Genomic DNA, 72,089 nt, shown 5'->3' on the forward strand with positions numbered 1-72,089 from the left:
GAATGTGTGGAAATCATATTGGAAAAACATGGCATATACTTTGAGAGTGATACAAAAAATTCTAGCATGGCAATCATGTACTTTCAGACGGCTACAACTTCTTTCTAGATAGTGTTGTAGGAATGCAGATCACCATAGAGGAGTGTTGGAAAAATTGAGGTGCTATCCCACTTGACCCCTATGATTTGATGATTTGGGCTCAGACGTGGGACGAGTAGTGCACATTTAGGAACATTGAATGAAGCAACCAAGGTTTTTGAATGGTTATTTTTCAAGTTTTCATAGTCATGAATTTTCCATAAGGTAAATCTTCTTATGTTTGCATCTTATGGAACCCTTTCCTTTGCCAAGCATGAGCTATTCAACATTGGGAGAAAAATATGCTATACATATCCAAGAATGATAGCAGTGAGCACCCCAAAAATTGACCTTATGGATTTGCATATGAGATTTCCACAAGATTCCCTAATTGATATCCGCTCAAACACAATTGCACCCTCTATTGGACTGTGAAAACGTGAGCCTACTCTAGAATTTGATAGATCTATGCATGAAGAGATGGTGTTAGAAAACCCAAAGGACCTTAAGGATGAACCATTTTCCCCACTACCACTGATGAGGATGTAGATAACTAGTGATGCACATATTGGAAACAATAGACATCTCAATCATCAAACCAAAGATGCAATTTTGTTCAATCTTGGAAGAGCTAATTGATCTCCTATACACCTTGGTGAAAGCACACTATTGGGACCAACAAAAGATTACCCTCCCAAGGAGAAGTGGGATATTTTTAACGAACAAACCATCTCATGCCATTCTTTGTTGACCCCCAAGATGAAGAGGCATGTCTATATTGGCCCTGAGGGGCATTGGCTAAGACATGTTAAGGCCTGGAGACCCACATCGACTTCACGATAGTTTGGAAATAAGTGCTGCACTAAGTAGCCATTCCCTTGAATTTGACGATAGCATAACTAGAGGCCTTGAACAAGAATGAAGAACTTAGATCTCTACCAGAAAAAAGAGGACCTCATAAGCTATCCCTATGCAAGTGCAAAAGTACTAGGAAGAGCATGCACTATGATATGAAATTATAGGAAGCAAGGACAATGAAGAGGATCACCTTCACCCAATGCTAGACCACTCTAAGGCTTACATAATGGGAGATAGGTATGCCTAATTTGAGCAAGCCAGACATGAACCGTAAGATGGATATCCCAATGGACCTTATGATGGCCTATCATTCAGGAAATAGATCTCGTAAAGCGAGCAGGTGAGGAGCCTAGATTTGTGTATATATCCCAAGGTCTTTCAAAAGAGGATGCATTAATAATAATGTCGTTTGGAGGCACATTTAAAATATTAATGTGCACTACCCTTAAGGCATTCATCCATGACTTCCTAGAAGCTTCTATGGAAAACTTTTAAAAGATTAACATGCACTACGCTTAAGGCCTTCATTCCTGACTTCCTACAAGTTTCTAGGCACATTTAAAATATTAATGTGCTTAAGGTATTCAGTCATGACTTTCTAGAAGTTTCTATGGAAAACTTTTGCATCACTTTTTGTGGAAGGCACACTTGTGATGCCTCAGGAATGTGTGAGACATTTGCAAATTATATCAAGTCTCTTAACACTCTCAAATGACAATTTTGGGTCAATCATTGTGTAATTCTAGGGCATATTGTATCCCCCATGGCATTTTCATAGATGACACTAGCTTTAAGCTTATCCTTGACCTTCCCCACCTATAACTCAAAAGTAATGAAAATCCAACATAGGCTTCTAAACAAAGATAGGGCCAAGAAGTTAATCATGCAAGCCAAACCTTAGTAGCTTATTCAAGGACCTTATACAAGTAAGGTAAGGATGGCATCTGTGTGTACAAGAAGTAAATCAAATGAAGATAGGGCCAAGAAGTTAATCAGGCAAGCCAAACCTTAGCAACTCATTTGAGGAACCTTGCACTATGTACACAAGAGTGCCTATGTAAATATCCTAGAGCAAGCCCAAAATGGTGTACTAGCGAGGAAAGTCACATGTGCTAAACCATGGTGACCCACATTATTTGGAGATATGGCCGAGTATGTTAAATGTTACGTAGGATGCTAACACTCCAACAATCCCCCTAATGACACCATTATATCATGAGAACCTTCCAAAAAGTGAGGCATGGACTTTGTAGATCACTACATATTGTTGTCACTGATTATTGCATCAAATAGGCTGAGGCTAAGGTAACAAAAAGAGAAAAATCTTCTAAAATTTAAGATCATTAACATACCTCTAACAAGTCACATGGCTCAATGTTTTTGGTAGATACTTGAAATTAATGATTTACTATTTTGGGAATAGGAAAGAGCCATGGATGTTGCTTAAATCTATTCATGTGTTCAACGGAATTTCTTTGCTTGTCAACTGAAAATGCAAATTATTTGCAATACTCGCAAACAATCCCAAATATTTTTTTCAATGTACGAAGATGAAAATCGATTTCGGTAGCTTGTTTCAATTGAATACAATAGAAGACAACATAATTGTGATTTGGCAAGCTTATTTCAATCAGACGCAATAGAAAACGACCATGTGAGAAAGCAAATGGGGCAAAAGAGTGGGATCAATGCTCATAAGTCCAAGGCCTAATATGACAATTGGTACCAACACAAGAAAAAGAAGGTTCTTAGCATACTTGGACAAGCTAAGTTCCGTAAACTCGTTTAAATGGTTGGATTCTATCTCATCAACAAAGGTGTTTACTTCAAAAGTAACAACAATTTTGAGGTCACAAAAATACATTATAACATATTGACAAAACATTAATAATGCTCCATCTTCGTCAATGATTTTAATATTATATTCACCATGGGACCTACACTATCCGCACATGGCATTTTTTGTAGCTCTGAAGTTGCATGAAAGAGGGGCTATTTGAATATCCCGTTGTCACCCAAGAGTTGAGTGGCCAACTCACTTATATTCCTCATATTCTCAGCTGTCTTTGGACTAGCCTCCACAGGTTATGAGGAACATAGGAACCTTGCCAAGGTGGCACATGTGCAGATTATGATCTTCACAACACCGTTCTCAAGTATTGTATCTTTCGTTGTATCCTTTTTGGCAGCACCCATGGCATCATTTGGCATTATTCTCCGCCAAGATGGTTGTTTGCTACCTAGCCTGGAGGCTTTTCCTTGGCTGATTTGTCCCTACATAGGTTTTCTTTGATCTTGGTTTTGGGCAACCATGGTATATTTTGGCTTAAATTTTGGGTTTCCAAATATGATTTATTTTGGTTTAAATTTTGGGTTTCCAAATTGACAATTGAGCACACAAAAGCCAATTTATACAAAATACAAGGATCCTTAAGGTGGAGGGGACGGGGGGGGGAGGGGGGGGGCGGGCGGGCGGCGGGAGCTTGTTCTTAAAGCTATAGATGAGGCATTTGAATATTTTACCACGCAGTTGAAATGGGCAGCTTGCTCCTTAAAGCTTTAGATGAGGCATTTGAATATATTACCACGCACTAGAAAAGGGCAAAGCCGTTTTGGGTACATAAGCTCTACACAAGGCATTCATATATTTTACTGTGCCACTAAAAGGAGCACTCTTTTGATAGCACATGTTTGAGAAAACAAGGCTTTCATAATCCATGAATGAGACAAATGGTATCTGAAGCACAGTGCATGCATCTTTACGCTTCCACATCCCAGACAAACGTGCTGCTGGCATTTAATCTTTGCAGAGTCTTATGGCTCAGCTTCGGGCAGCGATAACTGTACCTCTGCAATTCATAAATTTTAAGTTGGCACAACTTTCACAGCCTGCTAAAATCAGATGTGCTGTGTGGCTGACTCCCATTGTCAAGCCCACGGAGAAACCAGCGGATCGCTAGGTGTTCAGCTGCGTATGTCATGAAAGCTACCAATACCATGGCTCCTCCAATTACCATACCAAGTCTGTATCATCATAAACATAAACGAAAATTAAAATCTATACCCAATATAAACTTTCATAGCAACCAAGTATTACCATGTGTTTAGCTTCTAAAGTGAATTGATTCAAACAAGTTTAATCGTCAGTAAAAGGTTAACTTGCAACGTGAAAGGAAAAATGTCGGATTGAACCCAAAAAAAAGAGTGACAGCCAATCAACAAACACCTCAGATTCATTAGTCTCCTAGTAGATCACAAATCTGTTGTGGATGAGTAGACCTTTGAAATCAACCTTTCTATGAATAGGTAATGTGAAGACAACCGACTCACAGCTCCTCATATTTTATTTCAAAAAAAGAGCATACAATGAGCCTGAGAGTTTGTACACCTTTGAGGTTGTACCTAAACCAGCATATGTCCAAATGCATCGCTTAGTCAATAAAAGGTCACAGATTGTATGATAATGTCGTTCAATGCCCATTATACTTTACTCATAAGACCCCACTCTAGAGTAGCCAAAACAATTCTCAATAGTCAACCTTCCTCTTTAGAGCTCCTTGGCCACAAATAAAGAGGCCCAAAGTCCACCAAAACCAACAAGAAAGAAAATTTTTCCAGGACCTATGACCATCAACCATGAATTTTCCCAACAGAATTTCCCACAAGCCCAAGCCTACCTGAGAAGTAATGTTCGTCTACATGTAGGCTATGCACCCATGCATGTCATCATTTCACTGGTCAATATCATCCTTGAAAAACAAAGCTTTGTCTCAAAAAGGTTGCCCTTGCTAGTTGGCCACCGTCCAGACTGCTTCACAGGTTCCTGATTTACTGCCTAGGTAGGTCAAGAAGGCGCTGTTGGCCTCGAACTGAGAAACCTTCACCCCCTCTTTCAATACTCTGGACCCCTGAAGAGTCATGCAGGATTTGTGGTGCTTTCTAGCACCTTCAAAGACAATGCTAGAACTGGCACCTGCTCCACACACACACAATCTATGGGCAGTCCCTCAGCAGCCAAAAGAAATGGGATATCTGTGTTGGCCAATAGCTGGACCACAGTGACCAAAGAACCTGGAAAGAATGTGTCATAGAACAGCCAATGTCACTCAGTGGGAAGGGCCTTTACGAGCAAGACGCAACTGCAAAGCTACTATGCTCAAAGACGGTACGGACTGGTACTGTGAAGTCTACTTAGTTAAATCCACTCATTCTGATCCCTTTAAAAAAGTATGTTGGCAAGGGCTAGCAATCACGCAATGTTGCCTTGCCTGAAATTTCCAAATGCTCTGGCAGATGAGCCCATCAAAGGTGGATCTATTTTGTGGAGAAACTACTCCAACTGGGGCTTTAGAAGCAATCCAACTCACTCTTTGACCTTGAGAAACAAAAAGGATAGCCCTCCCCAATCACTCTCAAGGGGATACCTGCCCTGGAAAGTTGTATTTGCCATTGATTTGGGACTCATGGCTTATCCGCTGTGCCTCGAGTATGGCCATGGCAATCTTATCCATCCTTCAACTCGCTCCCTGTGATGTGAGAGAACCCTGCAAGCCTCCTCATCTAACTATGCTTTTGGAGAGGAGTCCTATATCCCATTGCTCCCATCCAACATGCCTATGCAACATGCATAATGATGTAATGACGATGTATTTAACACAATTTGTAACATTATGAAACGGTGTACGATTAGTTACAGCACTCTCCTTTCCTTTCTCTCAAACTTTCTAGCATTGTATCAAAACCTTTTCTAAGGCTGTAGAGTGTGTATCTGAGGTCCTTGAAGGCAAGTAATGTGAAAGCAGCAAGAGATCTCCCACGAGTGAGAGGGAGCATTTGCAAAAGTGTACTCATAAGTGTTGATTTATAAAGACTCAAGAGTATTGATCCACGAAAAAAGTCATTTTTAAAAACTTTATAAGGCAAAATATTTGCACAGAGAGAGAGAGAGAGAGAGAGAGAGAGAGATTAATGTCCGTGGAAGGCCTCATGGGCCTATGGGACATAGTACAAAACATCAAAAGTACTTACATCATAAAGGAAAACCCAAAGAGAATCGAGAGAGTGCCTATAGCAGCTTAGCCCCTACTTACTATGGCATACTACAATCAAATACTATCTTAAAGGTGGCCTGAACAACATCAGTTTAAGACTGAGAGTCTTTAGGTTTTGATTTGAAATCTCTGATTAGTGCTTTCCATCCCTGTAAACAGCCCATTTTCCTTCCTTTCGAGCATCCTTCACTTTAGTCAATTCAGTGGCCTTGAGTTTGAGCTGAGTTGGAGTGAGCTCCTCTGCTATCCATATCTTAGTACCTTTCAACTTATTGGTTTGTTTGAAAATCTTGCTTCTTTTCATCTTGTTCTGGAAGCACTTTGGCTTGTGTCCCCTCCGGATGATAGCAATTACATCTTCAGCTTCCCGGGATTCTTTCCATGATATTTTCCAGCTTTTCCTTTTGACTTCCTTCAAACCAGCCATTTGGCCTCCCCCCTATGCATACGATTCTTGCATTTACCACCCTTTTTTCATGTTCTTGTACTTCTACATACACATCCGATGTGTTGATGTAATTTCGTGTTTCACTGAACCAAGTCCTAGACGATAGTCACCATCTGTGGTGTAGGTGCTGCTATATTGTGTATCTGCAATAATTTGTGAACGATTTCCTGCTTCCCTTGTCCTTCGCAAGCACTTGTTTTCCTCTCTAGAGTTGCAAGTTTAAGCTACAGCTTTCCTGCTGTGCTCGTCTGGGTCTATCATGCTCACCATTCTCTTATGCTGTAGATGATTCTTGGCATACGGGGAAGGCGTCTTTGCAAAAATGTACAAGGGGGGGCGGGGCCGTGGGGGGAGAGCGGGGGGGGCGCGAGGGTGGGTATGAGGCTTTGGTCCGGGTCGAGGTAAAAGTCTTGACCTTGGGGAAAGCCATGAGAGAGAACTAAGCGAGGACAGTTTGCTACAGCAACAAAGAGCTATACCTTTCATCCGTCCACAAGCTACAAGTGCTACAAGCAGTGATAGATTAGCATGAGCCAAAGAAAAGTTTTCAGATTTCGCTTTTCAGCTAGGATCCATTGTTGGAGTCTTCTATGACCTCAACTACAGAAATATTGTAGCTCATTGCAAGTTTACATCAGCCCACTACAAGCAGATGCAAAGCTTTGAAGATTCTCTATAGTTATTGCTAGATTTCATAAGAGTCGTGAGCATCTTGAAAACACTTGCATCAAGTTGGATGTCCAATCAAGTAGCTTCACCCTTAGCCTTCTTGTATCCAGTCTCTTCAGTCTAATAGATTTTTTGGTCTTCTGCAGACTTTAATATACTTTCTTTCTTCCTCCCTCGCCTCTCTTACACTCCAAATTAGTTAAAGTTCTCTCAACACACAAGAACGAATAAGAGCTTTACTTCATCAAGGATGAGCAACTATAAGGCAACGAATGTTTTTCCCTACAATCAACCCATTGTGGACACTATTGGCTGAGTATTAAACCAGCTCTCTTTACTCCAGCTTGAATCACCCTTTGTTCCTCTTTTGCTTCCCTATGGCCTCATCTATACCTATAGATTATAAATAGATTCCCATGAAAGGAGTGCAGCATGATGAATCTCCTACTAGAGCCTACTATGGCTGAAATCCTTGCTCAGATTACGCACATGAATCAGGTAGTGCATATTACAACATCAATGTGCTTCCAGGCATTACCCTGCTCTCGTGAGACTTTTGAAAGGGAGAAGAAAGTGAAAAAGCTTAAGTATGTTCAGTCATGGCTGAACCGTTGGGATGCTCATTTCTCTTATGAACTAGCCTAGGTGCACTAGTGTTACTGTGGTGGAAATTTACTTGTGAAATAATGCATGCATATGGTTCCAAGATAAAAAGAACCTTTAATATGTGTCTCTCATGGGAGGATTTCAGTACTCTATTCGAAATGGTAACCTCTGTGAGACAGATGTTCATGACATAAGGAAAAAAATCATTTTTAGTGTCATGACACCTTGCACAAGACATCTTGGACTGATAAGAGATGTTAGGTGCAGTTGATAGCTTGGGTTCTATATGGGAGCTTGTTTGCTCGAAGGACCTGTCAGTGTATATCACTCATGAGGCGAAATCAATTCAAGATTATAGAGAGAGATCTCTAAGGAACAGGATAATTCGTCAGCTTCTTACTAATGGATAGACATGATAAGCTCTGGAAACTCTCACGAGAGTGTCACATCTGTGTAGCAACAATTTTCAGATTTCCTTGCTCAAGTGTAATCCTGTTTTGAGGTCATATCATGAGCTAGCATTGTGACAAGGTTAGGGCCAAGCAAGGGACCCATTTAAAAGGAGTCTAGCGCCCACGGGTGTATCTTTTCCCCACTTAATTCATTTGTGTTTGCAGTCTGATTCAATTCGATTAGGTTCATAGTCATTTGCCTGCTCGATATTCATTTGCATGTGTAAGTCTTTCGCCTTCAATTGCAGGTGCTTCAATTGTCTATTCCGAGTATCCCATTCAGCGGTGCCTCGTTCATAATTGTGTGGTGATCATTCGTTAGGCATCCAAAGGGCCCAAAGAGGAGTTCACCTATCTTACTCCCTTGATATCACCCTGGCTGCCTTGATGCAGCAACTTGGAGTTCCATCCACTCTTTAAATATCTCAACAAAGTCTTTGAAGGCAACATTCGCTCGATTACTTCCCTCAGATCTTGATCCAGGGCATGTGCACCCTTAAGTAGGTCAGGGATACAGTCTAGGAGGTCAGGTGCCAAGAACTGGCCCGATCAGCTAAAGCCCCAAGCGGTAGAGACCCCACATGCATTGCGACTAGTTTTCGGAAAGAGCCATGGGCAGGAAATAAATCCAACACCTACAAATATAAAGGATTGGGTGCTCAAGGATTTTGAGTCCTATCTTTAATCATGAGGACAGCTGCAAAGTTAGTGTTTCCGCACATTCAGCTAGCAATAACAGGCTTGGACAATCTTGTGTGGTTTGTTTGACACCAACAATACAGCATGTATAGTGACTCTTTGAAACCAGTAGTTCATGCTAACAATGGAAAAGGGAGACCTGATTAATAGGCATCTGGTCAAAGGAAAGGTCCTAATAGAGGAACTAGTGGCAGATGGTCATAAGGTTTACAGCACTCAGTGAGCTTCTCCATGGAAGCTGATGGAGCATCTGCATGGATGAGTGGGTGTAGGCCCACAATGCATTGGTAAAAGGGGGTGTTGGAATATAGTAGTCACCTCCATTAATGTGAGTACCCAAATGAGGACATGGGAGAGGATGACCTAGGTAGCTTTAGGCGTCAGAGAGTACATGGGGGAGAATGACCTAAGTAGCTTTAGGGGTCAAACAGGCGACGTGGACAGAGGATGAAGATCGGGATTGAACTAAGACGTGAAAGTATGGCATGTGGGCAGATTGTGGGAGGCCACATGGGCATTCATTTGAGCTACCACAGCAGCAACTAGTAATATACCTGCATCAGGGAGTTCATCTGGGATGCAAGTCGGAGCTTCTCCTGACTGGAGTCTGCTCAAATAATCAGCTATGGCATGCTGTTTTCACCACAGTGTAATCAAACTCTTGTAACAAAAGCATCCATCTTGCAAGCCTTCCTAAGGTTGCTAACCAGAGCAACATGCAGTGCTGCAAAGGGCCACGTGGAGCCTGTTTGTAGGCTTGGGACGAAAGGGTCCATGGAGCAGAATGGTTAGCAGTCTGATGGCTCACACAAGGTCAGGTCGGAAAAGGGCAAATGCCAAGAGCAGGCAGCTGGAAGAGAGGGTCTGTACACCATACAGTCCAAGCCAATCGGCTGTACAAACCAGAGACCTGGTTGGCTGGGTTACAAGGCTGGTCAGGTGATAGATAAACTGGCTGCCTAGTCTGGGGGATCTAGTCGAAGGGCCTTTGCCCTATAAACAGGGGGCCCAATTGGGGGTCCTGGCATTTAGTGTTGTGCCTCATAGTTTGGCTGCATCTCTTAACTGGAAGGAGAGCAGCAAAGCCTCCTCTAGAGCGTGCAAGTTGACAAGGTTGGAGGAACTTTATGGAGGTAGAAGGCAGCCTATGGGAGTGCCTACTGCCCACATCTAGGCAGCATACAGGCTGCTAGATGGTGGTAGTACCATATATTGCATCAGGCAATTGCCTGTTTTGCGCTCTGGTTTGTATCTACAGATTACCTCAGTTATACTTGTGTGCACACAAGATGGAGTTCAATTTGATTTACATGACTGCAAACCATTTCCAGCTCCTATGGAATGCAATATCAAATCGTCAGCTCATGACAATTCTGCTGCTACATATCCTCATCAGTATAGACAGCTTATCGGAAGCTTGATCTGTTTGACTATCAAAAGGCAAAACATCCCTTACTCAGTTCTTGCTTTCAGTCGATTCATGTGGGATCCCAAAAAGACTCCTCTCCTTACAGCTAAGAGAGTTCTCACATACTTGAAAGAGACATGGAATTATGGATTGCTTTATGACAAGTATACAACTTTTGACTTTCATGGATACACTGATGCCGATTGAGCAGACAGTGTAAACAACCAACGATGGACCTTATCCTCCACAAAAGCAGAATACAAGGATCAACCCATGCTCTATGTGACGCAGTTTGGTTCAAAATGTTTTCACTAGAAATTGAAATTCTTACAGTGCTCTACTTTGATAATATGCGCAGCATTCAACAGGAAAAGAACCAAAAATTTCACGCCAAAACAAAGCACATTGAAGTGAAAGTCCTCAATGAAAAAATAGACCTTGTTCATAGTCCACCAACACAAGAACACATAGCAGATATCTTCACAAAGCCACTTGCGCTCGACAAGTTCGCATACTTTCAACAACACCTTGGTCTTTGCCAGCTACAATGGAAAAGAGGCAAGTGAAGGTCCAGTTGTACTCCATGTACAAGATGTACTCAATGTACAAACTTCCATTACATAGTCACTGTGGTCACACCTCTGATAATTTCAGTTTTTTTTCAATATTTGGTTGCTCTCAGTAGACTATCCCCTCCCCTATTATAGCAGGGCTTCAGCCATCAGTTTCCCACTTTATGGAATCCCAAAATCCCTGTCTGGAAGGCCCTCTTCAACATTGAGATGGTCAGGTATTGAAACCAGAGTCCCCTATTAAGCAGTCATTATCTATATCAGACCCTCCTTCACAGCCACAAAGGATCACCACTTTCTTTGTGCCCTGACCTTTTCCGTTGGCTGTGTTGACACCCTTGAGACACATAAACAGACACAGGACTCCCCAAAGGGACCTCCACTATTGTCCAATTAGCAGTGCTCCTCCCTTCAGTTCAGCTACCAATATCCATGAGAAGGTTTTAGAGTTCTACACAGAATTTAAAGAGATCCATAGAGCGCCCAGAGTTCATATTCAGTATTCAGGCCTTTGAGCCATTCTTAACTTGGGGAAGCAATCCGGCGCTCCCATCTTACCATCACGTACCCTGTACTTGCATGTTCTCTCATTGACTGTCATCAGTTTTCCAAAGACATTAATAAAACTCTCTTTTGTTTCTTTCATTATTTCTATGTGCACATGGGCATGCACGTGCACGCATGAGAGAGAGAGAGAGAGAGAGAGAGAGAGAGAGAGAGAGAGAGAAGCAGGAAAAGGTTCGGGGGGGTGGTGTTTTTTGTTTTCTTTTTGGGCTGAGGGATAAAAGGGGGAAGGGGGGCAGAGGGGGGTGGTTGAACTTCTTGGAGACTCCAGTAAACTTACCGAGCAAAAAGAGCAGTTACACCAAACAAGAATGGGAGACATGGTGCTAGTATTGCAATGAATGCCATACCAGCACCATAAATGATAGTGACACCATCCCAAGAGGTTGAAAGCTTCAGGTTACCTGTACAACAGAAAAAATAACACGATCATAACTTTCAACATCCCGACAAACTGTAAATAGTCAGTCCCCCCCCCTCATATCAGAAAAATAGACTGAGAAATGCAAACAACCACAATGACTACAATCGCATGGAGCTCCCAAAAAGTTTGCAGAGAGAAACAATAAAATAAAACCCGGTAAAATATGATTTAGCCAGAAAAAAGTACCTTTACCAGAATCATACTGAACTGAAGCACTAGCTGGAATGGATCCTGATGCTGACATTCTACCCCATGCAGACATGACCTCCAGATAGCGACTAAACATCAGAGCAAAAAGGAAAAATGTCCACTCATATAAAAGTAGCAATCCTGTCTGCGGCATAACCTGAAATAAATATTGCATAAAATATGCAGTAAGATACATGAAAAACTAGGCATAACCTCCAATAAATATTGCATAAAATATGCAGTAAGATACATGAAAAACTATATTACAAGCAATCAAGCCAAGACGACAATGTCAGATCATTCCTCGATAGTGCTTCACTTAGAGCAGCCCTGCCATGGACTCCCCTTCAAGGGGGTTTGGAATCCTCAATGCATTATTACAAGAGGAGGAGTTCAACAGGTCATAGCAGAGTGGCCGGCCCTACACCCCAAGTCGGCTGGGCTAGCAAGGCGGCAACAACGATCCAAAGGAGAAGCGAGGAGTTACAATCAAGCATTGCAGAGGGAGAGAGCACTAAGACATGACATGGGATCTCCTAGAGTGATCTGTGTGTCCCCTCGATGTCTCGTGTGTCGTGCTGCGATCGTCGGGTCGAGTGTCTCTGTCACGTCTGCAGCTAGAGACTTTATGATCAATGTCACTCGATGGGAAGAACTCTGTGATCCTGCTCTGAGAGGTGTCTAATGACAAGTATCCATCGATCAACTTCTACACGCAACACAATTCTCAAAGATTGATCTTCGTTCAAGTTATCATCAAATTCGCATACGAGAAGGCGATGAGTACAAGACAGCTTTTTGAACAAAGTATGGACACTATGAATGTTTGGTCATGCCTTTTGGGTTAAACAATGCCCCGGCCACATTCATGACACTAATGAATGACATTTTCAGGCCTTTCCTCGATAAGTTCGTTATCGTTTACCTCGATGACATCCTTGTTTTCAGCAGATCCCTACATGAGCACAAACAACATCTTCACCAAGTTTTTGAAGTTCTCCGCGCAAATTCTCTCTACATCAACGTTGAGAAGAGTGAGTTCTTCAAGACCCAACTCGAATATTTGAGACACGTTATTTCAGCTCAAGGCATCTCTGTGGATCCCAAGAAGGTTGAGGTAATCCGAAACTTGCCTACTCCTAAGAATGTTCATGATGTCCGTTCTTTTCTCGGCTTAGCAAACTTCTACCATACAAAGGTCTATCAGTTTTCCGAGATCGCAGATCCTATGTCCGAATTATTGAAAAGCACAGCAGTTTTTCAATGGCTTCCTGAAACAAAGTATAGTTTCCAACAACTTAAGCAACCACTCACTACCACACCAGTTATGGCTATTGCTGACCCAAACCTTCCATTTGAGGTCATGACCAACGCTTCCGACATCGCTCCAGGAGCAGTCTTGATGCAAGAAGGTAGAGTTATTGCTTTTGACAGCCATAAACATTCCGATATCCAAACCCGATACCCGGTTTATGATAAGGAGTTTCTTGCCATTGTACATGCTTATCGCTCTTGGAAACATTATCTCATGGGAGCCAACTCGGTGGTCAAGACAGACCATCACTCTCCAAAGTATATCTTTACTCAGCCAGTCATGAACGCTCAGCAAGCACACTGGGTTGAGTTTCTCGCCAACTTTCACATGACCATTGAGTACATTCCAGGACTACTATGTCTGAATTATTGAAAAGCACAGCAGTTTTTCAATGGCTTCCCGAAACAGAGTATAGTTTCCAACAACTCTAGCAAGCACTCGCTACCACACCAGTTATGGCTATTGCTGACCCAAACCTTCCATTTGAGGTCATGACTAACGCTTCCAACATCGCTACAGGAGCAGTCTTGATGCAAGAAGGTAGAGTTATTGCTTTTGACAGCCATAAACATTCCGATATCCAAACCCGATACCCGGTTTATGATAAGGAGTTTCTTGCCATTGTACATGCTGATCACTCTTGGAAACATTATCTCATGGGAGCCAACTCGGTGGTCAAGGCAGACCATCACTCTCTAAAGAGTATCTTTACTCAGCCAGTCATGAACACTCGACAAGCACGCTGAGTTGTGTTTCCGACCAACTTTCACATGACTATTGAGTACATTCCAGGACTACTATGTCCGAATTATTGAAAAGCACAACAGTTTTTCAATGGCTTTCCGAAACAGAGTATAGTTTCCAACAACTCAAGCAACCACTCACTACCACACCAGTTATGACTATTGCTGACCCAAACCTTCCATTTGAGGTCATGACCGACACTTCCAACATCGCTACAGGAGCAGTCTTGATGCAAGAAGGTAGAGTTATTGCTTTTGACAACTATAGACATTCCGATATCCAAACCCAATACCCGGTTTATGATAAGGAGTTTCTTGCCATTGTACATGCTTATCGCTCTTGGAAACATTATCTCATGGGAGCCAACTCGGTGGTCAAGGCAGACCATCACTCTCTAAAGTATATCTTTACTCGGCCAATCATGAACGCTTGACAAGCACGCTGGGTTGAGTTTCTGGCCAACTTTCACATGACCATTGAGTACATTCCAAGACTACGCAATGTAGTTGCAGATGCTCTCAGCAGGTTAACTCTAGCATCAGCTATGGTAATCTCTACATTATCTGTGGATGTTCTAAATTCATTCAAAGGGAAGTATCTCAATGATAAAGACTTCGGCACAGCAGTACAAGTTCTTTCAAAAGATCAACCTTCGACTTCCGAATAGAAGATTTTCTCATTCTATTCTTATACGGACGACCTTCTGTATTATCAAGATCGTGTCTGTGTACCACATGACAAGGATGTTCGACATCTTTTGTTAAAAGAGCATCATGTAGTTCCTTATGCTGCCCATCCAGGCATCAACAAGACTTACAGGTTACTCAGTGCAACATACTATTGGCCTCAGATGAAAAGCGACGTCATCAAAATGGTCACATCTTGCTTATCTTGTCAACAAATGAAAGCAAGCCGACGACTTCCAGCAGGACTTCTTCAGCCGCTTCCAATTCACTGAAAGGTGGGAAAGTATTTCCATGGATTTTATTACAACACTACCACGATCCTCCAGAGGTAACACTCAGATTATGGTAATTGTTGATCGATTGTCCAAAATGGCACACTTTGTTGCTTGCAAAAGAAGTGCAAGGCTCCGGACATCGCCAAACTTTTCATACGACACATCTTTCAACACCATGGATTGCCCAAGAATATCGTATCCAACAGGGATCCTAAGTTTACCAGTCACTTTTGGATTTCAATGTTCAAATCTTTGGGTACAACTCTACTGTTCAGTTCAGTCTACCACCCAGAATCAGATGGCCAAATTAAAAGAGTCAACCAAGTTGTGGAAGAAATGCTCCGACATTATATTCAGCACGCCTAGCAACTTGGGAAGAGTATCTACCACTCCTTGAGTTTGCTTATAATAACTCTTTCCATAGTGCCATCAGCATGACTCCATTCCAAGCAGCTTATGAACACACTCCGATTATACCAACGAATTTTGTACTTCAACATCGAGTGGCCCTAGCTAATCAACTGGTTCAAGAAATGCAAGACATTCTACTCCAAGTTAGGGATCATATGCGAAAAGCGCAAGAGCGGTATCAACGATCTGCCAACAAACATAGATGTCACCTAGAATTTGAAACTGGTGACATGGTGCTATTATTTGTAGCCCCACATCACTACAAGATGATTAACTCTGTGTTTCCTAAGTTGCAACCAAGATACTATGGACCTTTCCGGATCGTCAATAAAAATTCACCTTTAAGTTACAAATTGGAATTACCACCATCATGGGGTAAAATCCACCCGACATTTCATATTTCTTGGCTAAAGACGTTCATTCCAGGCGATGAAGCAGTTCCTCCTGCTAGTGATTATGTCCCAGAAATCGAAAACGATTATGTTCTCCTTGTTCTTGAGCGTATTCTGGACCATCGACAGCAAGAGACTCAACATCGGCTTATCACGAAATTCCTTGTTCTTTGGCAAGATCTGGACGACTCCGACGCCACTTGGCAATCTGATGAAGACTTACAGCAGTACCTGACATTTTACAGCAATATTTTCAGAATTTACCGTGATATTTTCTACACCAGTTCATTATCTCCACCAAGGTCTTAATTTGAGTGGGAGGGGATGTCACGATCTGTGATGTATTCCTTTCTCTATACCTTAGACTTATGGATGGTTTAATGAATGGACACTTGTGGAAGGGTATGCCCTTTCAACAAGACACTTCCTATGAGGCACAACCCTTCACAAGAGACATTCTATTGAAGAGACACTACCATTGTAATGTACCCTCTCATCAAGGGTCACACCCTTCACAAGGGGTACACACCTCTTCATGCACATACACTTTGGAGTACACACCTTTTCATGTGTGACTCTTCACTCTCTATATAAGAGAGGCCCAACTGTATGGATGATACACTACAAACACTCAAGCAATACAAATATTCCTTGTTCCCTGCTATTTCAGTCTCCATTCTGTTCCTTAGCACATTTCTAAATATAGTCAATCTAGGATTTCTGACAGTCTTAGCTTATCATAGTTCCTCTCTGGGATTTCGAGAAGGCTTATGACAGGATGGAGGACCTTTTCTGGAGGGCACCATGAGGAATGGGCTTTTCGGGAGCACCGTGAGGAATAGGCTTCTCGGAGCGAGTGCCAGTCTAGAGAATAGAACAGAGGGTATGCTTTGCAGCAAAATATATTTCCGTCACAATGTGGACACAATACTAAAGCTATGTTCAGTGGACCCCTAAACACACAAAAGGCTATTCTCCTACTTCCGTGGCACGTTCAAAACACTAGGCCTGCGTTTCTCTCCTAGAGATTGTGTGGGCCTGGTATGTGTGCCCCGCAAACACACCTTCCTACTGATCCTTCAGGACAGCCTCTCCTAAGGCAGTGCTTTGCTGTAGATGCTTCACCTCCTTGCTGCTCCATGGACAGCCAATGGTGAGGCACAACTTCTTCCGTTGATCATGTCTTCCTTGCTGCTGTGAGGGCAGCCAATGGTGAAGATACTTTAGGTCCTTGACCCCTGCAGTGAGCCCCCTACCTTGCTGTACCAAAACACTATTGAATTGGACCTTGAGGCAGGCTGGACTGCTCCACAATTTGCTCTTCAAATTGATAGGTAATGAGCCCCGAAGGGCTCCCTTTTATAGGTCCCAAGGGCCCCCAAATTAGCCGACTAAATTCAACTGACCCAGGCAGTCTGTAAACTGACCTGGTCTACTGCATTGCAGACCCACTGGCCACGTGGCAGTCTGCCACTGGCCCACTGACACCTCCCAGGTCTTGTTTTTGCCTTTCCCTGGTCCATTCTCCACGCCTAACAGTTGCCTACATGCTCCTGGCACCCTCACGTTGGACCTCTTTCAGCCTGTTTGGCCCAGCCTGTTTTGTCCTGGCTCAGCCCTGCCCCAGGATCCAGTACAGATCTGTACATAGGAACCTGCAATCGCGGCCTTATCTTGGCCACGCAGCGCTTCTTTCTTCATGCGTCACTTAGTCCAAAGTTCCCACGCAGGCTCACAGATGCACCCCGTTCTGTTCCAGACCTTGTATCAGGTTGTACTCTTGCTGAACATCCTCAAGATCATACCACATGGCATTGCAGCAACTTCTGGCAGGGTTCCAAGCACTGCTGCTGTTCCGACTCTGTTCCAAGCTCTTTCAGACAACCAGATATCTTTCTGGGTGCTGCCCACATGGCAGTCTATGTGCTGCCCATGTGGCAGCCTAGCTTTCTCAGTTCACACGGTGGTGCCTTTGGTTGTGGCAAGGACGGCCCCTTTCTGAGGTATAGTGGAATCTAGGCGATTCGTTTTGGCCATCTAGAGTAGGGCACTCAGAGAGAGGTGTGAAGGTGCCCTTTTTCTCGTACACGATACACATAGGCATCACCTCCAGTTGGAGGTGACCGCCTAGACCCCTTTGAGAGTGTGACATTGGATTGAGCCAGCAGCTCGTGCCCCAGGAGGTCATTCAAGCTTTCAGTCACACTTGTGGGCGAGCCGCTGGCCACAGAAGATTACTTACTTCTTGTAGATGGTTGCCCATGGGGGTCAGACACCCATCGGCCCCCGCATAGAGCATGATCAGAGGTTACCACGCCGCATGGATGGAAACCCTGAGACGATCTTGCATATCTTTGCAGCTGCCTTACAACACAGAGGATTTGGCAAGGAGCCCTTCGGATGGTGGCTCGAAGGCAGAGGATGCAGCGAGACTTCACCTAGGGTATAGCAACCTGGTTGACGAAGGGGAGCCATGGCTCCTCATTGACACAATCACCCCAACTTACAAGATCCAGGCGCAAAGGGACTTCCGGATCGAGGTAAAAGATGTCACTCCCCCTTCTCAGTAGCATCCTATTCTTCCACAGAGGACAGTGTTTGGGAGACGGTGTCCAACATCATTACTTGGAGCATCTGATCGCTCATTGATGCAGCTTGGCGATGGGAGGGGGTATCACCAAGTCCCCCCAGCAGTTACTCTTGTCAAGATTTGGCAGAACATCATCTAAAAATGCTTGCCATATCGGAGCCTAGGACATCAAGATCTACGGTGACCACTGAGAGGCCTTCTGCAAGGCTTGGCTTGCAAGAGTCTTTTATGCATTCAGCTGGATGGATAGTCCCCCACCCTGGTTGTTGGCCCCTATTTCAGAGATTCCCTATGCAATGAGCTGGGTTCTCTGACAACAAGCTCGTTGACAGCCAGTTTTCTCTTTGTTTCCCACGATCAGTGCCTTACGAATTTTTATGGTTTGGTTTTCTCAAACATAATAGTTAATCTTTTCTTGGAAAATGAACAAACAAACAAAAACAAGAACCCAAAACTTAGAGAAGCCTACACACACTCCACAGAAACCACATCAAAATCCAAGTGAACTCTAACAAGTAAATTTAAAATCATGATTTTCTTAGGACACATCACATGCTACCACCCAAAATAAGTCACGGTGGCACCTCTGGTTGTGGCAAGGACGGCCCTTTTGTGAGGTACAGTGGAATCTAGGCGAGTCGCTTCGGCCATCTAGAGTAGGGCACTCAGAGAGAGGTGTGGAGGTGCCCTTTTTCTCATACACAATACACGTTAGTTGTCGTTAGAGGCGGCTGCCTAGACCCCTTTGAGAGTGTGACATTGGATTGAGCCAGCTGGTGCCCCAGGAGGTCATTCAAGCTTTTGGTCGCACCTGTGGCTAGCCCTTGGCCACAGAAGATTACTTACCTCTTGTAGATGGTGGCCCATGGGGGTCAAACACCCATCGGCCCTTGGCTAGAGCATGATCAGAGGTTGCCACGCCGCATGGATGGAGACCTTGAGACGATCTCGCATATCTTTGCATCTACCCTACGACACAGAGAATTTGGCAAGGAACCCTTTAGATGATGGCTCCAATGCGGAGGATGCAGCGGGACTTTACCTGGCCCCTGGGGTATAGCAGCCTGGTTGACGAAGGGGAGCCATGGCTCCTCCATTGACACAATGACCCCAGCTTACAGGATCCAAGCGCAAAGGGCCTTCCGAATCGAGGTACAGGATGTGAATTCCCCTTCTCAACAACGCCCCATTTCTTCCCCAGAGGACAGTTTTTGGGAGACAATGTCCAGCATCAATGCGTGGAACACCTAGTCGCTCGTTGCTGCAGCTTGGTGATGGGAGGGGGATCACCGGCGGTTACTCTCGTCAACATTTGGCAGACATCATCTAAACCATGCTTGCCATATGGGAGCCCAGGACATCAGGGTCTACGGTGACCACTGATAGGCGAGTGCATTTCTGCAAGGCTTGGCCTGCAGGAGTCTTTTATGTATTCAGCTGGATGGATTGTCCCCCACCCTGGTTGTTCCCCTGTTTCAGAGATTCCCTAGGCAGTGAGCTGGGTTCTCTGACAACAGGCTGGTTGACAGCCAGCTTTCTCTCTGTTTTCCACGATCAGCGCCTTAAGGATTTTATTGTTTGGTTTTCTCAAACATTAATAGTTGTTCTTTTCTTGGAAAAAGAACAAAAAACACAAGACCCCAAAACTTAGAGAAGCCTACACACACTCCACAGAAACCACATCAGGATCAAATTGAACTGTAACAAGTAAATTTAAAATCATGATTTTCTTAGGACACATCACATGTTACCACCCAGAATTCCTTTCTTGTGTTTTTCATCTCCTTGTGCACAAAATTGACAGCAAGAAATTGACCTAACATTCTAGTACTTACTTCTCTGATGAGGCCAAGTCAATCTGTTCAGACAATTTTTAGGCATGCTATAGAAGTTAGTCAGTGTGTAGAGAAACTATAATAGGAAGCTGTAATATTGCTACTGGAAATGAACATACTCTCAACATTTGTGATGTGCATAACAAAGCAATCCGCATACCTCAATCCGGGATACACTCGTACAGTTTGACAAAATAATACAAGATACACTCAGCGTTAGTCAGCTGAGTATTTTCTGGGCTATCAAAGAATTGCAGCAGCTTTTATGATCCTAAAAGTTAGATTCCAATTTTACTGCTGGAAGAATACAACTGTAGGATTGCACAAGCAAAGGTTAGCATTTCATGTTGCAGCAAAGGTAAGAATACACTTCACGCAGGTTCTTTTTTTCTTCTTTGGGGAAGAGACGCAGGGGGGCAGGGAAGAGGGAAGAGGAAATTTAGGGGGGGCGGGGGGCACGTGTGTGTATGCAAAGAAATTCACTGCTGCTTAAAGTCAAAATTGTGTTACACATACAAGAGCAAGATGTCATCAGAAAATAAAGCTCTTTGCAATGAAGAAACTAGCAGACGTAGGAAAGGTAGAGGTTTATCAGTTCATGGCAAGCTCTATCAGAAGCACCCACCACCCCAAAAACAAAACAAAAAGGATCCATAAGTGCTTGGAAAGAGATATACCTGTCTTGGTATTAGGAATACAGCTATTCCAAAGGATATTCCTGCAATTAAGAAGCAAGCGCCCACAGATAGACTTCCAAGAAATGATGGCATTTTATTGCTCCCTGACGTCCCTGAAGTCCCATTTCCATACTTCACCATCCAATTGGATCCAACACAAAAAAGAAATTTTCATTATAGATATCAGTTACAAATAGCTACAAACTCTATTAAGAAGCCTAAATTGATATCAATTCCAAGCGCATGTTTATCCACAAGCTTAGCCTCATGAGCTTCCTTGCTTCACAAAAGACCAAGCACACACAGCATAGCTATTCATAGCATTACTTGATCACTAACCACGAAACTTGTCGTTTACAGAACCACATTCTTTTCCTCAATCTGACATGAGAGAGCTTACTGGATATTTTATTGAGTCCGACACAATATCTTGACATCACAGTAGACTAGAAAATCTATGGACTTTTTCAGATACCACATGGGAGCATTCCAAGATGAAGGTATTTTACATGAGTAAGGAGCCAATTCGGTCATAAAATCAAGTGTCTCTAAATCTTTATAAAAGTTGGCATGAGGCAAATTTTGCACCTGTCACTTCTCTTCACAAAATACATGTCCACTTCCTTGATAATTGACTTTTTGCAAATCTTTATTTTCCGAAATTTCAAGTTCTTTGAAATAGGATGTTTATGTTTTCCTACTGTTCATTTAGGCACTAGTTGGCTAGGGTCTAGCACTTGACGGTGGACCCCCCTTGAAGGGCTTATGGGCATTAGTGTCCCACAAGCTGAGACATATCTTTTATGAAAAATGTAAAGACCACACACCACCCAAGTAACCAAATATGGGACCAATAAAATGCATAGAATGCATACCGGCCCAGCAACTATTAAAGAGAATGCATGTGAACATGAAAGAGTCAAAGAGATACAAGACAAGACAACAAACAAAATGTGAGAAGGTCAACCAAACTCAAACTAACCCCAGACTAGCCCTTTGAATAGAGCTGATTGCCAGGAGCTTAAGGGTGAAAACACAAGTAAAATCCGCCTAGTATTGGTCACCCAAACTGAATTTATTAGTCAGGCAAATAAAGAGTGGTCAAAATAACCTTAGTTCATAATTTCAGCATGTGACAGATGGCATGCTGACACGGCGACCATGACCTATGTCACTGGACACATGGCAGCCCATGAGGTAGAAAAGGACACATGGCAGCCTATGGAGACATGTGGACGGCCATGCATGAACCATGGCACCACTTATCACAACAAGAACTCCAGCCCCCATGCAGCCACCAATTTCCAAGGGAGCCAGCTGGCAGCCCTCGTACCAAATTGGGCACAATTTCCCACGTTTGAAGCTGGCCCCTTCCTACAGGCCTTCCAGCCTTCAGTGAAGCAGCACCTAGGCCTCCCTACAGCAACCCAGCAGGGTAGCCTCGGCCTCTTCAGGGATCTAGTGAGGATTCACCTCCTCTAGGTAGTCTACTTTCTTTCCAGTTTTGCAGTGACGGTTTCAGCCCCTACATACATTTGTATTCAGTCCCTTTGGGCATTCATACCTTTCAGTTATATATTCCTCTTCGAAGGCCCACTATATTCTCTCCCTCTGATTCTCTCACTCACATTCACAGCATCACTTTGTATTGAGTGCATCATCTATCAATTTTCAGTTAGTGTTAAGCAGGAGAGAGAGTGAGTCAATCTATCTCCCGCTACATTGGTACCAGAGCTTCAGAATTTTTCCTATGATAGGGAGGGTTAGTTTAGAGGCAGCTCTATTGTTTTATGGTCCACACAAGATCCTTACCCTAGACAAGATCCGGTAAGGATACCATGAGCACCAGTGAGCAGTCCAACACAGGGGGAGATAAGGGTTCAGTGCCTCCACCACCCCCACCATAGAATCCTGCACACACTTCCATGCCTGCCATGACAGCCATGTTGCAGGCTATGATGCAGATGCAGCAACGACAGTCCAAGGCTCTCTTCACCCCCATGACCCAGCTTCAAGAGACGCGGGAAGATCGTGAGCAAGCTGCCAAAGAGCACGAAAGGCTAGCTCAGGAGGCAAAAGAAGAACGCGATCGTGAGGCTCGAGAAGCAAAAGAAGAACACGATCGAGAAGCTCGAGAAGCCGCACGGGCAGGTCAGGAAGCCAAAGATGAACGCAATCTAGAGGCTCGGGAACCAAGGAACTCCAAGAGTGCGAGGAGCTCCGAGAACGTACCGCTCGAGAAGAGAAGAAAGAACGAGACCGGCAGCTTCTCATTTCTCTACTCCGACCAACGAGGGGAGAAAAGGAGAGACTTTCACCTCCAGCCAAGCCTTCCTTTCCGAGGAAGCTCAACTTCACACGGTACGATGTTAAGCAATAACCCTTACTATTGTCTTCGTGGCTCAATCAGTTTGAAAGTTATTTTTCAGTGATGCCTACGAAGGACAACGAACGGTGCATCCCAAGCGAGGCGGTCACTTGGTGACTCAAGTGGCAGAATGACCACTATGATGAGACAAGGAGACACCTTTTTACAACTAGACGAAATTCGTGAAAGATCTTTGATCACGTTTCCTGCCACCTCAGTACCTGGACAGGCTCCAGAGTCAATTCTATGAGCTACACCAAGGGGGACACCAAGTCAATGAACCATTATGCCAATAAATTCACGCAGGTGTTCGTATAGTTCCAGTAGGAGGACAATCAGAAGTTGAGCAAATTCCTTCATGGGCTGTGATTGGATATCCAATGGTACATCCGTAGTTTTCAGCCACGGGATAATGAGTGTGCATATGAGCTAGCTCAAAACTTTGAGCTTATGCACAAGGGTCAAGGACCCAAAGGTCAACAGTTAGAAGCCCCCTGGATTCCACCACCATAGATGGACAGAAAAAGGCTAGCACAAGGCAACAGAAGAAGAACTGGCCAGCGAAAGCCAGCAACGGCTATGGAGGGTCCTTGGACGCAGCCACCCAAGCAACCTATGCCAAAGAAAACAGCCGCTTCTTTTGCCATGAGAAGGAGCACAAAAAGAAGGATTGCCCACATTTTAAGAAGTAGCAAGCAGATGGATCAACGTCAAGTGGTTCTTCTATAGCTTTACTCCAACCAAGACAGCGTCAATGGTTATAGAGGAGATCGAAGAAGATCAGCAAAAGGGTGACTCTCATCAATTTCCCACAATGTCCCAATTCTACAAACAGATCAACGGCCAAATAATCCTCATTCTCGCAGATTCAGAGAGTTCCAAGGACATCATTTCTACCAAAGCCGCTCTACGAGCCCGGTTGACTCTCACCCCGTCAAATACCATCACCCTGAATGGGGCATCCATGGGACAGCAAGCAGAGAGCAACAAGTTGGCATCAACAGCCACTCTCAAGATAGGAGGATGGGCAGATACCTTTCAGGGTAGCGCCAACTCAAGCAACAGACATCATCTTGGGAGCCCAATGGTAGCACCAGTTCGAAGTTCGAACAGACTATCAGAACTAGGGTTTGGACCTCAAAATTCCACAACACGGGATAAGTTCATCGGTTGGCTAAAAGACACTTTACCTCGCCCTTTGATTTCCGCAATCCAGATGGCACGCAAGATTCGCAAGGTAGAAGAGGCATACATTGTCTATGTTAAAGCGACCAACACAAAAGGGCCAGCCAGGACCCCCGAGCAAGAGGCTTTGCTTCAATAGTACCATGACATTTTCCTCACATCGAGCTTGCCTCTAGCCTTACCACCAAGTCAGCCAGAGGACCATTGTATTGAGCTTTTGCCTGGATCATCATCTCCCAGCAAGCATCCTTACTAAGGAGGAGAAGCTTGGGTAGAGCAATTAGAGGAGTTGTTATGCAGTGGCTTCATCCGCCCCAGTAACTCACCATACGCAGCTCCGATCCTCATCATCAAGAAGGACAACTCAGCTCAGATGTGTGGATTACCGCGCATTGAACAAGCTGCCCATCAAGAGCAGGTTCCTTGTGCCGAGGATCGACTACATCTTGGAGAGTGTGAACGGAGCCAAGATGTTCTCAAAAATTGATATGAAGAGTTGGATACCATCAGATCCAGATTCATGAGCCAGATATTCAAAAGACGGCATTCCACACAGAGAAAGCCCAACATGAGTTCATGGTGATGGCCTTTGGTCTCACAGGGCACCCGCATCCTTCAATTGTATGATGCTCCAATCTTCAAACCGTTGATCGGTAAGAGTATCTTTGTGTTTCTCGACGACATTTTGATTTTCTCGAAGCATCCAACACAACATGTGTAGCACGTTCAGCAGGTTCCTCAACTTCTGAAGGACAACAAGTTGTACATCAACACCAAGAAAAGCAGTTTTTTCTTGGAGGAGGTACATTACTCGGGATACATCATCACTTCGACAGATGTTCACCTGGACGCAGCCAAGGTGAAGGATATTGTGGAGTGGGAGGTGCCTGCAACAGCATAAGAGATTCGGATGTTTATGGGCATTTGCCAAGCCTAGCGGAAGCATATCAAGGATTTGGCAAAGATCGCAATTACCATCACCATTTTTTACAATGAGTAAAAGCCACAAAACAACCTATCACCTTTACTCCAACCGGCCAAAAAACTAAGCTATTGGCAAGGCTGAAATAGGCAAAAGGCAGTATAGAAAGGGTGAAACCAAGAGGGGAAGAGGCGAGCGAAGAAGTAGGAGGAAAGAAGGTGAAAGCAAGGAGGATAGGGGGGGGCAAAGGTGGAGAAGAGAGCAGCACGCACAGGAGCAGGGAGCTTGTAGTTAGCCTGAAGGGGGAAGGGGGGGAGGGTAGTGGACAAATCAAAGTCTTGCACTCTATCACAAATGATGGAACATGAGTGGCTCTGATACCATGTTGGAGGAGGCAGTCATTACAGCACCGTGCCTAGCATTGGCACAATGGGATCAACCCTTCGATGTACGGACCAATGCCAGCAACTATGCTATTGGAGCAATTCGAGAACAAAACGATAACCCCATCGCATTCGAGGGACCCAAGTTGCTTCCAACAGAGACCAGATACTCAGTCTATGACAAGGAGTTATGTGCAATCATCCATGCCCTCAAGACAAGGAAGCATTTTCTTTATGGTCAGGATTTCACAATTCGCACATATCGTCAGGCCTTGGGGTGGCTTCAGATCATGCCCACCGCTCAGTGGTCTAATCGCCAAACCATATGGAGCCAAACCTTTTTAGCAGTTTGGCGGCATGATCGAGTATCAGCTCGGATCAAAGAATGTTGTGGCAGATGCTCTTAGCAAAAGAGGAGGAATACTCACCTGTATTCCCATAGTACAAGAGTCTTCTATCGAGGAGATGCGCAACCAGTACCATACGGATCCGGATTTCCAAACACCATGGTACAAAATCATGCTTGACAAAGGCCCTAGTGATTAATCTATACATGACCATTATTCTTCAAAGGACGACTTTGTGTGTTGCCCTCATACCGTGCTACCATACTCCATGATATGCACGATTCTCTAGCAAGCGGAGACAGAGGAGTCGCATGCACTCTCAAGAAGATAGAGCGCAAGTTTTTATGGACTCATTTACGCAGTCATCTTCATCAGTATGTATCTCATTGTCGGGTGTGCCAACAAGTTAAGGTATCCCATGGGAAGATACTCCATCCCCTTAAGATACCAAATCAACCCTTTGAGCAAATTAGCACGGATTTTGTCATAGACCTTCCACTAGGTATTGGCACCAGGAACACCATGTGCCTGACCAATGACCATAAAGGATAGGCTTAGCAAGTTTGTCATACTAATTCCATGCAAAGGCACCATCTACACACAAGGCACAGCTCGTCTATTTCTCACTTGGTGGTATTCGATGTGTGGCATGCCCTGTATCATTGTATCCGACAAGGATTGCAAGTTAACCAGTCATTTTTAGAGAGCCCTGTTCGACAAATTTGGTACCAAGCTCAATTTCTCCAACAATTTTCATCCGCAGTCAAATGGCGAGACAAAAGTTTACAACCAGTTATCGTTCAATATTATAAAATGCTATGTTGCGGATAACGAGTCCCGCTCGGAACAATACTTACCCCTAGTTCAAGGGATCTTGAACGACACCCATTCTTCCAGCATGGGTCGGACTCCCTATGAAGCAGCTTTCGGTAAGAAGCTCGAGTCCCTTCTCACTAGGACATCTGAGAAGGTATACAAATCCGATCGTATCACAGAGACCTATGAGCAGATCATGGAGTCAGTAAAGGACCGCATTGCCAAAGCCTAGGAGACCTACTGAACGAAAGAACAAGCACAGGCATGAGTTACAAGGAAGGGCAATGGGTCTATTTTCGGATCATGAAGAAACATCTCAAGAAGATTAGAAGGAAGTGCCAGAAGCTTTCTCATCGGAGTTTTGGACCCTTTCCAATCATCAAGGTGGTGAATGATCTGGCCATGAAGTTGCAATTACCTTCAACATGGACCATGCATCCAGTATTTCATGTGTCATGGCTCAAACCATATGTGGGTCCAGCACTAACCACAGTACCAGATGTGGAGCAGCCTAAAGTTGTTGATGAGGCTGAGATCGTTGAACCGAAGCAAATTTTACTTCATCATTTCAAACGAGGAACAAGCAATCGACAATGCTTGTATGCAATCAAGTTCAAGCACAGGGACTCCCACGAAGTACATGGGTGGAGGAACATTTCTTCATAGACTATCTAGACCTCCTTGCAATGTACAAGGCGGCTTTTTCTCTACCCTAGTTCGAGTTTCCGTAGAAGGGGATGTCACCGACATCCACAACCCGTGGCCATGCTAGACTACCACGCAAGCAACCAGCTCAGCAACAGTCCACATATGCAGCCACGTGGCCTACCACACAGGCAGCCATGTCAACAACTACCACGCAGTCAGCTAGCAAGATGCAGCCATCAGCAACAACACGAGCTGTCCCAGAGCAATCGTAGGCTGCCATGTGGCAGCGATGACCTCAACAAGTGCCATGTCCCTTCTCTAGCATGGTGATGAAAGACAGCAGAACTATTCGCATGGAAAAAAATAACACTCATATTCTTCATCATCTCCCATGACGACGATATTGATGAGATTCTACAAAAGACTACTAATAGAAGCAAAGGTTTAAGTCGCACAGAATTGGACTGGATTTCTTATGCATATTGGTCGCACTTGATCTAGCAACTATTAACACAATCCAAGTGGCCCTATTGTATGATTCTTGTATCGGCATGTTCTCATCACCGAGACATGATTACAAATCATATTGTTGCACATCGGAGCAAGGGGATTTCTCATGAGTTTGAAGATGCATCCATGACATGCATGGCCATTATAGATGGACATTACGTTACTTGCACTAATGGTGCAATTGTTGAGCACATCTAGGCATTGTTAATCAATATGTGTCTATTATGCTTGTGTATCTCATTACATAGCACCTAGCATGCTTAGCCTTTGGAAACAGTCACCACCAACAAATTTTTAGGGCTCAAATATGAAGGTAACTACAAGTGGAATGCATGCATGTAAGGAGAATTTTGGGAGGTTTGAAAGCTCTATACAGTTTCCAAAATAAGTGCAGTAAGGCACACTATGGAACTAGGAAATGAGAAAGTTTCTATACACCATGCTTGTGCAAATAGTGATCCTCTATGGATGCCCAATCTGAGCATCTGGGTTCTCTAGAACGTATTGGAAAAGAATAGAAACATTACGCATACGCTTTCTCATAGGAGAACTAGGGGTCAAGGTACAGACACCCTATCCCATAATATTGGCAAAGACTGGTATGACACCTCTCGAAGGGGAAGCATTATACATGGTCGACCTCAACAAGTTTGAGAAGATGGATACAAGCAAGATACTACACAAATCAATGAATGCTACAAAGACCACTGGAGGCAGAGAGAAGGAAAGAAATGGATGGAATTATGGGGCATAAAGGCTGCTGATATACCAAAAGATATAAGTGAATCACGAATTTAGTAACACGGAAAATGCAAAACTATGGCAAGACCTGAGAATGAAATTACAGATTTACAAACAGGAAATTAATCCAATGGATGGATATGAAATGCAAAAATACCTCAGGGAGGATATATCAAGTTCACAACATGGAAAGAAATGGCAAGCAGGAAATCGTTCAAGCGTTACTACACAATACATCCCGGTGTATCCTTCAAAAGGGGGCACAAGCACAAGTAATCTTTAAAGACAAGGCAGCAAGGATGAAGATAATTAGGCAAACCAATAAGCTGAAAGCCACAAAGATCTGGACATCTAAGGAGCTCACCCTAGCCCAGCTCAAATAAAGAACCATTGAGCCATTGAACCTACCAAATCGAAGGAAGCCAAGAAAAAAGGCAAATGGGCTGTTTACCAGGAGGGAAAGTGGTGATTAGGAAATTCAAAATCTGAGCCTAAAGACTCTATCTTAAACTAATTAAGTCATCCTATGATAGGACTAGAACATAGCTTTGTTTGGTAATAAAATTAGAGCTGCTTTTTGCACTCCACAAAAGCTGCCTCGTGCACCCCCTTCAGCTTGTACCTGGATCGACTTTGGATGTATTTTTTCGTCTCATAGGCCTTGAGGCCTTTCAAAGACGGTAATCTCTCTCTCCCGGTACTAGAGAGGGAGATCAGCAGTCATACAGAGGCACGAGGGCAGCAGGCACTACGGCAGGTAGGATTTCGGAGGCAGCATTCCACTCTAGATCACATCTTCACTATGAGGGCTATCATTGAAGATGCCAAGTCCATACACCAGAAAGTCTACGCTTGCTTTGTAGACTTTCGGAATGCTTTCGACACCGTCTCACGATCTCGCATGATCAAGAGACTACAAGAGATGCAGATCCCAGAGACTCTGAGTTGGTGTGTGATGAGCCTATATGAGTCCCTCAAAGAGAGAGTTCGTGCCCCAGGTGGTTTATCAAATGGGGTTGAGAGCACGATAGGGGTGAAACAGGGATGCCCCCTCTCACCGACTCTTTTCAAACTCTACATTGATGAGATCACATCTTTCATAGACCGCCTAGGGGGCGAGGGATTACTGTTGGCTAATCTCATGATACAGATATTGCTATATGCTGATGACATTGTCCTCGTATCATCTTCAACTCAGGGATTGCAAAGGCATTTGGAGACTCTAGAGGTTTTTGTAGAGAGAGAGCCATGTGTTGGAAATGGACCAACAGAGGGTACGCACAGCGGAAGACTAATAGAGTAGCCCAAGAGCTCACACAGTGTGCGTGGGGAGTGGAATCACAAACTTCTTAACTTAATGTGCATCACATAGATGTGCAGACTCATCAATAGACAATGAACCAGCCAGATATAGCATGGTTGTAAGACACATTAAGACACGACACGTTAGATACGCTTTAGACATGAGTGTCTAAAGTGTCTAAAGTGTCTTAAAAATAAGAAACGTAAGACACATTAAATAAATATTTACTTAATATATGTATGAGAATACAAGTGTACAACTTGCTAGCATAGCTAGCAACTAGATTCTAAAAGTACAATAAGGTACACTTAAACAAAGCACTTGTACAATGTACTCAGGACTTCAAAGGTAAAGTTTAGACTCACGGCTCAAGCTTGCAAGTCATGACACAACTTTAAAGGTTTAAATTGACAATTGAATCTTGATTTTTTTTAATCCAGACAAACAACTTAACAAGAGCCTAGAGGGCTACATGGATTATATACCAATCATCATAGATCAATAAACATAAGTATCATGACAAAGGTCAATCAATCACATGTGACATGAATGAAATCTACATCTCGATACATATAACATGAAACTTTCAACTCTCAAGATTCATCCTAATCCGAATCTGTAAGGTCACTACCAATGCTGATCCAAAGTCGCCATCAATGATAGCATGGTTAAGTCAATGTTTGTTGTTACACCCCAGCCCAAAAAAAGAAAAACAAGAGTGTCTAAAGGTGTCTTAAGGTAAGAAACGTGTCTTAAGTGTCGTATCATAAGACACAAGTGTCTTAACAACCATGAGATATAGAAGCTACCAAAAGAATATATATTTCCGTCCAAAGCTATGGACACAATACAAAAGAGAGATAGATCCAGAGTCCCACCAATGGTGTGGTCCTCTCATCTTTCTTTCTCTGATCTTTGCCCCCATGGCAGCCATAGTGCTACCCATGTGGCCTTCTCTCAAGACCCAGGTCCACCCCCCCCCATGCTCTCCTCATATGGGGGCTTACAGATGGGGAGGTGACCTTTCCAACACCCCCTCTCACCGACACATCTCAGCCCAATGCCAACACGTCAATGACGATGCTCCAGTAACTCCCTGGTCGTAGTCCTCTGGAACATTTCGATGTCGAAATCTTTTCCTAGCTTTTCATCCAGTGGCTCTTGCTCCACCAAGTCTGGCTCCGCTTCCGCACATCATCCTGGTACATAAGTCCATCTCTAGTAGCGCCTCTTGACACCACCACCTTCAGTCACATTCCCGCCTTCGAGCTCGAGCAATCCAATTGCCACGATCTTCCACTTGTTCCCCTCATAATGAGTGAACAACCTGGAGTCTTCTAAGCACCATGCTTTGAGGGTCTGTCTCAACCCGTCCTTCCTTAGGCAAGGTCCGCAACAAATATCTCCGGATAACCTCGACCACGAACTCTCACTAAGCTCTCAAGCAGGTACTCTTCTGTCTTCAGTACACCTTGTCCATCATCTTCCAGCAATCTCTGTCCGAGATTCGAAGAAGGCGAATTCCTTCCAATCTCGCATGACCTGAGACAAATGAAGAGCAGATTCTCTCCACAGCATGCTATAAAGGCTCAAATTAAGAACATCAAGTACATACCAAATTGGCGTACTGGGTGTGTGCTTGCTTTGAAAGCAAACCATGCACCTCATCGAGGCACATACCAAAAACCTATGTATCCTGTAGTGTCCCCTTCTGAGGTACAGCAACCATCTGAACATGAAACCCTAGGGCACTCCATGGAATCCACCCTCGTGTCTGTATCAACAGCCACGCACTTGGACGATACCAAGCACTCCATGCTGCCCTTCACCTTCACAAAGGTCTCTGACTCCTTGTCGACCCACATCTCAATGTCAGACGTCATCACTATGGTTTCTAGGTTGACATATCTAACCTCATTAACACACGGAGATGTCACCAAGAACAGTTCTTCGATTACCACATTAGCTTTGGCTTTTGTGTTGCCCTCTGAATCTAAGTCGGACTCCCTCTTGTTTTTCTGATTCACCTTCTTTCTGCAATCCTTCACAAAATGGCCTGGCGTGTCACAATAGAAGCACTTCTTCTTCTTATTCCACTTAGAAGAGTCGTTGTACTCAGAGTCATCTCTCTTGGACTTGCACCGTTAGGCTTGCCCTTCCCTTTGCCAGCGTAATCCTTTGCCAACAACGCCTTGTCATCTTTGTCATCGTTGTAGAGCTTCTCCCTAGCTCCTTTCTGTAGCAGTAATGGACCCAACTCCTCAAAAGTCAGAGGTTTGGTCCTCTGTCTTGCTGTCACATTCGTAACAAAGCTTTTGAAACTCCGAGGTAGCCTCCTCAGTACCATCAAGGCTAGCTTGCAGGAGTCCACCTTCTGTTTCCCAGACTCTCCAAAGTTAGGAATCGTGAAAAAAGAAATCTGGGGGAGGAGGAAGGGAGAGCTGGGGCTGAAGATGCTTCTAAGATCGACATCTCCGCTACTAACCCACACAACAAAGTCGAACAAACTCAACCTTCCGTAGACTTGAACTCCTTACGCACCTAACCGAACCTGAGTCACCCTCCTTCTCGCAAGGGCACTATCCTTCAGTTGTGGATGTTGATTCCCAAGAGCTTCTGAATCAAGGTAGTCCTTCAGCAAGGTCCCTATCTTCAGGCTCCCACACTTGTGAGCCTCCTACTTGGGCTCTGATACCATGTTAGAAATGGACGAACAGAGGGTACGCACAACGTAAGACTGATAGAATAGCCCAAGAGCTCACATAGTGTGTGTGGGGAGTGGAATCACAAACTTCTTACTTAATGTGGATCACATAGATGTGCAGACTCATCAATAGACAATGAACCAGCCAGATATAGAAGCTACCAAAAGAATGTATATTTCCGTCCAAAGCTATGGACACAATACAAAAGAGAGATAGATCCAGAGTCCCACCAATGGTGTGGTCCTCTCATCTAACCACAAGGTACTTCTACTATCTGCCTGATATCTCTAGACTCGAGCCCGCGCGCTCCACCTCGAGCGTTTGTAGACTTTCTGTCCAGAATGTTCTTCTCCACCTTACTGCCTGAATACAGCCTAGGTGGGCAGCCTCCTGTGAGCTAGGTCTGCAACTTCACGGTCTCCTTCTCCTCCTGACTATAGGCCCAAAGGTAGCCCTGCTGGTGGAGTGGCTGCTCCAGAAGATGATGAATGAGGGCCTGGAGGCCCTCCTTTTATAGCCCCCAAGGGCTGCTGCAAAAATACTGACCAGGCAGGCTGCCTATGGCCGACCCAAACAGGCCAACCAGGCCCTGCCCTGGTCTGCCTATAAATGCCCCTATGGGGCTCTCTTTTCTAGGGCCTTTGGCCCTCCTTTCAAGGGAGGGTCCCAGCCCCCTTTGTCTGCCAATATAAGGCCTGGTTGGCTGGCTCCAACCAGCCCAACCAGCCCCTCCAAGTGGCCGACCCCACTGCTGATCTGCCCCACCCTGTTGCGCCATCTCCAAGGCCCTGCTGCAGGTCGTACACCTGCCCATAGACCCGCCAAACAGTTCACCTTCAAGATGCCTACACCCCGGGATACCTTCGCCCCCTTTTGCTGCTCCAAACATAACCAACTCTCCGTCCATGAGCTTCGTTTGTTGCAGCCACCATGGCTCCTCTAGGTTCTTCTTTCTTTCTCTGATCTTTGCCCCCATGGCAGCCATAGTGATTCCCATGTGGCCTTCTCTCAGGACCCAAGTCCACCCCCCCCATGCTCTCCTCATATGGGGGCTTATAGATGGGGAGGTGACCTTTCCAACAACCTGATTGACCAAGGTTATGATCTTCAACACCTCTCACGCAATGCTTCACCGACATAGCTTCACTTATTGGAGGTGAGCCAATGGAGATAGTGCAGCCCTACACATACTTGGGAGCAGTCTTCACAGGACCCATCTTCATGATGACTCATGCAACCACGACACGACTCACACAGGGGCAAAGTGCTTTGGCTAGAATAGAGAGACAGTGTTTCCAGGCACATTTTCAGGATCCACCGACAAAGAGCTGGCTATTCAACACTTTAGTGTGGCCGACTGCCATGTATGTAGCACCCTTCTGGGGGGGGCGATCTCCCGAGGACACACTGGAGGAGATTTGCAAGTGACTATGGGGTCTAGGATGATTCCGAATAATAAGCCCTCAGTCCAACATGAGATAGTACACAGAGTTCGCCATGACATCTCTCCAAGTTGATGCCATCTTTCAGAATGTGACATTCATCCACAAAGTTTAATACTTACCTCACAAGAGACTACCGAGGTTGGCCCTAGAGTCATCCAGACAACTAGCAGAGAGCAGGGCTATGCACGTATATCCGCATGGCTTGCCAGGCATGGTATCCCGATGGACAGACTTCCCCTCTTTCAATACAGCAAGGACACCCACCTGTGTCGATCCCACGAGATGAGATCAACCGTATCATACGGTTAGATCTCATCCAGCTCCATACATCTCGGACTTGGGGGGGGGGGGAGGAGCTCCCAACCAAGATCCAATTCTATCGCGACCACTTCCTGAGAGTATCGGAGGAGGGATTCATCATCAAACCCCCGGTACCTCGAGGATAGAGGAGTCTCACATGCACTAAGGATCACCATTGGACAAATGCGGGTTTCATCCCATCAGCTAAGGACTGAGGCGGGGAGAGCTGCAAGTATACCTAGAGAGCAGCAGATCTGCATGTTATGGACATTGGGGGTGGTTGAGACAGAGAAGCATTTTCTTTGTGCCAGCCCAGCCTACGATGAGATCCAGGGGCACTACCATTGTCTCTACCAAGAGGGTCCCACTCTCATGACTGGTCCACTTCCATGACCAGGTCTGCACTGGGCACTACTACGATAGATCAAAGAGCAGCACGAGGCGACTAGGCCATAAGATATAGAGTCTAACCGGGCACGACACGTCACAACCTTCTATACATTTGTGTCAGCCCCAAGACACAACGGAGTAGAGGAGGAGCTAGCTGATATGAGGGCAGCTTGGATAAGCAGAGAGAGCCGACACGGTGCCATCGAGAGAGGGACGCTGAGACCACGCGCGAGACAAAGAGCACCCAAAACACATTCTATTGAGATCCGACCTATCACCGCTTTCCCCAGGGGTTACTGATAGGGACGAGGGGTCACTATTGACATAGCTCAACAAGTTCAGAGATCGAGGAGACTGCGTCCCCCGCCACAACATGAGATAGCTCAACAGATGGTAATCCGAGATATCTTCACAGCTCACCGGAGAACCACCACTGTGGCGAGCTTCGGTTTATGAGTCCAAGCTCTCAGATTGATTCAGTTTCAGTTTCAGTTTCAGTATGCATTTGATTGTGATTATGCTAGAGCTCTTGGGCTCAATAGATCAGCATAGATTAGTACTCAGCAATGGCCCTAGCGCGCCTTTTGCTCCAGCCCATTAGCGCTTGTATGAGTCTTCTTTTTTGTGCTCTTTGTCCCATAGGCCTGCGAGGCCTCCCGCAGATGTTAATACACCTCTCTCTATCTCTTTCTCTCTCTCTCTCTCTCTCTCTCTCTCTCTCCCCCCCCAAACACATAGAGACTGTATACATATTTATTTACTTGTTTATCTATCCATGGCTTCAATATGCCCCTGGCAATCTCCTCTTCTTGAAACTTGGGAAAAGCAAGGCTCTGCCAAGGATGAGCATGCCTTCAATAGGTGAGGCGAGGATGCAAACAAAAATGAAACCCAAATCTGGTAGCTCTCTCCTTAACCAATATTTTCAAAAGAGCTCACTAGGTACAGCCTTGCGAACAGCACATCTCCAGGGCATGAAGCATCATCATTGGCTGCTTAGCCATCTCTGCAACTGCTGTTGGAAGTAGGAAGACGGCACAGGCTTCCTAATCACTTGAGAACATCCTCATCGGCATCGCTGCTGCTCCTATACATCCTGCAATAATTATCTAGCTAGTCCCTTCCTTTATCCGAAGCTCATCAGAAGTTTCACATAATGCTTGCATTTGTGGCAAACCTCTCTAAGCTTCTTCATTTCCATCATTCCCTGTTTCAAGGGCTTGGAACATTTCCTGAACAAACGATTTGAATGAAACCATCAGCCCAGCACTACGTGACACAAAAATCCGACATGAAAAGCTAGAAGCTAATCCTCCATGGGTGGCCTGTATTACTGTACAGCTCAAGGGAGGGCAGGAGGGGCAGGGTAAAAACACAAAATGAAGGCTCCGGCCAGGCATGGACAGCTCCCCTAGCACCAATTCTCAAACCGTTTCTCTCCATTCAAAATCCGACTTCAAACAATTTCATGGAAACCAAGGATTGGCAGTGAAACAATATCAGCCTCCCAGAGATGCCCTTTAAGGGTTTCCCACCCCAAAAGGTAGAACCCCAATACTAGAAACACCATCAAACAATTTTATGGAAATCGAGGATTGGCGGAGAAACTGTATCCTAATACTGGAAAGCACCATTACAAAGAACCTTTGCACAACTAGCTTTCCAGCCTTGGCATCTTTCGTGCTGTCTCTCTTCCACAAAGCCATGCTTGGGCTATCAAAACATGCGTTAAAATTGCCTATCAAAACTAGAACTCTAGATCAAGAGGTTTGAAATGCTTACATGTGAATTTGAGACATGAGGTGGAGATCCACTCATAGATGAATAATAAGGCAAGCTGTTCCCAGTCCTGTACTTATACACCAGATGCCTTACAAAGCCAACAAAAGATCCATTCCACAAAGGAGACCTGTGACTCTGGAACAAACAGAGAAGGGAAGATTTAATGAATCAAGGCATAGTTCCTCATTCCATGCAGCATGCATATGCAGACACTGAAACAATAAATGTCACATTTTAAAAGATTAACCCTACCAACCTTCCAATAACAAGTACCCATGAAAACTAAAACGAGAAGAGGTCGGTTATAAAAGTGCAATGCATCAGTTGATAAAGAACACTGGATTTCAAAGCACTACATACCTGGAAGAGACAATGTCGACAAAGGAAAAGCACAAATAGCAAGGGAGCCACAATCAGGATCCGGACAAAATTCAATGTGTGAGGATCCTGGCCACCCCTTGTTCCTGGCAACGAATCTTCCAATGTGATACGAACATCCTGCCATTCCACTTTTGCAGACAATCAAGATCCTAACACTTGCATTGGAAATTGTAGTTTCTATCACAAATATAAATCTCCTCAATTGTAAAGATAACAGAGCCACAGAGCTAAAGAGCAACCGCAAAATAAGTCTGGCATGGATTTTGAAACCCCTAGGCACTATTCATCTGCACAACATATACCATGAAGAAACGGTTTACAAAAATCCCTTATTGTACCTGCCAATAGCGGACAGGATCCAAAAGCCAAGCTGTCCACCAATCCCACGGTTTTAGTGGGCCAAGTGTGTAATGCACAACACGTAGTTCAGTCTCATCGACCATCCACTGCGGCCACAACCATACAAGAAAAGTAGAACTATTTCAGTAGCAATCTTGCTAAGCTCTACAAAAGCCACTTGTATCTAAAAGAATCGTGAAGAGGTGATCTGCACATATATGGCAATGAAGAGACATCCAGGTTTTTCCTCTGACTTAGGGCATCATATGTATCATGCAAACACTCTGTTTTTGCTGATGTTTGGGAAGCTTACAAGAAAACAAATTCATGATTCGAAGCACCACCAGCCAATTTTGGATCTAATATTAAGCAGATAATGCACCAGTGGAGGAATCACTTGCTTGAACTTGAGAGGAATAGAGCAATTGACATCAATTGTGACATGTAAAAGTTTTGATGTGGCTTTATTACAGTATAAACATCTAGCCATAAAGAGTTGCTGATACTCGGACAGACTCTACACGTGATTCCCTTCTTCCACCATTGCTTTTCATCTCTCACAAGGCTGCTCTCCGTTGCATAGCGTATGTCAAATTTCTACCCTTTAAGGTTTCTAGCTCCTCATTGATCTTAGATACTCTGCCTTCAGAGTTGCTGCTCAATTCAAATGTCAAAACTGTCTTCTTCCTTCTTCCTAAACCCAAATGCGCAGAATTGTTACTCCCTTGTGTCCCTCCTGTAACTGGAAGGCTGCAATATATATACCTTCATGAGACTAGAATATATCCTATGTTAGATGGCTTTCAATTGTACTTAAATAGCTGTACAGTACCATAAATATATTTCATGCTATTAGATACCTCAATTTATACATAGTCTGGAAGATAAAGAATCTTTTGTTCTGTAGAACGTTTCTACACTGAAATTGGTGACTCTTGGACTGATGTGAATGAATGTATGATATCTACAAATTATTGGACAATGGCTCTCTTGAATCGGTCCCCCTTTGCCCCAATTCTTGAATTGTTAATGGGGGTTTCAACTGGTTGAGCCTTAAACTAACTCATTTGAGTGTTCTGATTTTGCATAAGGTTTCAATTATTTATGAACATGAGCTATAATCAGATGACTATGTATGATTAAATTGAGCATGTCTGACTCGGATTAACTGAAATCAAACAAGTTTATATTTGTTTCTAAGTCTTACTAAAGATTGACTAAGATGGCTTTACCTAGTTAACCTAATTCACCTAAGTTAACTTTGTTTGACTGAAATCAAAATTAAATCCTCACCTTTGATATCGTTCCAATTCCTTATTCACATTGAGTTAAACAATTTCACTTTATTGAGAAAGTAGTACAATATTTACAGAGCTTGTACCATAATTCTTGGCAACTAACTCGGTCTTGTACTTCTTCAAAGTGCCATCAGACTTGTAATTGGACATGTAAGCTTCAGTTTTGAAAGAATTTATGCAACCCGGAAAGCTGTAGCATAGAAGAAAACTTCACAAAGTGAAATTTGCATTCCACTAATACGGCAAGGAACATGTATCTAAATGAATCCAAAAACATGCCCCCAACTTCTCATCCTTTAAAAACACTACAACAAGTGCACTTCCAACCTCATGATGGTCAATTACCAGGTTGAAACCATAAACTCCATCACATAGCAAGAATTAGCTATGATGACATCCCCATAGTCATTAGCAACCAATGATGGGTGTAGACTATAGTATAGCATATGCTCTCCTACATACATATCCACACACCCACACACACTTTAAAATCCATTTATACAAAGATCTCTGTATCTAATTCAATTTGAAACTACAAACAAAAATATTATCATGCATCAACCGTGGATGATATAAGCTCTGTACAAACCCAATCGGGATCCCAACAAGAATCCTACGGAGATCTACTACTGTTGCCACCTACTCTGCTCCGTCGGAGGAATCCAGGGCGGCAATAAGGATGCCTTGGATGTGTGTGTGTGTGTGCTCGCACGTGCGTGCGAACAGTTCAAGACCAAGGATGCAATAATTGTGAGCTACAAACATGGGTAGCCACACAAGCAAACCAGAATAAAAATGCAGTACAGTTATCCCAGCTGAAAGGGACAATGCCCAGGGCATAGGTTGATGTAGCTGAAGCTGGTTTTCTCCAAGGTGTTGAGAATGTAAATGTCTGACACAAACGTAGACAAAATGCAGGATGCAAAATGTAAATGTATCAAAATGCGAGAGCGCAGAAACATGTAAAAAGCATTGTCATTAGAGGGATTCTGGAGCCATGTCACTCGCAAAAGAGGTTACCAGTTTCATTGCTGAGCACTTCGGCATGAATGATGTAGACGTAACTGATTCACGTCCGGTGGGAAACCCAGACCCAAATACAATCGAGCCATTGTTTGCTCTATGATTGATGAATGAAAAAGAGCACTCTATGCTAGAGAACGTAAATATTATCTTAAAGGCACGCAATACTTCATGACAGAAGATAGAACACCTCAGCAGCAAGCAGACAGACATAAAGCATATGAGGCTGGAAAGCCTCACAACCCACCACATAGGGCCTTGTGACATATGGGTTCACGACCCGTGAGGTATTACACACATTGATGTAAAACTGCCGTGGTTGCCCTTGGAGAAAAGGGGCACATCTAAAGATGTGTTCCAGATGCTAAGACATGGGAACACGAAGCTTGCACAATCCCACACACAGATGGGTACCCCACCATGATTCGCCTCATTACAATGTATTTGGTATGTTGATCTCTTTGGAGATTTATGTCTAGATATTGACACACTCGCACAAGAGGGACAGGTGATGGAAATGGGTAATTTATTTGGGAAATTGCAAGTGGAATTGACAGACTACTCAATGGCTCCATATGAGAAGGATGCACATATTGAGCTTGCTTCAATCTGGGACAAGTCAGCCATGGATACCAAGACCAATTGTCAATACCTCACCATGAGGAGAATGTTGAACAGTATGCATATGGTAGTACTGTAATATGATATGAAGCAACTTCAATCATAGACGATTTCTATTTGGGAACATGTCACCTGACTCGGACCATAAACCACTGCATATTAGCATACGAGTTCACTCCAGCATCAAAACATCGCACAAAGCAGAAACACCTCATTGGAAAGAATATGCAGGCATGCTTGAAAACTTTGTGAGAAAGCAACCACAATTGCCTAGTGCTAAAGAAATATGGATACACTTACGAGATACCATGTATACAGAGCCAGTCTGACAATGGGAAAAACTGGGAACTTGGAAGAGTAGGAAGAACCAAAAAGGACTGCCACATAAGGCATGGTTTGATGATGACTCAATGATGAGTGTAAAAGAGCTCAAAAGAGACCAAGAAACCTGCCTGAGACAAGTCCTGAATGGTCCGATGCCCACAAAGAATATAAGATCTTGGTACGCAATAAGAGGAGATATGGCGATATGGAGAAGGAGACAAGGGATGTACAAAACTTTGCCAAACAGCCCAAGAGAGCATAAAAGGGAGATACACGGATATAATAGGGGATTTCACAATGAAGAGCTTTTGGCCTACACTAAGCAGCTGTACACTCATACAAATGCTCTACCCATGCCCACAATTGGACACAAGCACGTAACACAGGAAGTTAAATCACCTATAAAGAAGCAATCACCTCTAAAGGAAGTAACACCAGAAGCAATCACCTCTAAAGCATGCAACGCAATTAGACAAAAGCATGTAACACAGGAAGTAATCACCTCTAAAAAAGCAATGCAGGGATTAAAGAAACGTTGGAATGGCAAAGCATCAGATGCATCACACAATTAAAGAAGCACTGAAATGTCAAAGCTGAAATGGGGCGGCCCCATTGCAAGAGCATGGATACATAGAATGCTTAACCAAGCAACAATTGAAGGACTCCCTGAAGAATGGCAAGAAAATTGGATAAAAGCACTTCGGAAGGATGGTCGGGTCGGAGTGTGATAGAACATAAAATCAGCACATGGGCTGAAAATACAGGCAAAAGGGCACCACAGGACAGGCTGGTTTCAGACCCAAACATAGTACATTTGATCATCTCGTTACTTTTACGGTCATAATGGAAGAAAGCGGACTACGAGGGGCTTCCCTATTGTGTTGCTTTGTGGATTTTAAAAAAGCATTTGACACTGTACCTCAAGATAAACTCTGGGCCAGAATGGAACACTTGGAATACTGGAGTACCAGCACCAGTACTTGATGGCGGCAGTAGCCAAACTATACCAAAAAGTAAGGTGTACATGAAAAACACAGAGGTTTCTACAGCACTATAGGAGTTAAAAAAGGATGTCCCTTATCACCCACTTTGTTTGGGCTATCCATAGATCAATTAGAAGAATGTGGAACATGAAAAGAAGGATTACAAGGACTGACTAAGTTTTGCAAAATCAGCGGCCTCACCATAAACATTTCCGGACAAAAGTGATGGTTATAAAGACTATTTAGCCAGAGGTTAAGCCTGTTATCATGTACAGAGAGCAGCCAACTTAGCCAGAGGTTAAGCCTGTTATCATGTACAGAGAGCAGCCAATTGAAGTGGTAAGCACTTTCAAATATTTGGGCATTGACATCCCATCTAACCATGGCTGGAGCAAATGCATCAACCGAAGATTGGAGGTCAGATGAGCAAAATACCATGAGTATGAGAACATGTGGAAGAGAAGTGATAAAAGAAGGTGGGAGATTTGGATAATACTCTTTGATGCACTTTTGTACAAACTATGTTATACAGGGTAGAAGTGTGGGGCAGTATGTCCTGTTCGACATGGAATGACATAGAGAAAATACAGAGAATGTTTCTACACCATCATCTGGGTATTAAGTCCACAACCCCTTACTCAATGATGCTCTTGGAAACTGGAAGAAGGCCATTGGAAATTATAGCAATGGAACAAGTGTTCAAATACCTCACGGGGATAAGGAATGTCACGGGGGCGTGAAATTCTAAGTACTTTAATGTACTACAAGTCTATCACAACTTTGGTTTCAAAAGTCCAAGCGTGGGCTTAATAATGTGTACTTAAATGCGGCATGGTGCCTAGCACATGAACGTAATTAATCCCTAGGCCCAAAGGCATTCCAAGGAATAAAAAGAGTGGTTGTTGGAAAATGATGACATGGCATTTTTAATGGGCCCCCTAGAGGGCCATGTACCTTCAGTGGCCCCCCTAGAGTTCCAGGTGGCTCTAGTGCCTTCTACATGCTCCTTTGTCATTCTTGGACCTTCCTGGGCCTTCTAAACTTCACATGTGTGGTTTTCTCTCTCATCTTCTCCCTTTGTTGAGATTTTGGACTGGTTTTTCAGCCTCCTTCAATTGAATTCCGTTTTTCTTCATAACTCCTCACCCGTTTGGATTCCTCGACTTCCGTTTGGTCCAATGGCTTCCCCTCTGCCTCCCCTTCGCAGTGATATGCTTTTCCCTCCGTGCGTTTGGTAGAACAGGCAGAGCTGAGCACTTCTTTTGCTGGTCGAATTTGCAAAAGTGGCTTTTTCTAGACCTTTTTGCGTCTACAACCTCCTGGGCCTCTCCTCTTGCAAAGCTACAGCTTTCTGTTGAATTTCGAGTGGTCCCATGCGTTGGTTGACTGGTTTTTCTCAATTTTGGAGGACTTTCCGGCAATGAAACTTCTCCAAAACCTTCTCAATGCATTCCTCTCTGAAGCACGCTTCTTTTGAGCCCAAGAACTCCCACTTCTTCGCGACAGAAGTGCTTCTTTTCGCATTTTTCAGTGGAATTCTTGCTGGTCGGCTCTTGTAAATGCTCTTTCTTCATGCCTTTGCACTCCTCTTTGGCTGAGAATGCAATTGGGCATTGGCTACTATGTCCTCTTGGCGATTGAGGACTTGGTTTGAGTTTTCAGGGCTTGGTGAGTTGTGCTGCAATTTCCTTTTGCCATAAGTTATTGGTTGGCCTCGTGTGCCGCCTCTTTCTTGGTTCATAGGTGCCCATGCCATGGTTGACACGTACGATCACATTCGATGCGTACCATTTGATATTAGTACGGTACTAAACGAACTAAAAATTCTTAGGTGTATGTCCGATGGTACGTTCGATACCCAAAAAAAAAGACAAGATTTTAGAGTTTTGGAGTAGGTACTTGTACAAGATTTAAAACTTGTACAAAACATGTAATATAGGTGCTTAATGGAGATAGAGGGAGAGAGATGAAGATGCTTGATGCAGCTTGAGCCTCATCACTTGTTGGATATGGAGAAGGAAGAGTCGAGACTCAGAGTCGGAGGTAGATGCTTAGTGTGAGATCATAGTGAGGAGAGAGGGGGTTTATATGGAACCTTGCCATTTGGGAGGCCCAAAATCAGTTTGGCAAAACCACCACCAATAACAAAACCAGTCATCCAAAACAAACGAACGCAAAAAACAAAAACAAAAACAAACAAACACAACAAACCAGGGAAGAAAAAAAAAGTACGGTTCGTACGGAACGGAACAGAACGTACGGAACGCTCCGTACGTTAAACGAAGGCAACCATGGCCCAAGCAGTGCTACATAAGTCATTATTTGGTTGGGTACTTTGCTGATTTTATTTTGGAGCTTTGAAAAGCCTTGTGAATGCCATCTGGAAACCACTCAAAGAGAGTGCAGCTTGGGTGCAGTGTGATTGCATCTGGACAGCCAATGGAATTGCACTCGGAAAAGAGAATGCCTTTGGATTGAGCCTATGGGTTAAGTGCACTTATGTGATGGTGTTCTATGCTTGAAAGCCTTGCGAAGGCTCAGTGAATTGGGACTGCGTGCTTAGTTGCAGGAAAGGTCTCCCAAATGCAACTTGTCATCATTTCACTGTGAAATATAAAGAAATACCGAAAGGGACGCCACGGTGTTTGGGGCCAATCGGGTGCACTTGTCTATGTTTGTTGAGTAGGGGCATTCTAGCCTCCATCCCTTTTTCAGTAATTTTGTTTGTGAACAAATGGGTAAATGCCAAATGGTGATCATGCAATGGTTAATGGTTGTGATATATGCTTTATGAGCTGTAAATAAGTGCTTAAGTGATTAAAGGTTTAGTTCCACTGCCCTCTGAGTGGATAGAGGCCGGTTTCATTGGTTCCATTGCCAAAATACCACACACTCTTCCTCAAGAGCTGGTTCTCGATAGTTTGGTGGAAGGATATCTTTGCTGCACTTTTTGACAGCTGAATATTACCACCATAAACATGGTGATTACCCATGAGCAAGAGAACTCCACAACTCCTCAAAGGAGAAGGCAGGAAAGCCTTAATGATCCAGCTATGTACAGCTGCAGCGAGCACAACAAATGCCTTTTGAGCAGGCCACACATGAAGCTACAATTGAGCTCAACAGTGATACTAGTTCTAGCAGTGAGTCAGATGATGCTACTATGTTGAATGCACAGCTTGCAAGTGAAGTGACTGCTTTGACTCAGCTGACTCAAAATTTGGCTCAGATTGTGCAAACAAATGCCAAGAAGAACAAGAAATCAAGAAAGCACAAGCACGGAAAGAGTGAGTACACACATGCATCAGCTTCTCATGGCGGACCACACACTCATGCATCAGTTTCCCATGAGAGACAGCCATCAAAAATGACTCAAAAAGTGAGTTCCAAGAGAGAGGAATCCCCCAAACTTGAGAAAGAGGTACAAAAAGTACAGCTAGTGCAACAGTATGAGCAGCCAGCACAAGGCCTTGGTTTGGGTACTTCTACTCCTCGAAATAATAATGTGCAGTCCATAAATGTGGCTCAACCACCTCAGCCATATTTGAAACAGCAACCTGAATATTTTGGTACAGATTCTATCTTTGATGCTATGTTGATTTCACCGCCAACTGGGCATAGAAAGCCATGTATGACAATGTGGGAATGCAACCAGGCATGCAAGCCACAACATACGCTCCCATGCCTAATGTTCAGCCAAGCATGGCTCTCCCTAGTGAAAGGAATGCTACAAAAATACAGCCATCTTTGGGATAGCCAATATCAAATGTATATAAAGAATTTAAGGATGGTGGTTCTCATGTCAAGTTTGAGGCATATAATGGAGTACAGGACAGGTACAAAGCCCTCACATTCCTTCAACAGTTTGATGCTGCATTTCTTGGGGGTTTGTTTACAGAAGCATCCAAGATGAGGAAGGTTGCCACATTTTTTAAAGGCAATGCACTTAAGTGGTACACCAACCTTATGCTTCATGGAATGCACCTTGGAATTTAAGCAAGTGTTCTCTTCTACTTGGCTTACTCCAACTTTTGAAGTTAAAGTACTTTCACACTGGCATGACTTGTCATACAAACTTTGCAAGAATCTTGATGATTACACCCAGAGGTTTTGGGATGTTTTGCTGCCATTGAGCTCTTATAGGCATGTTTCCGAGGGCGGGCTTCGAATCATCCTGGATCCCATATTGACCTACAACCAGAGAGAGAGAGAGAGAGAGAGAAAAAATCATGAAACTTGAGATTGTCACAAAACTGCAAGAGAGAGCATTTAACTGAAGCCACAGTCCCCTTCCATCAAGCAAAGGGGATTCTTCCTCCAATACTTAATGTAGGCCACAAGAGCTGAGCCTCTCGGCTTTGATAACATGTCAAAAACTAGGGCAGCGCCTAAATGCAAGTCCCCACAGGGGAGGACGGACCTGAACATGCTGTTGCTTATAAACATGCTGTCTTTGTTAAGATATTGTACTTTGCCCAACATCCTCAGAAACTGGAAGAACAGTGCTGGTGACCAATTGGTCAGCTTACCATCTGATTCTTCTCAAGAGAATGGATGTGACGACTTTGGGGTCATGGAGATCTCTCACCTTGTAGTATTGGTGCCAGCTTCATGGGTAACAAACTTGGTTAAATTTTGATCACTAGGGACTGGCCTGCCGGTGATCCATCAATTTGTCTGGGCCCTCTAACATGTGTGCCGAGGAAAATTGGGAATGATAATTTGTATTCTCCAAAGTGGTGACTATGAATGACCTCTCAAATGCGGATCTCTATACCACGAGCCTCTGAATCAACTGGTTCCTGGGCATGAATTCTCTTCAAATTAGCTTCAAACACCAAATCATGGCTACAGGATAAAAAAGAACTGTCGCCTTGTGTCCTCCAACCTGCCATTTGGGGTTATGTAGATCTGACCTTGTAGCTGTAATGGACTTGCTAAGCAGGCTCTTTAGAGGCCCATAAGGGGCCTGTTTTGAGCAAGCTCGTTGGTTGACTCAGTTGGGGGGGTAGACTGCCTTTCCTTCTGCTAGTAAAGAACGCCCCTTGGCCATTTTATTTCCCAATCTCCCAACAAAAATCTCTGCAAGGAGAAGTATGTGTCATACTCATAGAACCCGCTCTGAAGAGGCTCAAGGAGAGCACATCATGAACATTCAGGGCATGACTCCTTTCTACATGTCCAGTGCACAGTATGGAGAAGAATTCCTATCATGACAAGGTTTCTGGCGCAGCCAACACATGGAAGCTGTATGCAGTATCTAGTCTGGGCAATGCCAAATACCATGCATCCAAAAATCATGCATATAATAGAAGCAATTATTATAATTTCAAACAAATCTAGATAATCTGACATACGTTATCATATACTCCATCTTTGTCTCTGACTTAACCACAAGTTAGAGCATCCAAAAAACTTCGCCAAATCCAGGCAGAGTCGGTTCTTTAAACAATACAACAGCAAAAGGGATGCAGGGTGAGTGCCCTGACTGGCCTCCAGTGGCCTACACTGTGTGTACAAGAAGAAAAACATGCTAAAGCATATTCTATTGAAATCTCCAGCAAGCCTCCCTTCATTCAACTTTGGAGTGTTCCCTTTTACTCCTTGTGATGATGGAAAAAGGATCGCAGTTACCTTGTTAGCAAGCATATACAGACCAACATCTGCATTGTAAAGAGTTGAAAGCCTTTCCATGGTGGGCAACGGCCTTGCATTCTTTTCTTCTTCCGACAAATCAGGATCAAAAAGATGGGCATTTGGAAAGTCTGCATAGTATGAATTCAAAAAGCCTTGATCCCCTGCATCCAAAATGGCATGCACGGTTTGTCAATTGAAGAAGAATGAATCACACTAAATGAAAAAAAAAAAACCATCACATTGTTCCAAAGAAAAGGCAAACCTCCAGTGTAAGACGGTAGGGTGTTCACTTTCGTCATCATATCATCAAAAAGGGCTTGAGAAGGTTCAAGTACCATAACTCCCGAATTAAGCCTCTCAGAGTGTTTCAGGTTTGCACAGAACTTTTGGCATTGAAAAAGGTCTTCAATGCTCTTCCGTAATACTGTATCAGCATCGAGATATACAACTGCACCACATCAAAAAGGCATATCAAAACCATGCAGAAAAGTCCAATCTGATTGAGGAGACGAAAACTATATCATTAAAAAATACCTTTTCTGTAGTTTGTCATATTGAATATTTTCAGCTTGGTGTATACCCCCCAAAATCGCTTGGGCCTTTTGCTATTGGGATTCGCTAGCAGCTCGATTCTCTGAATGATCCAACCATCGGCCTGTCCTGCCATGGTTGTTAAAAAATGAGGGCATGCAATATATGAAATTGCTAGAATCATCATTATCTCTAAACATAAATCGCCAAAGCAGAAACGGCAGTATGCTTGACTAAAGGAGTATAAAACCCAGCACCCGGAAAGACATAGATTGAACAGATCTCACCTCCAAAAGCTCGATGGCTCTCTGAGAGACCCCTTCCGATACAAGGACCACCATATCCTTCGTTGCCCCGGTGTCTCTGATGGATTTCCCAAGCACACGTACTCCCAATGCAAATTCATCTCCGTACAGAAGGGTCACGTACGCTTCCGGAGTTTGCTGGGATCTATGCCTGCCAGGGCTTCTCACGTGGATATCTCGATCACCAGCAGGCCCCCGATGACCAGAAGCAAGGACTCCAAGGAACAAGAGAGCGAATACCAGTAACAACTGGGAGGAGCACAGTATGTTGGGTTTCATAATCAACTATATATATGTCGGCTCCTGGGCACTCAACGTTTCTTCTAAGGATCAATACTGAGAATCGAAGACGAAATAAGTGTTGCGCACACGCAAGCCCAGCTGTGAGAGTAGGATCCAAGCTGATTAGAGAGACGTTTCTTCCCTCAAATTGGAGCTGATCGGATCACAACACAAGCAGGCTAGCTCAAAACACACCGACCCAATTGAAGATACAATAAAATCGTAAGCTCTCTGTCTCTCTCTCTCTCGCAGCTTCTCAAGTGATGATGATCAGAAATGGGCAGCAGGAAATCTGAAATGATGATGGATAGAATTGAAACTGAGTATCTCTCGTCGGACTGAAACAATTCGAGTTGAAGAAGAGTTCCTGTGATTTGGGCCTCTCTTCCACGATGCAAATTTGTACTCTGAAGCTTCCTAGTGGTCGCAATTACAAATTTTTGACTTCTAGAGTTTGAAAAAACCGCATTACAAAAATGTCTCTCCACCTTTATTTTTATTTCTCTTTTTTTTTTTTTTAACGTACACTTGTTTTGATTAGAGCGCTTTCCCCGCATCCAAGCCAAGGCTAGAGTAAAAACTGCAGCCCCATGAAAGCTTGCAGTTGCAGGTTCTATAGGCTATTGCACGCTCTCTAAACACACGTTTTGGAAATTGTTGCACCCAATGGGGCCATTGACAACGCTTTGGCATTGAGCTAGAATCACCACATTTGTGGATGCTAGAGTTGCAATGCTAGCAGAGCATCCCTACCCAACCTTGGCCTTGCATGGGGCTACAAGACTATTCTACTAGTGGTGCTATGAATTACCACTAGCCTACACGAGGAAGTGCTTTTTGGGGACAAACTAGTCAGGTCTTGCTTCTGGAACTGTGCGAATGGTGAGATTCCATTTGGGTGGAATACCACGACATTAACAGCATGTTGGCGCTACTTACAGGTGGCAGTCATTGTGGCTCCTTGGGAAGGAATAAGATGGTCTTCTAGCAAAAGATACACCTCTACCATCTTGGCCAATGGCTCCTAGAAGTCTGGGTCTCTGTCCCAACGTTTTAAACAAGATGAATTACATTCATTATGCGTACCTCCAAGAAATGTTATTTGTAAAATGATTGATTGGGTGAAGGTGTAAAGGAGGGATTTCAAAGGTATGTTTGCTCTAGGCAAGCCTACATCTGAAGTTTCATGGGGGTGGGGGGGGGGGGGAGGAGAGAGAGAGAGTTTATTAACATCTATAAAAGACTAAAGGGTCTATGAGACTGGAAAGAAACTAGATACAATGAAACCTAAAGGTAGGGGCCACTAAAATGGGCACCTCTACCTAAGGTTGATGCATGTGATGAGAAATAAAAGTAGTACATTGTGCTATTAGTGAGAGAGCCCCACAATGGAGGACCAACCACCCAGGGAATCCCTTGGTCGTCTATCAATCGATCACTTGTCCCTACGTGGCTAGACCTATATATGTTATCTATGGGACCAACACGATTGGACAATTGAGGAGAGAAAAAGGAGCCTGTCTGACAATGGCTCAAGATTTGGCAAGGGCTAGCATCGAGAAATTAAATCAATGATAGAACACTACTGTCACTCAACCGGTCTAGGTCCATCTCTCCTCCTTTATAGTCTCTGTGAGGTGGCCCACTATCTGACAAGTGCTATCGTTATGCCAATGGTCTGTCTCCCCACTTCGAAGTGAGAGGACATGTCTGCAGCCTTCATGTGAGTGTCCACTTGGGGTCGGATCTAGCTAGTCATGTCCTCTGGCTCTCTCTTGCATTTGATCCCTTCCTTTCCCTACCTTGGGTCACCGAAGAAAAAATCCATGAGCGTGCTTTGAATAGGCTCAATCAGTCCCTCACGTGCTCTGCTCTGTGCTTGTATGAGCTAATATCTATGTCTCTATGCCTCAAGAAGGAAAATAGCCACCCGTTATTGTTGATTTGGATGGCCAAGAACTCTCTAAGTGGGACAAAGCTAGTATTGACTATGGTGTTGTCCACGTATCTCTTAGTATACACGGCATTTGAAAGCATAGTGATCCTCTATCTCGATCTCCTGCATATCACCTAAAGTGAGATCCGTCTCTCATGTGGGATGCCCTCTACTCGTCCTATCGCAAGCCGTAGCATGTGTGAAGATACTCCAAACTGACCCATTGAGATCCTCGATGCATGTCGGAGATGAATCTACATGTAGTCCGGCTAGGCCTGCGAACCATCTACGTGTACGAACACACCAGCTCCTCCGATCCCGCTCTGCCTCTAATGTCATAGATGATGTCATGGTAGCCATGGGATTCTATGTCATTCAGCTATCATGGTACCAAAGTCCCTGACCCTATGAAGATAAGTGACTACCTCGAACACTACATCAAACTATAGAGATGTGGCCCCAAACTATGCAAGTACGATCTGATGCAGCCCAAATGAGAAGTAGAACCTGAAGTCTCTCTATGCGGGAACAATATATCTCAGATAAGTCTATCCCATAAAAGGGACTATCGTACATCCTTGCCAGGTGGACTAATGAGTAAAAAAGAAGAGACTTGGTTGTAGGATCCTAAAAATATGAATGGAAGCACTGGCACTCATTTCTGGCTAGTGCAGCATGTCTCCTGCTCAAACAGGCCTATATGGCTATGCACATCATGAAAATCGAACCTAAAAAGAGGGCACCCAGGTATGTTTAGGATGAAACAATCTCTGTCAAATCCCCTTCAAAGGTAAAGTGCTCTGTGTGTGTTGCCACTCAAGATGTGTTGAAGATCATAGCATTGGTTTTACCCAAGTTGACCTTCAAATCACGTGTATCATCGTAGAAAGACTGGAGCACATCCAACTATCGCTAGAAACCCTCAACTGATGAGGAGAGTAGGACCACATCATATGCATATAGTAGAATCTAAATCAAGGAGCCAACTGATGAACATGTGCCTTCTAGAGTCATGATGAAGGTCTCAAGCTCGATGTACACAAGCCAAATAGGGTCGGTGATAATGGACAACCTTTTAATCATGCCCATGATCTCCTCTGTCCACCCTGTCAATGACCTGACTCTACCTGATACTCATCCATATAGTGCCCAGACTATCTAGATAATGTACTAACTATACCCAAGCTCAAGTAATTGTTTGAGACGTCGAGCACATGCTAAAATACGAAAAGCTTTGTGGAAATCCACAAAGAAAAAATAAACCCTCTACTTCTATGCTTAGGCCTCCTCAATGACAACCTTCAACCTAGCATGATTTGCTCTATAGCTTGCCCGCCCCATCGCTCTGTGTCCAGCACTCTTTTCCTCTTGTGTAATATAAGTGTCAAGTGTTGCTACATAAATCTTGGACATGACATGTCCAATCATGATGGTCCTTTTGGTCTCATGGGATCCCATGATTTGTGAATTGGAATAATAATGTTGAGGGTTCAGGTGCGGGGAATAACGATGCATGCCGCTTCATTGAATAGATTTTCTAAGACCGAGACTAGTGTACTAATACTATGTGCAATGTACTTCGTACAAAGCCCTTCATGATCTTTGACTTGGCCATTATGGAGGTTGAAGGTACCACGTTTGATATCCCCAGTAGTGAAGGTGCATAGGAAGTGGGGCATGGTAGATGTGGTGAGATATGCCATAGAGTGTGCATGCATATGTGTGCCAGAGGACTAGATCAGAGATAGGGGATGCAGACATCCGCTCGAGAAACTTTTGCAAAAAATCGTTGGAGTTGTTGCTAAACAAAAGGCTCAATAGTTCTTAAGGCCTTGTACTCATCATCCTACCAGCCATTGCAAGGAATAAATCCAATGGGTGGTGGGTGGGTGGATCCAATGGTATGTAGTGGTGGGTGGGTGGATCTAGTGGTATGCAGGAAAGACTGGATGGCAACATCTTGTGAGGACCGGGTGATAAGTGCAGCTCTATCCTCTAGAAGTGGGATATCATCAAGGTCCTCAAGCATACGAAAGAGTCATGCAGCATAGGTAGGGGCTACTGTATGGTCAAAATTAATCTCTTGGAAAGTACTATCAGTGATTGGTAAGGAGATGGTGAAGGAGGGTAGCTGAGTGATGGGAGGTGTGGGCATAGTGGTATGAGTAGTATGAGACTAAAGATGGTGAGTAGACCCCTGGAAAGAGGGTAAGGTGAGTCTAGCTATAGAGGGAAAAGGTGGTTGGTTGAAGGGTAGAGGTGACATGAATTGTGGGGAACTGTAAAGTGGTAATGGGTTGGTTGGGCTAAAAGGGCATGCAAAACCTGCCCTCGATTCCAACATCAATGGTATTGTTGTCCCTAATGACACTGGTGGTATTGCCCCTCCAATGATGGTATAATTCGTTTTGGTGAGGTTAATGTGGAGGCTGAGGCTGAGGACAAATCTATCTTTTGTGGCATTATGCTATCAAACTATAGCCCGCTCGATTGCTCTACTTATTCATGCCCTTGATTGTGAGTTTCACTTGCTTCTAGCATCAAGATCTATTCAATCTACCCAAAGAAACATCACGTTCACCATCAATAGAATGTTAGTCTAAGGTAGACACCAGGATCTAATCGAAGCTCTTCGCCATTTTTAAAGTCTCAGGCTGAGGCAAACACAAATCTATGACACTATCAATGGCCGAATCTATGGCAATGTTAATGGTAGCCTATCGCACGAAGGCTTGGTGTTTTCAATGGCTCCTGAGAGAGAGGAGAGTGGACTGAGGATTGAGGTGGGAATGGGTTGAGGGTATAGATAGGTGGGCTAAGGGTGGAGACAGGTAGACTGAGGGCCAAAAAAAGAGAGAGAGAGAGAGAGAGAGAGAGAGAGAGAGAGAGGGGGGGGGGTGAAAGGGGGGTGAGGGGAGTGGAGAAGATGAGAGGAAGTACATGCAAGATGGGAGAGAAGAAAAGGGAGATTCAAAGACAGAAGAAAGAAAAGAGAAGAGAGAAGAAGATGAGACATGAGAGAGAAAGAGGAGAGAGAGTGACTTGCCAATTTGTGCACACTCACCAACAACAGATGATCACTAGAAAACAACCCTCATTGTCCATAGACCTATCTTAGGGGGCACGGTCGAGCTCTCCATCCTAAGGTGGGCCAAGGGTAGTAGAGGAATTTTTGAGCTGATGGAGCACATTAGCCATTTAGGTACTAGCCAGACTCCTAAACCCCTTGGGTGGACCTTCTGTGGGCAGTTGGACTAGGGTGGAGAGAGAGAAACATGGTAAGAGGGCTACAAGGAATCAAGGCAATGAGCTAGACTTAGATAGTTGAGGTGATGGCAGACAGCTCAAGGGGAGCAGGCATATGGATCTTCCTCAGGATGGCTTGAGACTCCTAAGGGCAAGGCATCTCGGATGGTTAACCCCTTGTCGTGGAGGTGATGGTTTTGATCTTGTAGCCCCAAAAATGGGGGGTCCATTGGAGCATTTAGTTCCCCCTCTCATCCTTTTTGGAGTTTTATCTTTGCCTCCATGAGAGAGGAGTGGATTCCCCTTCTCTTTTATCTTATGATGTAAATAGATGTTTAATATGATGGAGGAGAGTGGCTAGGACTCTAGGGGATTGAGTTGTGGATTTCAAACGAGTGGCTAGGACACTCTAGAGGAGTGAGTTGTGGATTTCCCATGGTGACATGGTTTCCAATTGGTTTTTCAACAAAGAGATGAGGACTAGGCCTCACAGTAGTTGCGCTCCATTTGAGAATGAAGGTTCAACTCAAGCAAGTTTCATAATAGATGCTATAATAGTGCGCTAAATGCCTTGGTGTAGAGATCTCCCTCATGTTGTAGTGGGACCTAAAAGTAGGCATTGAGTCTATCATCCCTTTGGCATGCCATTTCATGGAAACATACTATTCTCCTTCCAAACCCTCATCAAAGTTGTAGAAATCATTCAGGCTCCCACGTATAAGAGGGCATTGTTCTCCACCCCCATTCCTCCCCATGAGTTGGACCATGGTGAGTTGGAACGTGCATGATTTTGGGTATCAAGAACCATAGCAGGTTATACTTCATCAAGAGTTGTAGAGGGCTGTGGTAGGATGGGCAATGAATTTTCTCTTGATTCAAGAGCACATGTCCTCATCAGTAGAGTAGATACCAAATGCCAATTCTACCTTCTCCTAGGTAGGGGCCTCAAGGTTTGGTCCCCACCACCTTTGTAGGTAGGAGTGAATTGCTTGCATATTTGTTTCTGGGCATGGGCCCTAGATGTGTTTGATCAAAGTGAACTCATCATCATGACGGCTCTCTGGGTTTGTATACAAATGGGTGACTATTGCAATCCTAAATATGTATGCCCCTACTTGCAGACAACAATGTCTTGCTTTCTAGAGGCAACTTACTATTAGGAGGACAAGTAGGGTAGAGCCTCCTTCTCAAGGATGTTATGGTGGCTAAGAGGAGCACCTAGGAGTAGCGATCTTCGTGCGATCAATGGTGGTCATAATTTGTGAAGAGATCCAGAGTTCTCCAGACTTCTAATAGCTTTTGCTTCTCCTTTGGTGAGTGGAGGCATGATGTTAGAGCATATTGATAGGTTCTATGTGGTGGATTAGGAGATGCACATAGGGGGAGCCATGCATGATGATGTCAAATTGCTCCTTGATTGTGCTTCACCTAGAGCAGCCATGTTGTGGAGTCCCATAGAACGGGGTCCATATCCTTGATGCTTTAGTCCAGGAGGAGCAGGTGCAACAAGTAATACAATGTCAGATCACTTTCCAATTGTGCCTCACCTAGAGCAACCATGTTGTGGACTCCCATAGAAGGGGTTTTGTATCTCTAATCCTTTAGTCTAGAAGGACCATGTGCAGTATGCCACGATAGAGATTTAGCAACACCTAGAGAGCCATCTTGAGGGATGTTCGATTACTAGGGTAGTAGATGTGATCAAATGAGTAGTGAGAAGCCATAGCCCCATGCCCTTTGTCAGTGGCACTCTCTACAAGAGTCGAGAGAGCATTGACATGGGATCTGGCTTTCGTAGAGTGACCCTGTCAATAAGATCCATTCTCACAATGGCTCACAAATCATTATGAGAGCATGAAGGTAATAGATTTGTTGAGTTGGGTTCTCTTATCACACTTCCCAAGCATGGTGGTTACAACAAGATGGCAGCATGACCAAGTAGCTATTTCATATTACTAGAACTTGTTTAGCCAGAACATAGCTCTAGTGATTGAGGGATGCAAATGGGTAGATGCACTTAGACCCACAACAGATCCTAGAGATGACCATAGACTTCTATCAGCAATTGTTTTAGTTTGAGGAGGAGTACCCCTAGGTCCTTGGAGCCTGAGAGGCAATCTAGGCCCATATCTCACATCTAGTGGAGCAACAACCATCGGCCCATGGTTGGAATCAAATGTGGCTAGATGGTAGTTACCAATGTTGTATAGCCAGGGTTTTGGAGAAGATGAGTCTGCATTATCTCTGGGCTATGCAACTACATAGGATCTGGTTGGTTTCCCTTTAGATTGTGGCCAATATGCTAAGGAATAAGCAAGACATCACTTGGTGGATAGTTGCATGGCTGATGGAGGGGGCCATGCCATTTCCATTGATCTAGCCTTTCCAACAAAGAGGATCTTCTAGGGCTAGTTATTATCTAGGATAGAGGCATAGGATTTGATGCCTCCTCTTGCATATGCCATTTGCCTTCATTATACAATAATGTATGGGAGATGGTGGCTAGCACCAGAGTCCCTAGAACATTTAGTTTCCCACTACAATTCAATGATGGGAGGCCATTGAGTTCCTTGGTAGCCACTATGGTAGCCATGTTCAAGATATCATTTATACCATTGTGTCGTTTGGGAATGTAAGCCCTTGGGATCTAGGGCAACAGCTTTCAAAAGGCAAGAATGTTTCTACAAGGCTATATGCATATTTTATGTTTTCAATGAGCAAGGGATTTTGCTAGATTATAGACCTCACCCTAGTTGTTAGCTCCTGCTCTAAAGATTCCCTAGGTAGTGAGGTGAGTTCTCTAGATATAGGCTAGTTTTTCTAATAGCCATTGTTTTTATCTCTTCTCCATGACTAGTGCCATTCAAATTGTATTTTGTTTTTTTTTTTAAATGATGGGCTCAAAGTGTGGACCACCTTTGTAGGATTGTTGTCATATAGGATTTGTAATAGGTTTGGGTTGAAAGTTCTCTTTGAATTTGATGAAGATTCATTTGTTTGATGATGACTATAAATAGATTAGGTTTTTATCTCCATAAATTAGCTATGTGATCTCCTTGGCCATTTTGTCTTGTTGAATAACTCATGCATGCAAGATTTTTATCATAATTTTTGCACTCCATGCAAACTATGTAGGAAAACCAAAGACGTAAATGTTTGCACACAATCTATTGATTATTTTTCTTTATTGTATAGGCAAGTTATGAATTGCTATAAGGTTTTTCTATATATGAAGTATTTTATTGTATCAAGTAAGCAATCACCTAGAGTATATTTATAATTTCTCACATGACACCATAGTTGTTGGTGCAAGGCAATATTATTTGGTCTCATCCATTTTAAAGAAATATGTGTAATTCAGAATTTTGAGAGCCTTAACAATGTTTCAACATGGCAACAAAATTAAATTTCAATTTCATATCATAGAATTCCAAGAAATAGAATTTAAATTACCTTTCAATTTCATATCATAGAGATAGAGAATTAAATGTTTCATCATTTCAGATGCAATAGTATTTTTCCTTAGCATTAATACATGCTATTTCTTGTTCTTCTACGAAGTTGGTATTACTTGTTCTTCTACTTCATTGGTGCATGCATATCTATTCAACAAGTTCCCAAAAGTCAAGGCGAAGGCAATATCGACTTGTACTAGGATGATCTTCTATTGGAGCTCCTTTTCGTTGTTCTTGAAGTGCTCCTTAATTGGAATATCTACTCCGAGCAATTGTGATATCCAAGGTTTGATGTTGGCTCAACTTGATTGCCATTATTTATCTTGATTATTGCAACCATGAAGTTGACAAGTGTGGGCTCCACGTGCTTTTTGCAATGCATACAATTATAAGCATCTTTTTTATTTCCATATGCTAGTTTGAGCCTTACAAATAGAGCAAGCAATGTAAAAAGGGTGAGCTATTTGGACAAATGTCAATCCACTAGACACTTGTGAAGGAAACTTAAAATGCTTGTTAGTGCTTGATTTATTTGAAAACAAGTGCAATTACGCCATAATTTAACTAGAAGATGACACTATTGCTTAATCTCCATCATTGCATGTATTTAGCAGTTCATTCTTAATGTATTTGCAGTCATTGTAAAATGTAAGCTACATACAAAACGTGTTACTAATGTTAGCATCATTTCCTTTTGTTTTGCAAATCATGATAGAACAATCATTTCTAATATGATTGTAGATCTACTCATGATAGAAAAATATCTTTAATCATTCCATCTGCAACTTTTAGGTTGTAGCTTGTGAACTTATCACTCTTATATGCCTCACCACCTTCCAGAACTACAATTGTAATAGTGCTAATTAGCTTTGCATCTACACTATGAAGTAGCTATGCTATTGTGGTGTTTTCAAAATTTGTCAATTCAATTTATGAGGTGGTAGTAATGTGATAATTGTGTTCCCTATTACCTTTAATGAAAATGAAGGGTTGCCTTTTTTCAATTTGATTAGAAAAAAGAGCATTCCAAAAATGGTCAATTCTTATATATTTTTTTGGCTTGATAACTTCTCATGTTTACTGATAAGGTTTTTATCAAGTTGTAACGTAATCGTCGTTAGTCCATCTTGGTCTATCAAATTTGCTCTGGCGTTAGGGCATGCTATGTTTTGGTTATAGTACCATAAGGATTCAAACAATTTCTTCAAATATAACACCTTGCACATTTGGAATTATATCTTTTACTTGTTTCACTTCTCATTGTGTAGTGTCTTTTTTTGGGATTTGTTTTGTGGTGATATGAGACTATTTTGCATTTTAGAGGTTCCCTTTTGCTGGATATTGTTCTTTCATTTAGCAAAAAATTTTACCTACTACAATGTATTAGGTTTACAATATCAATGTAGAAAAAATATGTTATGCTACTACATAGACAAGAGACTTTGGATATAAGAAAAATTAAAATTAAAAAGAGGGATTATGCCTAAAATAAATGCACAGTAATGGAAGACATCTTTATTTGCTAGTAAATAAACCTTACTTGCAATGTTTAATAAATGAGAAAGCTATATTTTGAATAAGGAAAGAGAAACTATGCTCAAAATTAATGTTGGGAATGGTACTTTTGCTTAGGAACAAATTGTCTATTTTACTTAATAAGTGTATACAAGAAATTATGCTTAAAGTTAATAGATGAATTGAAATTAGAAATGTGGTAGACATATATAATTTCCATCGTTTTAGGCTCTTTGCACTCCCAAATTCCTCCCACCTATCCCTAATTCCCATTTTACCTTGTCTCTCTAGTCACCCTCTCCCACCCACTCTACCCTATCCTTGATCTGGCAACTCTCCCACACACTTTCTCAATTTATTTCCCTTATCTTCATGGCTAAAACCAAGCAAAAGGCCAAAAAGTTTCCAACCCTTGAACCCCCTAAAATTGATAGTGAGTCGATAAGCAATACCCCTCCCTCTCCACAAGATAGAGGTGGAAGAAGATTCCATCTAGAGGCTTTGTTTGAGTGAGGAAGATATACGATGGGAGGAGGTGAGAAAGAAGAAACACAATTTAAATGAGAAACTACATCATAAGGAGGAAGAGCAAAGGAGAGAGCACATCATCAACCATAGCCATACCAACCTCAATGCTAGGCTGCACTACAAAGAGGTCCCCCACATAGAGGCCCTCCCCTAGTGAACCAAATGAGATTCAAGCCTAGTATGATGGCTCTTTGAGAGATCAGAATGTAGGTGGCTCTTTGAGAGATCAAAACGTAGCATAGATCAACTACTCTCCTCATTTCAAAGGATATCTTCACAAAGGTGGTGCAGGAAGTGATGTAGAGTCTAATCAATAGCTAGATGTCCCAATGCTATGGTGAGGAGGGTTGTCGAGATCCTCTAGTGTATAGCTCTAGAAGTTTTACTTGCTTTGTAACAAGCAATAGTGGTGTTTGATAGAGCTTATGGATGGCATCCGACTAGCTATCATCCATAGAAACTGGATCACGCTACTTTTGTTGCATCATTTCATGTCTACATATTTATCTTGGTTGTGTTTTGCAATCTCAAATTACCTGCATGTAGCTTACAAAATGGAAATAATATTCAATAGTAGAGAAAGAGAATGTTTCAAAACTACAGGCTTCATTAAAATCATCAATGCTAGATCAATTACATAGTTTGATTACATAGATCATTCCTGTAGGGCAATGACTACTCTAGCATATGCTTCTTTTGGATCCGTCTTGCACCCTCCTTGGCTCATCTAAGAAGAGAAGGTTGAGTGACTTCAATTTCTATTGCAAGGGGATTTGTAATACCAGCTAGCCATGTGATGGCTAAGATCCATGGAGGGGTCCAAATCATGTGTTTGAGAGCAAAAAAGATCAATACTTTGCTTGACCAAAATTACATGATCGATATTCTGATCGATAAGCTTCATTAGCAAAAGCTGATGAAGGACCTCAACTCCATTATCTATAACTTGCAATTTGGAGAAGTGATGGATGACCAAGATATGGGGATGAAGTTTGTCAAGATAATGCACAATAGAAGACATCCCTCCTTGACCGGATCCTCTAGCATAGTCTCTATTCAAAAAACATTGTGGAACCAACCATTGATAAGTACCAAAACCCCATAGAAGATACCCCTAAACCCTAATAATATTTCAATTAAATTTTGTGATTTTCTTGCTCCAGATTCTTCTTATATATGATCTAATATATGTAAAAATTTTCACATACTAAAATTAGGATAGGAAATCTAGAATGGGTGCGACTTAGGCCCACGTCGCACCTATTTGGACTTCCCAGTTTGATAGCACTTTTTGTTTTGGATATTTTCCAGATATATTAGATCAAATTTGGTTTAAAAAAACCCAAAGTAAAATTATAAAGTCCAAAATTAGGGTTTTTAGATTTGAACAAATGTATCAAGGAATTTGGTATATTTTTCCACCAAGCCTATGCTATAGAAGCCTCATAGGCCTTTGTAACCCTAATATCTTATATCTTTTGCAAACATCACTCAAGTCTAAAATTTCAAAATATATAAACTCACTGCATAGCACACTCAGGTGAAACAAATACCAAACTTTTTCAGGCATTTGGTCAAATCTGAAAAACCCTAATTTTGGTTTTGTTTGTGTTTTGTTTAGACTAGAGGTTTCCTTGACTTGATTTCATAAAATTTAAATAAAAAAGATCCCAGTTACTAGGAAGTGTGGAACGGTGCAACCTAAGCCTCTTTTTACAAAAACTAGGCCGAGGTTGCACCATTTTGGATTTCCTAGCTACAAGGCTCTTGGACTTTTATCAAATGTATAATGTCACACACAAGACTACTATACACTCATCCTTATAGTGACCACATACACTTTGCTGAAAGTGCATGATTGATTGACTATAGAGCAAAATAATCTATAGCACAGTGACCTAAGATAATGGTGGACAATGAGATCAATCTCTAGCCACATGACCTTGAATGGAACCATGATTTTGATATATGATGTCCTTCCAACACTAACATTCTCACTTGCTTAAATGAATTTTATCCCACTCATGGTTATGAAAAGATACTCAAAATCCTATATCACCATGTCATAACATCAATCTCAGAAGGAGAACACCTTGGCAAATTCTCCTTGGAACTCGTAAAGATGGTCAAAAAACAATACTGAACAAAGACAACCTCGCATAGCTTCTTCATAACTCATCCAACTCAAGAGCATTACTTTTTGAGATTGCTTGGTTTGCTTTCAAAATATTTTTGTGGACTCCTTCATTGTATTGTCCTCATTTTAACCAACAAATACAAGAAATTCTGAATGTCTCTGTTTCCATAACATGAACTACAAACACCATTTTCCTAAGTGAGAACATCGTCTCATCCACAATTAACTCCATTGCTCCCAACCTAAAAGAAACATGCATATATTCAATGGAGAGAAAATGAACAAGCTAATCTGTCGAGGCTCATTGAGACCACAACAAGCATATCAGCAAGTAACATTGCAACACTATTCGCCAAAAAATATTCACATGGAAGATATTCTATTGCAGCCATTAGCAAAACAAAATATACGAGATGAGGGCAACAGATTTTAGACAGCAAAGTCCAATTAAAGGCCCATTTGTCTGGAATGAAACAATAGCCACATCGTGCAACACAACTTTAGGATTGCAAACATTAGAGACTACTCAGGATAATCATCTCACAACATTAGGCAAGAAAAAGAGGTCAACAACCACACCCCAAAGTTTACACTTTTAAAAAAAAAAAGATAGCCCAATGCATGCCTGCACAAGTTGTGGTTCTTTATCATTCAAATCAAATTTAAAAAGATTAAATCCTATAGGAACAATATTCCTACAAAAACATGGTCTGATCCATAATCAAGAAAACTTAAAGAACCAAAACATTTTCCCATTATGCTATAATCAAGCACATAATGACAAGCTTCCAACATGGCAATTTGGTCTACACAAGAGCGTCATAAATGCATTTGTAGATGTTGACAAAGCACAATTTGTTCTACCACACCTTCTTACCGATAATTCAATAGTAATGGTTGCAATAAAATGTAGACTACATCATTGATAAGCATAACTACCTAAGTGGATTAGTTTGACCCACATTAACAATGTGAGCATTGACTGAATTAATCCAAACCCCTCTCTACATAGAGAACAACATCCAAATAAACTCAATGTGGATGGAGCATATTATTGCTCTACAAGAAAAAGAGCAAGATGAAGTAGGTACGAATTTTACAAATATTTGATAACAATGTAGAAGATAAACTACACAACACTGACACATTATGCATGGTATTTAAAACAAGCCAACAAGTCATGGACTTTGAAGACCAACCAATAGTGATCGCACCATCTGAAGGATTCTTGCCTTTAAGCATCTTCAAGGAAAAACATTTGCACAAACTAGCTATCTTAACAATTTTCTACATACATGCACAACAATGTAACATACCTAAGTGAACACATTACCAAGACATCGTGAAGTGGGAAGTAACTAATAAAGATATAATATTTGCATTTAGCAACATCTTCTTTAAAAACAATGAAAGTCTGGGCTGGATAAGTTCTTTCATCAACGTGGATATGACTACGAGTAAGCACAACAAGCACTCCATGACAGTAACATTGAGAAATTGCTGCAATCTAATATTGGTAACTATCATGACTTCACTTGTTTGCATACATCCATAGACTATAAGCAATTCATAAAGGAAAATCTCTTTGCCATCATCAAATAATTAGCCCCCCAACCTTCTTCGTCACTTTTTTTGCAATAGGGAAAATTTGGGCTCCCTTAATTAAGTGCTTGCATGAACTTAAAAACAATATAGCTAACAATACAATGTCCTTTGAGCTATGCAATCTAATCCTCTCAGACCCACCAAAACTGCATGGTACTATGCCCACAGAAGGTTTCAAGCATCAAAGACCCTTCTCAAATGTGATAGTAGTATCCTAGGACTTATTATGGATTGTGTAGTCTCTGGCAGTGATTGACATGTCATGGGGATCTTGAGGAATGCCATCGAAGCCTCTACTCTTGAACAACTCTTTGTTGGAGCTCCTTAAGCACAAATAGCTTGCTTATGTCACCCAAGCATCTATCGGATCATGTGCAAGTGATTCCATAAGAAACAAGGAAGAAAGGGGAGAGGGAGAGAGAAGGGGTGAGTGAGCATGAGGGAAGGAGAGATCGGCAAGAGAAGGGGTGAGTGAGCATGAGGGAAGGAGAGGGGGGCAAGAGAAAGTGGGAATCACAAGACAACTCACAAGGAAGAACAAGGAAACTCAATGCAAGAGAATGAAAGAAAGGAGAGCTTCTAATCCATTCCTTGAAAGTACACAATGAAGATCAAAGTCAAACATTTGGCTTTTAATACAAGTCAACTTTTGAAGGAAGGGCCAAATCTATTCCATGTACCACTCTCTCTCTTGTTACAATTGCTTGGGGCCCATTTGGTGCCAAGGCATATGGGTCATTGTTTGCTTGGGTGTAGCCATTTTGGATGAGGTTCAAGGAATTTTCTATATATACATAACTTGCATGACCCATAACTTATGCATTGTTCAACAAAATTTGGCAAACTTTGTCTTCAAGTTGTAGTGAACATTCAAACTTGAACGTGAGACCAAACAATTATGGAATAATGATTTAGAATGAGACTATTAAAGCATTAGAAGTGCTATGTTGCATGTGAAGCATGCATCCTGAAGAGTATAGGAAGTAGCAATTTATTTAAAAACATCAAAATTTTGTTATGTATGTACATGAAGCCAAGTAATCATTCAAAAGTACACTAGGTAAGATTCTACTCAATCCAAGGACACACCTAAATGAGAACATTAGGTATGGGTTAATGGGCCTCCAATGTTGTGCTAAAATTATGCACACCCATTTGAGGGAATGCTCCATAACTTTTTTTTGATTTGTTGCAAACCAAAACAGATTAAAAATTTGGAATCCAAACTAGTGGGACTACTACATGTGGTTTTAAAACATTGATAATTGTTGATATTGGTATCTAGATTTACCCTAGAATGGAAGAATTTAAAAATGTGCAATTTTTGCATGTGTAAAGATCTTTTAATAAATCCATCCAATTTTTCTTTTTCCATACACTTGCTTGCTATATGGTTCATAAACATGCCTCTCATCCAAGCTAAGGTCTCTTTATCCTAGAGACTCCTTCTTTCTTGAATTAGCATGAGATCAAGAGAATTTAGATTGTTTAACCTCTATAAGTCCCTATCCTCAATCCATCTATGATTACATCTATCCCATAGGTCCATCCATGTCCTTAAACATGTGTCGTATGTTATTTCCCCTTTCATTGCAACATCCTTCTCCCTCAATGGCTTGGGAGCACAATGTCAAGGATGTCAATCAAAAGGAACAACATGACTCTAGTGGCGATTGAATGCAAAGCGAAAGCAATGCACAACCATCCCAATCCGAGAAGTTTGTCGGCTTAAACAAAAAGAGAGATAGCCTAAGTGCAGAAGTTATTGCTAGAAAGATGACATTTTGGCATGAAAATACGAGAGTTTCTCCAAATAAGAAGGACATCTGTAAAAAGCAGACGCAATGCAAGGTGTTTGACGAGCACATCATACACGTGCTGATTCGAGATAGTTTACTTGTTTCACTTCTAAACCAAGCTAGCTGGGACTTAATGTGATTGTCCTAAACTAGCCTAGTGGTTGGAATATAATGCAACAGTGGCTGGTTCAACTCAAACACCAGTTATGTAATCGTCCTGAACCAGTGTGGTTGAACAAAAATTAATAGCTATATATTCCACAACAGAATGACAATATATTGTTATTGTCCTAAACCAGCCCGCTAGTTGGGACATCATGCAACAGTGGCTGGTTGAGCTCAAACACCAGTTATGTGATTGTCCTCAACCAACATGGTCGAATAGAAATTAGTAGCAATATATTTTGCAACAAAATAGCAACATATTGTTATTTTACTAAACCAGCCTAGTGGTTGGAAAGTCATGCAATCGTGGTTGGTTTAGCTCAAACACCAGTTATGTGATTGTCCTAAACCATCGTGGTTGAACATACATTAATTATTGACCAGGGCAATGGTCGAAATTACTATGTTTCTTAGTACTAAAATTAGTTAAATTTAATTTCCTAATGTTCAGTCATATACCACTTAATTTCTAGACCGAGATGGCTTGGACTTAATGCGATTGTCCTAAACTAGCCCAGTGCTAGTTCAAGTCAAATAGTAGTTACTAATTCAAATTGTGGTTGAACAAAAATAGAGAAATGAAAAGCAATATATTGGTATTGTCTAATTGTGAAATTTAGAAATGAAAAGCAATATATTGTTATTTTCTAAGTGTCAAATTCAAAAATGAAAAGCAATATACTTGATATTGAGTAATATGTGAAGTTGTGACCATAAAGCTAAACCAACCCATGAAATTGTGACTCTCCTAAACTAGCCTGGTGGTTGAAATTGTGGCTGTGTCCTAAATGAGCCTGGTGGTTGAAATTGTGACTATCCTAAACCAGCATGGTGGTTAAAATTGTGACTACCCTAAAGCAACGCGGTGGTTTAAATTGTTTTGTTTTGCTAGTAGCTTGATTAGTTTAATCATTAAATTCATAATATATGACTATATTAAACCAGCATGAGAGTTGAAATTGTTTTGTTTTCCCATAGGTTGATTAGTTTAATTAGACCTCATTTTTTCATGTACTGTGTTTTGTTTAATTTTCCACATAGTAGTGCAAAAAGGGGGCTCAGTGCATCATTGTCCTACATGTTGCGTCAGCAGACGGAGCTGTATCTCAAGTTTATGGATCAAAATCTTTACATTTCAATTGGGTAGAGGAGCTTTGAGCATTGTAAGCCTGAATTAGGAAACTCAAAGACACGAATGTTTGTTGTTGCAAAACACACATAGACTTTGACCTCGCTCGGCAAGCTATGAATAGCTTGAGATGCGGTCATGTTGGAGCATTGCTCCATAGGGAGAGATCGGCTTTTATAGCCTAAGGTCCCTGTGGGAGCCATGATCTGTCCAAAGGGAGATCGTGAGTGGCACCACATTGAATGCATTCATGGAATATCCAAGCATTGTAGTTTGAAGTTGAAGAAGAGGCAATTTCATGTCTATCCAAATGAATGAGGAAAGGCAACCCTATTGCTCTAAAATGGAGGAGATTTGAAAATGTCAATATTGAAGAATCCAATAAAAAGAGATGGCTAGTATCGTCGTATAACAGCACTCAGTCGACCACTGGGCTTGTTTTTGTAAATCCCAAACAATAAATCCCATGCTTGTTTTTAGTATATCCCAAACAACCACCACGCTTGTTTTAGTAAATCCCATAACTATAAATCCCAGTAAAAGAAAATCCCAAACAACCACTGCGCTTGTTTTTGTAAATCCCAAACGATAGATCTCGCACTTGTTTTTTAGTATATCCCAAACAACCACCGTGCTTGTTTTAGTAAATCCCATAAGTAATCGACAAATCCATAATTCCTGAATGAATGAATTGTATGCCATTCATCTTGTAATGATAGAAGAAGACCACCACGTTGTTGGCAGTTAATATCCTAGTGTGCAACTAACCACCGTGCTGGCACCGATGACTTATCCTAAACTACCACCACGCTATCCTAAAATGGATCGTATTGTTGCAAAGTGCTATACTAAAACAGTCCCTGTTAGGTTGGTTTGCTTTATCTATTGTCAGATTTTAGCCACCAGGATGGTGACCACAAATCCTAAATGAATGAATTGTATGCCATTCATCTTGTAATCCTAGTGTGCAACCAACCTCCGAGCTCTAATGCTGTACTAAAACGGATCGCATTGGTGCAAACTGCTATCCTAAAATAGATACATTGCCCAATTAAACTTTGGAGAACATTAATAATTCAATAGATTACATACAGATTACGTAGACTACATCTCAAAAACTCCTTTCCTTGAGGGGGCTAGCTTCAACATTGCTTTGAGCATGTCACCTTTTTGAGCTCCCTGATTGCAAGCTCGACTCTACTTACTCCTTTCCAGAAGGGAATTGGTTCCTCCCTTCAGGGGCTTGGTCCCTCCCTTCCTTTCTTTTTTTTCCCAAAGAAATGAACCTTCTATTAATGCTTGAAAAATTTCATACAAGATAGTAGCCTTAAAGGTGCTGAGTATGGAAAAAATCAAAAAAGGCTTAAAGAAAGAAACCGGCCTATTCTAGATAAACCGAGCTCACTGCCTATGGGATCTCTGGAATTGGGGCTAATAGCCAAGTGGGGGGACTATATAGCTGCACAGCCGGTCATACTAGTGACACTTCTTCTTAAGCTCTTAGCCACGGTTGGCATAGACAAAGGCAAAGAACGGCTAGGGAGAAGGGATGTAGTGATAGTATGGAGGGGGACGCTTCAGTTGTTTGAATGGATCAAAGATTTCCATGTATAGAAGAGCGAATTGTTTCCTCGAGACCAATGCCTAAAGTTTTTGCTTTCCCAAGAGATAAGTGGCCATGACTCAGGTTGCGCTGATCTTATAAGGTCTTCAAAATAGGAGGCCTTTGCTTGAAGTTGACGTCCGTTGATGAAGGTTTGAGGCTATAGCTAGTTTTGGAGCAGGGATCTTGCTTGCTAAATTTGTTTGAGTAGTCTAGGACCTACTCTCAATCACCAATACTCAAACAATCTCCAAGACACTATGAAACTTGAACATGGAATGGAACCAATGATCTCTCTCACAATCTAGAAAGCATCACTATATCTCTCACAAAAGAAAGAGTATATGAATGAAAATTTTCTAAAGAAACCTATGGAACAGAAATTTTTCTCACAAAGAACACTCAAGAACAACACTCTCGATCTAAAACTAAAACTAACCTAGGAGAAAAACATGAGCTTCTAAGGCATGCCTACAATTAATATAGGAGACTAGACCTAAGCTCTAATACCATGACAAATACTAGAGTGCCTCAGGATCTATGGAGCACTCTAAGGTGGATGGAACCTGTGTGGAAACATGATGAAGAGAGCACTCATGACATGTACCTCAAGTCAATTAGGTACCAAGATATATTAGCTTGGACTCATAAATAGAATCTTAAGTAAGTGTGCATTTCTCTCTATGTACTCAACAATACATGATAGGCCTCTTATAAAGAGAGTGCCCTTTGAATAGTCAACACTTGTGGGATCCTCTGATCCACATCTCTCCTTGTGGATATCCTTGATCCACATCTCCACATCATGTAGTCCACATCCTAGGGTGGCTACTTTGATTCTTTCCTTAGCACATACCTTAGCCTTTAATCTATGTGCTCATGGCACCATATCTCAATAGCTTTTGCCTCCTTTACCTTGGCTTTTGTACCCTCCCTGAGCATTTTCTCATGTAGCATTGCCTTTGCTGCATCATTGGCTTTATTTGCACAGGGCACTTGTGAAGAGTGTGCACAAAGCCTTTAGAATGGTGTTACACGCTTGCTACTACTGGTATTAGCTTCCACCACTGATTGGAGCACTACTTGGAGTTCAGCATAGATGTGAGGAATCCATTGGTTTTTAGGTGACTCGGCTAGAACATTGTCATGTGCCTCAGACGTTAGTGTCATAGAATGAGTTGGATCCACCATGTATGTTGCATTTATGCTAAAGTTGGCTGTGGGGCAGGGTGCCTCAGGACCCATTGAGCTTTATCTTGGCCTAGAGTGTTGCAGGTTCTTGTGGTTCTACCCTTTCTTTAGGGGTAGGTTCTTGTGTATCCTCTTTTAGGGGTAGGTTCTTGTGTATGTGCCACTACTCGACCCTTACTTTTGACACATCGATTCGTGCATCATAATGACTCGAGGGTACAAGGGTGTGTCCCATGGCTTCAACTTTGCATTGTAATAACTCTTGTGGCCCCATTAGTAGGTTCTTGTGTTACTACCTCTCTTTGAGAGGTAAGTTATTGTGTGACTGCTGGGGTTTGGGGGTCGGGGATGATGTAGGGCATCGCATGTTATCGCTTGAAAAGGTGCATGCTTTGGGCACCCATATGAAGGTGTTGCCCTCATAGAATCCTTGGGCTTCCAATAATTGCTTCAGTATCCATCTGGAGTGGTGCTTCATTTGGCCCTTTATTTGTTGGCATATGCTTGTCCAGTTCCTTCTTACGAGTGTAGCTTTATCTTTTGTTGATGTAATAGGAGAGTGGGCAGCCTGAATTGTACCTTTGCTCTTTCTAGGCAGAACTTGGGAAGAGGAACCAATGTGTGAGTCCTTTGGGAGCCAAAAGGAGCACTTTCCTCTATGTGCCCGTGATGCTATTGGAGTTGGAATGTCATCCTTCTTGGGTGTGGTTGGGGTGGGAATAGCTCGTGGAACCGTAGGGTCTTGCGACTGCTCTTTTGCCTTTTTCTCTTCAAAGAATGACATAGTTGAAGTCTTGGCATCGATCAAGATTAACGAGGTGCAGCCGTTGTAGGTTAGGGATGCTGTTTGTTCTCACCAGTCAATCTGGCATTTGACTATCAAACACCATGTCCTCCCTAGAATTACCTATTCATCCATGGCACCTGCTAGCATAACATAAAATCAACTTGCCACACAATGGTTGTTAAGTGACAAGGGAATTTCAACATAACCAATAGCGGGGGAAATCTTGCCATTTACAAAATGAACCATAACATGTGTGGGTTCTAGGGTTACCTTGAAGGTCAGGAGCTGAGTGCACATGTCATAGGAGATTAGATTATGGTTGGCTCCTGGATCAATGAATGCATCGACTGAATAGATAGTTTTCCTGCACAATTGAAAATCGATGAGAACCCTTGCGGGAGCAATTGTCGGGTCTTCCATGGGGTGTAACCCTTCCATGGATGCTTTATAGATAGATATAAGTCCTACATTCTTGACCTTGGCCTGACATGCGTTAGCTTCTTGTAAGACCTATTGATTCATACAATGGCTTGTAAGGTCTACAATGTTAAGGGACCATAGTAGTGCTTAAGCTTACTACCATTGAGGTAGCCATCCATCTCTGTGTTGTCGAGAGTTACAATTCTGCAGGACCCATGCCGTGATACTTGAGCTTGCACTTGGTGTTTCTAATGCTATACAAAAGAGCAAGATCGCCTTCCTTTAAGTTTTTACTATGCAAGTTGTGGTTAAGCCATTTTTTCGGTGCAGCTTCTATAGGCAGCCCATAGCCTTGTCTCATCAAGGTTTTCAAGCTCGATTAATGGCTTGGGAATGGCTTCATTGAATATGTGGTCCCTGATCGCCATAGTAAGGCTGGGCACGATAAAATCCATGGCTTCCACCCCAAATGCAAGACTAAAAGGTGTGCAATTTGTCACCACCTTGTAGGCCATTCGATAGGGCCATAGTGTGGTGGCGAGTTTATCTCCAAATCGCTGCAACTGGTCTCAACTGTACATGTCATGATTCGGCATAAGAATTTGTTTGAGCTTTTGGCTTGCCCTTCGCTCAAGGGTAGTAGGGAGTAGATTTCAGGTGCACTACAAGAAACTCAGGGTAAGTAGGAATTAGATTTCAGGTGCACTACAAGGAACTTACTCATTAGTATTCTAATTGCCCTTTATCACTCACAATCTTGAGTGGGAGGTTGAAGCGGGATATCATGTTCTCATACAAGAACTTCACAGTCGTGCTTGCATCTGCTTTCCTGGTGGCCTTGGCATCTGCCCATTTAGTGAAATAATCCATGGCCATGATACTATAATGGGCCTAAGATCCCTTTGCGGGGCAGGACTCATAGGACCCACAAAATCGATTCCCCCTTCTCAAAAGGCTGATGGTGAGGACTTTGGTCAATGGCATGTAGTACTAGTTATGAGATATGGAGATGCATTGGTAAGGATCACAACATTTGGCGAACTTAGTGGCATCCACAAAGAGTGTGGGCCACCATATTTCGGCATGTAATACCTTGCAGGCTGTAAGTTCTGACCACCAATTATGCCCAAGTGGGATTCCTCTAGGACTTCTACAAATTTATCTTCTGGGATGCTTCGGCATATAATACCATCTTTCCCCATCTGGTAGAGTTACCCAACTATCAATTCGTATGGGCTCCATCTTTGATGAGGTCTTTAGCCCTACCTTTATTGACTGTTTTGTCTTGGGGGACACCATTTGTTAAGAAGTGTCCTATTTCCCTTGCTTATTCAGGAACTAGATCCATTTGTCTTGGGGGAAACCATTTGTTAAGAAGTGTCATATATCCCTTGCCTATTCCGAAACTAGATCCACTAGGAATAGTGGGGCCCACAGCTGCAAGATCGTCTTCCACCTCGGTAGCAAGCTCACCATTAGGGATCTGAGACATGTGATTTGCCATGTTATGCGTACGTCGTCCCTTTATGACTGCAACCATAAAATTGAATTCCAAAAGTGTAAGCATCCATCGGGTGATGCGACCTATCATGCATGGTTTATTGTCTAAGTAGAGGAGGGCCTGGTGATCATCGAAGAAGACAAACTTGTTTGCTAACAAGTAATGACTAAAATTTTTAATTGCATATACCATGGCCAAGCCTTCTCATTGAGTGGTGGTGTCATTAATTTTGGGATCATTCAACTAGTGACTAGCAAAGTATATGGCATAATCCAAATTAAACTCTCCCAGTTGTGCCAGTACACACCCTATCGTGAATTTTGAGGCATCTATGTGAACATGAAAGTCTCTGTCCCAATTGGGTGCTCACAAAATAGGGGTTGATGCCAAGACCAATTTTAGGGTCTCATAAGACAATTGATATTCTTATGTCCAATAGAATATAATCAACAATTTGTATAGAGGGTGGGCAATCTATGCATAATTATAAATAAATTTGTGGTAGTAGCCCGTATGCCCAGTAAACCATTGTATACGGTAACTCTAGAATTAGTTTGGTT

At 42.8% G+C, this 72,089-nt stretch overlaps 1 protein-coding gene across 2 annotated transcripts; it reads right to left on the reverse strand.

Moving 5' to 3' along the window:
• Positions 1 to 3,417: 3,417 nt before the first annotated feature.
• On the reverse strand, positions 3,418 to 48,951 carry PGSIP6 (plant glycogenin-like starch initiation protein 6). Of its 2 annotated transcripts, XM_087378469.1 has the most exons (12): positions 48,213 to 48,951; positions 47,929 to 48,049; positions 47,657 to 47,842; positions 47,392 to 47,555; positions 37,508 to 37,615; positions 37,149 to 37,286; positions 36,789 to 36,923; positions 20,944 to 21,075; positions 12,016 to 12,175; positions 11,773 to 11,809; positions 11,686 to 11,728; positions 3,418 to 3,960 (listed from the first exon to the last, which is right to left on the reverse strand). In XM_087378469.1, exons 1-12 carry the CDS (start codon positions 48,507 to 48,509, stop codon positions 3,901 to 3,903), a joined length of 1,581 nt encoding a protein of 526 aa, XP_087234595.1. In that variant the 5' UTR covers positions 48,510 to 48,951; the 3' UTR covers positions 3,418 to 3,900. The 2 variants fall into 2 exon arrangements, with proteins under 2 accessions (XP_087234595.1, XP_087234594.1); XM_087378468.1 differs by having other exon boundaries at positions 11,686 to 11,809.
• Between the last annotated feature and the right edge of the window lie 23,138 nt (positions 48,952 to 72,089).

This window comes from Dipteris shenzhenensis, chromosome 8 (genome assembly GCF_047967505.1).
Source record: "Dipteris shenzhenensis isolate YYH24624 ecotype China chromosome 8, Dip_SZ_1.0, whole genome shotgun sequence".
Lineage (NCBI taxonomy): Eukaryota > Viridiplantae > Streptophyta > Polypodiopsida > Gleicheniales > Dipteridaceae > Dipteris > Dipteris shenzhenensis.

Excerpts from the sequence above, each read along its gene's own strand:
- PGSIP6 (XM_087378468.1), bottom strand. The coding sequence starts at position 48,509 with ATGAAACCCAACATACTGTGCTCCTCCCAGTTGTTACTGGTATTCGCT. Across the intron at positions 47,556-47,656 it reads CCTACCGTCTTACACTGGAG|GGGATCAAGGCTTTTTGAAT; the intron begins GTTTGCCTTTTC and ends TTTTGGATGCAG. Across the intron at positions 12,176-20,943 it reads TATTCCTAATACCAAGACAG|GTTATGCCGCAGACAGGATT; the intron begins GTATATCTCTTT and ends TATTTATTTCAG.